Below are 72,089 nucleotides of genomic sequence, written 5' to 3'. Positions count from 1 at the left end.
ATCATAGCGATCAACAAGACAATAAGTAAATAGAAAAAAAATAAAAATGTATAGAATTCTTAAAATGTAAATGTTCCTGACAATTTGTTCAAAATATTGGAATTTGTAAATGAGAAACAGGAAAAACTTTTAGTAATTTTACTAAATTCCATGTTATCCAGAATTTTACTGAGTTTTGTGTGGTTTCTAGGGTATTTCTAAATTATTATGCACTTTGTAGAGTTCTTATTACTTCGGTATATTGAAATGTTCATTCTGATTATCATTTTCACCTCTCCCCTTCCCTTCTCATTGTTTCTCTTTGTGTTGCTTGGACCGCCAAACAAGCGGTTTTAGTGGAGGAATGGGATAAATCTAGACTTTTGAGACTAAACCAACCAAACTTGGACCTTGACAATAATTGAAAACCAAATATATATGTTTTCGAATAGAATTATGTTTCACAGAATGGCAGTGAAATAGGATAGAAATAATAATACATCCAAGAACAAAAACAATTACGGCCTGGAGCTACAAGCTAAGCCAAGATGATCCAAAAACGACAAGGTCTAGAACTACAAGATAAGCTAAGGTTGTCTATAGCTTGAGCTTCTTGCCACCTTGTCCACTGATGATCGGACCATCACCAAGATTCCCATAGGATCAACTTCAGCAGCACACTGCCATCACGCACGAGACCAGCACAAGTCGTGGTTCTATACACATGGCAAACCAGATAGCCAAAATTCTAGAAATCCTGGAAAATTAATCATTGAAAGTCAACTAATTTGAAGACAAATCACACAAAATAGATTAAAATGTTTAAAAACTTATACGTATGCTTTTCTGGAAACTTGGTTTTAATAAAAAGGTATTAAATTAATATTAGAAAGAAACATCATAATGATTATAATACCATAAGTACAAGAAAAAATAAAACATATGTAGACTTCTTAGAAAATGGAGTGTTCCAGAAAATTTGTTCAAAAATATGAGAATTTTGAAATAAACATATATTTTTATTAAATTCCATGGTTTTCCATAATTTTACCAAATTACATAGTTTCTAGAGTATTTTCTATTATTATGCATGTTTAGAGTTCTTGTAATGTTTCATACATTGAAATTTTTCTTTTCCTAATTTTTTTCATCCATCTCCCTCCCTTCTCATGGTCTTCTTTGTCTTCATTGGATTGCCAAACAAGTACAAAATTGCTACCATGGGCGGGGAGACCGGCGGCGAGGCGAAGCCGTCGTAGGGCTGAACTGGGGCGGGCGGAGCGTGATCGCCGGCCATTGTCGGGCCGGGCAGAGCCGCGGAGCCGGCACCGGCCGGCTGCTGTGGCACGGCGAAGTAGGCCGGGTGGCCCGCCGAGAAAACCGGCGGTGTGATGAAGCCGCTGAAGGGCTGAACCATGGCGGGTGGAGCATGGCCGTCGGCCATTGACGGGGCCGGCTGCATGTGGGTGAAGGGAGCTGACGCGCCCGCGTACATGTGGTCGAAGAGAGACGACGAGGCAGAAGACATCGCAGCAATGACGACGGTGGCTGGGGGAAGAGGCGCGGCGGCGACCAGGGAGTGATGGCGGCGCAGTGAGGATGGGCGGCGGCGGTGGCCCGGTGCGGCGGCGGCTGCTCGGTGCGACGGCAGCGGCGACGACACGGGCGGCGGCTGGATGCGGCGACGGTGGCCCGATGCGGCGGCGGCTGGAGGGTTAGGGTTAGGGAGATGGGAGATGGGGAGAGTGGTGCGGCTGCGGAGAAGAGGGGCAGCGGCAAGAGGTGGGGCGGCGGCGGCGGCGGAAGGTAGGAGGTCGACTTGCTATCTGATACCATGTAAGTTAGGAAGAGAAAGATTGCATGCATCGATAATTCTCATTAATCATGCACTAGGCACATATATAGGTACAGGGCTGCAAGATCTCAACCGTATCCGTTATACAGGAAAAGGACCGGGAGATGTCGCTAAGCTAGGAAGTAAATACAAGAGATCCTAGCAGCCAGATATAAATGCAATGACAACCGTGTTCAACATGATGGAATGGCAGCAAAACTGGATAGAATTAATGCTCATAGGAAGGTCAAGAAAGCTTAAAAATGAGCTCCGGCCGAGCAAAAAGGAGATGAGAAAACACCCAAGATGTGAAGCATGTGCTTATTAAACCAAGAAGAAGGAAGTTAAGTCACATTAGGCTTTCAAAAGAAAAGAAAAAAGCTAAGTCACATTAGGCTTAGTGTCCTAGTTTAATTTCCTGTCCATCCTCTATGGTTAATCGTTTCAAAGGAAGCGCTAGTAAAGAAGTTGCCCGGGAAGTCAGCCAGGGCGTTTCGAAGGAAGGCATATAAAATCTTTTTGGATTTGTCCAGAACACATCTAGATGTGCCTTAATTATTGCATATCTAAATGACATAAACAAGTGTAGAAAGAAAAAGAAAATACTTACACGAATCTCTTTAGTCAAAGGGGATTTTGCCACAGATGTCTTGCGGCATTTTGCCCGCCGAAAGTTTCCATATAAAAAGGAAAGAGAACACGTACACACAAAGCAAGATCCACTGAGTCACAATTTTTTTTGAGGATTTTATTGCTTGGCACCCGGACCGTCGAGGAATTTTTTCAATAAGGTCAGCCTACAAAATACAGTGCATACGTACTTTCCAGTCAAATGCATCCTCAGCGGCAAGTCCCGGGGGATCAAATTCACCGGAAATATGGAGAAAATTATGGAAGTTGAAGATCCCACGTAAAGTATCTATATTCTACTGGCGAGCTTTATATGGAATTATACCCGTGAAATCGATCCTTACTAACAGGCATGTGGGTTCGGACGGGGCCTGTCCGATCTGTCATCAAGCAGCAGAGGATGTCCGACACCTATTATTTGAATGTACACATGCTGTTGCATTATGGGACCAGCTGGGAGTATGGCAGATCATAGAGGAGGCGAAGGGGATTGACCAATCGGGATCTATTATTCTGGAATATTTACTGTCATCCATGGACCATCCGGTCCCCTTAAAACCCAATCTGGATATTAAGCAGATTATTGCAGTTGGGTCTTGGTATCTGTGGTGGATACGCCGTCAGTTTACATATGCTGGAAAACCACCCCCACCAATGAGATGGCCTATGTCGGTGTTGGCAATAGCAAACAATTTTCAGGAAGCAAATGCAAACAAGCAGAACGAGCAGACGAAGCGATGGAGTAAACCTGAACCTAATTACGTGAAACTAAACGTTGATGCTGCTTTTCACGAGGATGAAGGGGCTGGTGCTATAGCAGCGGTATTGAGGGACTCTAAAGGGATTTTCCTTGCTACTCAATGCAAATATTTTCCTCATATGGCAGGTGCTGTGACGGCAGAAGCTATATCAATGAGGGAGGGCCTGATTTTTGCTAATTCGCTGGAATGTCCAAGACTAGAAGCAGAATCAGATTCATCAGTTGTAATTCAATATTGCACAGGAGAAAATCAATGGTGGGATTCGGCTGTAGCTGTGTTTGCGGATTGTGTGGATGTGGCTTCACTTATCGGAAAGGTCAAGTTTAAACACTATATTCGATCTTGTAATCAAGCGGCGCATGTGCTAACTAGCTATAGTTATTGTAATAAGACTTGGAACAGTTGGTCAGAGGAGGCTCTGGCTTGTCTGGTATCCATTATCGTGGACGATGTAATTTCTTTTGTTGATTAATAAAGCTAGCCATGATGGCTTTTCCTAAAAAAAAGCAAGATTGACGGGCATTAGACAGCGTACGGGACGGAACCGTGCAAGCTCAGATTCCATCTACGTAGGAGGTAGGACTGACCACGACGCCGTGTACTCCTGGGAATTAAGCATGCATCCAGGATTTGTATGGGCCTGTGGCTAACAAGTAGGATTGTTTCGCTAGTAACACAACAAAGGGGTGGTGGCGCAGTTGGCTGGCGCGTAGGTCTCATAGCTAACAGCGAGTGATCCTGAGGTCGAGAGTTCGAGCCTCTCTCACCCCACCTAAAAATGACCATCGTTGTGATGAAACGCTCAATGGCAACACCTAAAAATGACCATCGTTGTGATGAAACGCTCAATGGCAACTTGGGTCGCCATATATGCTCCTGAACCATCAGGTGAATCGAGCATGTCTGAACCTGGTCTCCTTTTTTTTTCCCCTCTATATCTTGTTTTCACATGTACTGCACCATCCCACCATATGCAATCCTACCTTGGGAGTTGTTTGGACAAGTGGAATATATACTCCAAACTGTACTTTTTTTTAAACTGCATGTTCTCTGACGACAGAGGATTCTCACACTCGTATATGTGGTTACTTATCTGAACTTCAACCAAAAAACGGTTATCTGAACTTACCAATTGAGTTTCTGACCTAGCGTACAGTTAGCTGGTGCCATAAGGCGTACTGTAGGCCTCGGCTAGGTTTCATCCTGGCAGGCTAACCGTACGCAGAGCTGTCGACGTCGCGGACGTAAGCGAGCAAGCTAGGGTGGTGACCGCACGTACGTCGCCGTCGATCAGCTGCCTCACTGGTCACTAGCTAAAAGCCCAGACCAATCCGCCGACCGCGATGTCGCTCCGAATGAACCGGTTTGTGCATGTCTGCGTTGGTTGGCGAATTATTGTGGCTCGCTGGCTTTTTCCCCCCCTCTCTATATCTTGTCGTCACAGGTGAATCGAGCATGTCTGCAGTTTTCGGTTGGCGCCAAAACTTCGTGCCATGCTACGTGTGATGGCACTAGCTAGCTCTTGTGGATGCTCAATAACTCAAACAATGCATGACCCATTTTCCTTTGTAACCATGTGGCCTAAAAATGTTACTCTTGTATATATGGTACTAGTACTGCACCAACAGAGGTCAGTGAGAGCAACATTATCTTAATTAGTTGGAGAATGAAAATGCACAAATACTATTAGTTGTCCTTTGCTCCTTAGTTTGGCATCATAGTTTTCTCAAAAAACATACTAGTAATTTAAAACCTACATATAGTATTGTGCATATAAAACCTACTCCAGATACTAGTAAACCTCGCTACCACCCCTAATTTAAAATGAAATATAGTTTTCTCAACTGGAGTAGATGTTTCAATGTTTGAAGAAAGAAAATTCTGGTTTAGGAAAGGAAGGTCAAGACCTCTTATTCAAATGATGTGAAAAAAAAATGATATTGGAGATAGTAGGGTTTTCCTTTTGTAGAAACGCAGGCAAACTTTTTGCCTCATCCATTAATTAAGGAGAAGACAGTAGTTTCATATACAACTGATGTATTGATGATACCAGACACATCAAAGTATTCAAAAAAAAGTATTTAGTGATCTCATAAAACTCCAGAAAAACTGAACCGCCAATGTAGCATGGGTGGTCAAATTAGACAGGAGTAGCCATCAAATGGATCTCAGTTTTGGTACTCCAAAGTGTAATGGAGGAACTAGTAGGATCACAATAAGTTATTAATGAACATTTCTCAATCTTTCGGAGGGATCCAATAAGCTAGCTTGTCGGTTTCTGGACAAAAGGGACACTGAAAGCACAAATGGTATCCTTTTGACAACATAGTTCCACACCATTATATATGTGCGTGTCTTGCTGCCATGTACTCCTGGGAATTAAGTATGCATCCATGATTTGTATGGGCCTATAATAAACAAGTAGGGCTGTTCCCATTGTAATTCAACAAGGGTGTGGTGGCGCAGTTGGCTAACAGCGAGTGATCCTGAGGTCAAGGGTTTCGAGCCTTCCTCAACCCACCAAAAAATGGCCATCGTTGTGATGAAACGCTCAGTGGCAACTTGGGTCGCCACATTGCACACCTGAATCATCGGGTGAACCGAGCATATCTGAACCTGGTCTAGCTTTTTTCTCTCTCTCTCTCTCTCTCTATATATATATATATATATATATCTTGTTTTCACAGGTGGTTGGTTTACTTAGCTAGTGCACTGTCTCACGATGCAAATCCTACCTGAGTTCTGTATTTGTTATGAAACTGCATGTTATCTGACGGCAGAGAGTTCTCACACTTGTATGTTATCTCAACTTCAACCAAAAAATAGTTATCTGAACTTAGCAATTGAGTTGCAGACCCGTCGTCCAGTTAGTTGGTGCCGTAAGGCGTACCGTAGGCCTCGGCTAGGTTTCATCCTGGACTCCTGGTAGGCTAACCGTCAGAGCCGCTGACGTCGCGGACGTAGGCCTGCAAGCTAGGGTGGCGACGGCACGTACGTCGCCGTCGATCAGCTGCCCCAATGGTCACTAGCTAAAGCCCAGACCGACCCGTCGACCGCGATATCGCTCCGAATGAACTGCCGTCAGTTCAGGGTCTGTCTCGGTTTGTGCATGTCTGCGTTGGTTGGCGAATTATTGGGGCTACCTAGCTTGCAGTTCTCTGGGGGCGCCAAAGTTTTGTGTCATCCTACGTGTGATTGCACTAGCTCTTGTAGATGCTCAATAACTCAAATATGCATGGCCCATTTTCCTTTCTAGATCGTTTTCAAAACAAACAAAAAATCCCTTCTAGACATGTGGCCTAAAAATGTTAGTATTGTGTGTAGTACTTTTACTACACCAACAGAGGTCAATGAGAGCAACGTTATCTTGATTAGTTGGAGAAGAAAACAGCATGCATAGTACTACGAGTAGCTATCAAATGGATCTCATTTTTGGTACTCCAAAGCATAATGGAGGAACTAGTAGGAACCCAATAAGCTATTTAAAAACATTTCTCAATCTTCCGGAGGGATCCAATAAGCTAGCTTGTCGGTTTTCTGGACAAAAGGAACACCGTCGAAAGCAAAACGGCTACAGGTATAATTCCACACTAGTATTATATGCGTGTCTTGCTGCAAAGCGTAATGGAGGGAGGGAGTAGGGTTAGCAAACCACAAGCCAGAATGCGGGAGGAAAGCAAGGGAATGAACGTATCCATGCGTTGGGATGCACTGACACCCGATCGGTCGGGGCAAGCTAAGCTCTGGGTGAGTCCATGCAGACGAACCGGGCCGGGAAGTCGTCCTCGTGCAGGATGTGCATGGACGTACGCGTGCCACCTCACCTCGCCCTCTGGTGTGCAGGCCAGTAGCTAGGCAACTGCTCTGATTTGCTGATCCGGAGGCCGAGTGCTCCTGCTTTTGTGTTAGAAAAACGAATGGAACGATAAGGCGGGCCTTTCTTTATTCAGCCGGTGCAAACACCACTACTTTGGATCGATCGGATGAATGCCACCAGTAAAAATAGAATCACAGCCACTGCTTTTCTTGTGTCTTTCTGAAGACTGATCCTTCCGGTGACAGTATAAATGGCAGAAATCCGGGTTGCGTACAATGAACAGTAAGTTCAAAATAGCAAGTAAACTCAAAAAAATTGTAAAGTTTTGGCATGCAAGATGCTTGGGTGAGCAATATGCGTGCAAAATTTTATGGTGTTTGAACATTTGTGGAGCTCATGGGAAAAAAAATCTGGTCTACACAGTGCACTTTTTCAAAGTTCCTTTGAGAAACCATTTTTTTTGCCACGAGCTCCTCACATGTCCAAACACCACGAAATTTTGCATGCGCCTTACGCACCTGAGTATCTTGCATGCCAAAAAAATAAGATTATGTTTTAAATTTTATTGCTACTTCTCAAGGTTACTGTTCATCAGCGGGTGCAGCTGAACCTATGCTCCGGATCGCCCTGTCCTAGGGTTGGACCAAAATCTCGTAGCTCATGAGCTTAATCAGCGCTCGATAGTTTAGCTCGTTAAGCTCGTGGCTCGCTTCTTAATGAACAGAGGCAATCATCAATTTCAGCTCGTTAAGCTTAACGAGTCTCACGAGTAGCTCGTTATTGACAACACAACACATATTTTCACCTTATGTGAAAATTTTTGTAGTACCTCGGCCCATCTATTCAATCTAATCTACATAGAAGACAACAAACTAGTGCATTTCTTTTGTAGTCACCATCTTCCTTCTTAAAAACCACATCTACACCCTCATCATGTAGACCGACCATATCAAATCTGTTAATGAGCGCTCACAAGCCTAATGAGCACTCCATAGTTTGACTCATTAAGCTCGTGGTTTGCTTCTTAATGAACAGAGCCAATCATCAATTTCAGCTCGTTAAGCTTAACGAGCTTAACAAACGAGCTAACAAGTTTCACAAGTAGCTCGTTATCAACAACACAACACATATTTTCATGGGTGAATAGCATATATGCCACTCAAAACATGCCCGTATTCCCATCTGCCATTGGAAATTTCCCTCTTCTAGATATGCCATTAAAAATTTGCACCGCATACAGATATGCTACTATGGTCAGTTTGACCGTTAGTTGACTGTCAGGCGGCACTTGGAAATACAATTTTGCCCCTGGTACTGTAGCGGCAATACATTGTAGCAGTCCGAACAAATTTGGTCACTTTCGAAATTGCAGCCAAACGTACTGTAGCATCCACTTTTACAAAAAAATGCCACTTTTTCAAATTGCGAACATTTTTTTTCAAAAAAAAGTGTTAGGAATTCGGAATTTGAAATTACGGAGATTTAATTTAAAATTCAAAAAATTTGTTTGAATTTCAAATCTGTCCGGATGCCACAGTATATCATTGCTACAGTACGGCCGACCCGCAATTCGAGATTGGCCAAGTTTGTTTGGAATGCTACGGTATGTCGCTGCTACAGTACCAGGGGCAAAGTCGTCTTTTCACATGCCACTTGACAGTCAACTAATGGTCAAACTGGCCATAGTGGCATATATGTACACGGTGCAAATTTTCAATGGCATATTTGGGAGAGGGAAATTTCCAATGGCAGATGAGGGTACGGGCAAGTTTTGAGTGGCATATATGGAATTCACCCTATTTTCATCTTACGTGACAAAATTTTTGTAGTACCTCGGCCCATCTATTCAACCTAATCTACATAGGAGACAACGAACTAGTGCATTTTTTTTGTAGTCACCATCTTCCTTATTAAAAACTAATCTGCACACTCATCATGTAGAGCGGCCACATCAAATATGTTAACAAGCGCTTCTGAGCTTAACGAGCTTTAAATGAACCGAGTCGAGCAGGGTTTTCTGCTCGTTAATCCTAACGAGCTTAACGAGCCGAGTCTTAATGAGCACGAGCTTAACGAGACGAGCAACTCATTAATCCACATAAATGGGGGCTACTTAATTAGCACTTGCACAACAACATGTTGTTGGCTATCTTAGATATTTCTTCAATTATCCGTTAGGTTTTCTGCTTCGTGGGGAAACTATGGGAATTGAAGCATGTCACATGCATTTATCTATACTAATATAAAAAGTCTCAAAGGGGCAGATCTAACTAATATCAGCCATTAAACCATGTGCATCCAACGACCTAGATTGCTTCAATTGTGCGCGCTCAATATGTTCAACATGCAATCAATATCATACCCAAAGTTAACCTTAGCAGTAACTGTTGGGTTTCATAGTAATTTTAAAAAAATTCCTACGCACACGCAAGATCATGGTGATGCATAGCAACGAGAGGGGAGAGTGTGATCTACGTACCCTTGTAGATCGACAACGGAAGCGTTAGCACAACGTGGTTGATGTAGTCGTACGTCTTCACGGCCCGACCGATCAAGCACCGAAACTACGGCACCTCCGAGTTCTAGCACACGTTCAGCTCGATGACGATCCCCGGACTCCGATCCAGCAAAGTGTCGGGGAAGAGTTCCGTCAGCACGACGGCGTGGTGACGATCTTGATGTACTACCGTCGCAGGGCTTCGCCTAAGCACCGCTACAATATTATCGAGGACTATGGTGGAAGGGGGCACCGCACACGGCTAAGAATATGATCACGTGGATCAACTTGTGTGTCTAGGGGTGCCCCCTGCCTCCGTATATAAAGGATCAAAGCGGAGGTGCGGCCGGCCAGGGAGGGCGCGCCAGGAGGAGTCCTACTCCCTCCGGGAGTAGGATTCCCCCCCTTTCCTAGTTGGAATAGGATTCGGGAGGGGGGAAAGAGGAGAGAGAGAAGGAAGGGGGGCGCCGGCCCCCTCTCCTTGTCCTATTCGGACTAGGGGGGAGGGGCGCGCGGCCCAGCCCTGGCCACCTCTCCTCTCTTCCACTAAAGCCCACTAAGGCCCATATACCTCCCGGGGGGTTCCGGTAACCTCCCGATACTCCGGTAAAATCCCGATTTCATCCGGAACACTTCCGATATCCAAATATAGGCTTCCAATATATCAATCTTTATGTCTCGACCATTTCGAGACTCCTCGTCATGTTCGTGATCACATCCGGGACTCCGAACAAACTTCGGTACATCAAAACTCTTAAACTCATAATATAACTGTCATCAAAACCTTAAGCGTGCGGACCCTACGGGTTCGAGAACAATGTAGACATGACCGAGACACGTCTCCGGTCAATAACCAATAGCGGAACCTGGATGCTCATATTGGCTCCTACATATTCTATGAAGATTTTTTATCGGTCAGACCGCATAACAACATACGTTGTTCCCTTTGTCATCGGTATGTTACTTGCCCGAGATTCGATCGTCGGTATCTCGATGCCTAGTTCAATTTCGTTACTGGCAAGTCTCTTTACTCGTTCCGTAATACATCATCTCACAACTAACTCATTAGTTGCAATGCTTGCAAGGCTTATGTGATGTGCATTACCGAGAGGGCCCAGAGATACCTCTCCGACAATCGGAGTGACAAATCATAATCTCAAAATACGCCAACCCAACATCTACCTTTGGAGACACTTGTAGAGCACCTTTATAATCACCCAGTTACGTTGTGACGTTTGGTAGCACACAAAGTGTTCCTCCGGCAGACGGGAGTTGCATAATCTCATAGTCATAGGAACATGTATAAGTCATGAAGAAAGCAATAGCAACATACTAAACGATCGGGTGCTAAGCTAATGGAATGGGTCATGTCAATCAGATCATTCGCCTAATGATGTGATCCCGTTAATCAAACAACAACTCTTTGTTCATGGTTAGGAAACATAACCATCTTTGATTAACGAGCTAGTCTAGTAGAGGCATACTAGTGACACTCTGTTTGTCTATGTATTCAAACATGTATTATGTTTCCGGTTAATACAATTCTAGCATGAATAATAAACATTTATCATGATATAAGGAAATAAATAATAACTTTATTATTGCCTCTAGGGCATATTTCCTTCAGTCTCCCACTTGCACTAGAGTCAATAATCTAGATTACACAGTAATGATTCTAACACCCATGGAGCCTTGGTGCTGATCATGTTTTGCCCGTGGAAGAGGCTTAGTCAATGGGTCTGCTACATTCAGATCCGTATGTATCTTGCAAATCTCTATGTCTCCCACCTAGACTAGATCCCGGATGGAATTGAAGCGTCTCTTGATGTGCTTGGTTCTTTTGTGAAATCTGGATTCCTTTGCCAAGGCAATTGCACCGGTATTGTCACAAAAGATTTTCATTGGACCCGATGCACTAGGTATGACACCTAGATCGGATATGAACTCCTTCATCCAAACTCCTTCATTTGCTGCTTCCGAAGCAGCTATGTATTCTGCTTCACACGTAGATCCCGCCACGACGCTTTGTTTAGAACTGCACCGACTGACAGCTCCACCGTTTAATGTAAACACGTATCTGGTTTGCGATTTAGAATCGTCCGGATCAGTGTCAAAGCTTGCATCGACGTAACCATTTACGATTAGCTCTTTGTCACCTCCATAAACGAGAAACATATCCTTAATCCTTTTCAGGTATTTCAGGATGTTCTTGACCGCTGTCCAGTGATCCACTCCTGGATTACTTTGATACCTCCCTGCTAGACTTATAGCAAGGCACACATCAGGTCTAGTACACAGCATTGCATACATGATAGAGCCTATGGCTGAAGCATAGGGAACATCTTTCATTCTCTCTCTATCTTCTGCAGTGGTCGGGCATTGAGTCTTACTCAACTTCACACCTTGCAACACAGGCAAGAACCCTTTCTTTGCTTGATCCATTTTGAACTTCTTCAAAACTTTGTCAAGGTATGTGCTTTGTGAAAGTCCAATTAAGCGTCTTGATCTATCTCTATAGATTTTAATGCCTAATATGTAAGCAGCTTCACCGAGGTCTTTCATTGAAAAACTATTATTCAAGTATCCCTTTATGCTATCTAGAAATTATATATCATTTCCAATTAGTAATATGTCATCCACATATAATATCAGAAATGCTACAGAGCTCCCACTCACTTTCTTGTAAATACAGACTTCTCCAAAAGTCTGTATAAAACCAAATGCTTTGATCACACTATTAAAGCGTTTATTACAACTCCGAGAGGCTTGCACCAGTCCATATATGGATCGCTGGAGCTTGCACACTTTGTTAGCTCCCTTTGGATCGACAAAACCTTCTGGTTGCTTCATATACAACTCTTCTTCCAGAAATCCATTCAGGAATGCAGTTTTGACATCCATCTGCCAAATTTCATAATCATAAAATGCGGCAATTGCTAACATGATTCGGACAGACTTAAGCATCACTACGGGTGAGAAGGTCTCATCGTAGTCAATCCCTTGAACTTGCCAAAAACCTTTTGCGACAAGTCGAGCTTTGTAGACAGTAATATTACCGTCAGCGTTAGTCTTCTTCTTGAAGATCCATTTATTCTCAATTACTTGCCGATCAGTGGGCAAGTCAACCAAAGTCCATACTTTGTTCTCATACATGGATCCCATCTCAGATTTCATGGCTTCAAGCCATTTTGCGGAATCTGGGCTCACCATCGCTTCTTCATAGTTCGTAGGTTCATCATGATCTAGTAGCATGACTTCCAGAACAGGGTTACCGTACCACTCTGGTGCGGATCTCACTCTGGTTGATCTACGAGGTTCAGTAGTATCTTGTTCTGAAGTTTCATGATCATTATTATTAGCTTCCTCACTAATTGGTGTAGGTGTCACAGAAACAGGTTTCTGTGATGTACTACTTTCCAATAAGGGAGTAGGTACAGTTACCTCGTCAAGTTCTACTTTCCTCCCACTCACTTCTTTCGAGAGAAACTCCTTCTCCAGAAAGTTTCCGAATTTAGCAACAAAAGTCTTGCCTTCGGATCTGTGATAGAAGGTGTATCCAATAGTTTCCTTTGGATATCCTATGAAGACACATTTCTCCGATTTGGATTCGAGCTTATCAGGTTGAAGCTTTTTCACATAAGCATCGCAGCCCCAAACTTTCAGAAATGACAACTTTGGTTTCTTGCCAAACCACAGTTCATAAGGCGTCGTCTCAACGGATTTTGATGGTGCCCTATTTAACGTGAATGCGGCCGTCTCTAGAGCGTATCCCCAAAACGATAGCGGTAAATCAGTAAGAGACATCATAGATCGTACCATATCTAGTAAAGTACGATTACGACGTTCGGACACACCATTACGCTGTGGTGTTCCGGGTGGCGTGAGTTGCAAAACTATTCCACATTGTTTCAAATGTACACCAAACTCGTAACTCAAATATTCTCCTCCACGATCAGATCGTAGGAATTTTATTTTCTTGTTACGATGATTTTCAACTTCACTCTGAAATTCTTTGAACTTTTCAAACGTTTCAGACTTGTGTTTCATTAAGTAGATATACCCATATCTGCTTAAGTCATGTGTGAAGGTGAGAAAATAACGATATCCGCCACGAGCCTCAACATTCATCGGTCCACATACATCTGTATGTATGATTTCCAACAAATCTGTTGCTCTCTCCATAGTACCGGAGAACGGTGTTTTTGTCATCTTACTCATAAGGCACGGTTCGCAAGTACCAAGTGATTCATAATCAAGTGGTTCCAAAAGCCCATCATTATGAAGTTTCTTCATGCGCTTTATACCGATATGACCTAAACGGCAGTGCCACAAATAAGTTTCACTATCATTATCAACTTTGCATCTTTTGGTTTCAACACTATGAATATGTGTGTCACTACTATCGAGATTTAATAAGAATAGACCATTCTTTAAGGGTGCATGACCATAAAAGATATTACTCAAGTAAATAGAACAACCATTATTCTCTGATTTAAATGAATAACCGTCTCGCATCAAACAAGATTCAGATATAATGTTCATGCTTAATGCTAGCATCAAATAACAATTATTTAGGTCTAATATTAATCCCAAAGGTAGATGTAGAGGTAGCGTGCCGATTGCGATCACATCGACTTTGGAACCATTTCCCACGCGCATCGTCACCTCGTCCTTAGCCAATCTTCGCTTAATCCGTAGTCCCTGTTTCGAGTTGCAAATATTAGCAACAGAACCAGTATCAAATACCCAAGTGCTACTGCGAGCATTAGTAAGGTACACATCAATAACATGTATATCACATATACCTTTGTTCACCTTGCCATCCTTCTTATCCACCAAATACTTGAGGCAGTTCCGCTTCCAGTGACCAGTCTGCTTGCAGTAGAAGCACTCAGTTTCAGGCTTAGGTCCAGGTTTGGGTTTCTTCTCTTGAGTAGCAACTTGCTTGCTGTTCTTTTTGAAGTTCCCCTTCTTCTTCCCTTTGCCCTTTTTCTTGAAACTAGTGGTCTTGTTGACCATCAACACTTGATGCTCCTTCTTGATTTCTACCTCCGCAGCTTTCAGCATTGCGAAGAGCTCGGGAATAGTCTTATTCATCCCTTGCATATTATAGTTCATCACGAAGCTCTTGTAGCTTGGTGGCAGTGATTGGAGAATTCTGTCAATGACGCAATCATCTGGAAGATTAACTCCCAATTGAATCAAGTGATTATTATACCCAGACATTTTGAGTATATGTTCACTGACAGAACTGTTCTCCTCCATCTTACAGCTATAGAACTTATTGGAGACTTCATATCTCTCAATCCGGGCATTTGCTTGAAATATTAACTTCAACTCCTGGAACATCTCATATGCTCCATGACGTTCAAAACGTCGTTGAAGTCCCGATTCTAAGCCGTAAAGCATGGCACACTGAACTATCGAGTAGTCATCAGCTTTGCTCTGCCAGACGTTCATAACATCTGGTGTTGCTCCAGCAGCAGGCCTGGCACCCAGCGGTGCTTCCAGGATGTAATTCTTCTGTGCAGCAATGAGGATAATCCTCAAGTTACGGACCCAGTCCGTGTAATTGCTACCATCATCTTTCAACTTTGCTTTCTCGAGGAACGCATTAAAATTTAACGGAACAACAGCACAGGCCATCTATCTACAATCAAACATGAATAAGCAAGATACTATCAGGTACTAAGTTCATGATAAATTTAGATTCAATTAATCATATTACTTAAGGAACTCCCACTTAGATAAACATCCCTCTAATCCTCTAAGTGATTACGTGATCCAAATCAACTAAACCATGTCCGATCATCACGTGAGATGGAGTAGTTTCATTGGTGAACATCGCTATGTTGATCATATCTACTATATGATTCACGCTCGACCTTTCGGTCTCCGTGTTCCGAGGCCATATCTGTATATGCTTGGCTCGTCAAGTATAACCGAGTATTCCGCGTGTGCAACTGTTTTGCACCCGTTGTATTTTAACATAGAGCCTATCACACCCGATCATCACGTGGTGTCTCAGCACGAAGAACTTTCGCAACGGTGCATACTCAGGGAGAACACTTCTTGATAATTAGTGAGAGATCATCTTATAATGCTACCGTCAATCAAAGCAAGATAAGATGCATAAAAGATAAACATCACATGCAATCAATATAAGTGATATGATATGGCCATCATCATCTTGTGCTTGTGATCTCCATCTTCGAAGCACCGTCGTGATCACCATCGTCACCGGCGCGACACCTTGATCTCCATCGTAGCATCGTTGTCGTCTCGCCAATCTTATGCTTCCACGACTATTGCTACCGCTTAGTGATAAAGTAAAGCATTACAGCGCGATTGCATTGCATACAATAAAGCGACAACCATATGGCTCCTGCCAGTTGCCGATAACTTGGTTACAAAATATGATCATCTCATACAATAAAATTTAGCATCATGTCTTGACCATATCACATCACAACATGCCCTGCAAAAACAAGTTAGACGTCCTCTACTTTGTTGTTGCGTGTTTTACGTGGCTGCTACGGGCTTAAGCAAGAACTAATCTTACCTACGCATCAAAACCACAACGATAGTTTGTCAAGTTGGTGTTGTTTTAACCTTCGCAAGGACCGGGCGTAGCCACACTCGGTTCAACTAAAGTTGGAGAAACTGTCACCCGCTAGCCACCTTTGTGCAAAGCACGTCGGGAGAACCGGTCTCGCGTAAGCGTACGCGTAATGTCGGTCCGGGCCGCTTCGTCCAACAATACCGCCGAACCAAAGTATGACATGCTGGTAAGCAGTATGACTTATATCGCCCACAACTCACTTGTGTTCTACTCGTGCATATAACATCAACATATAAAACCTAGGCTCGGATGCCACTGTTGGGTTTCGTAGTAATTTCAAAAAATTTCCTACGCACACGCAAGATCATGGTGATGCATAGCAACGAGAGGGGAGAGTGTGATCTACGTACCCTTGTAGATCGACAACGGAAGCGTTAGCACAACGTGGTTGATGTAGTCGTACGTCTTCACGGCCCGACCGATCAAGCACCGAAACTACGGCACCTCCGAGTTCTAGCACACGTTCAGCTCGATGACGATCCCCGGACTCCGATCCAGCAAAGTGTCGGGGAAGAGTTCCGTCAGCACGACGGCGTGGTGACGATCTTGATGTACTACCGTCGCAGGGCTTCGCCTAAGCACCGCTACAATATTATCGAGGACTATGGTGGAAGGGGGCACCGCACACGGCTAAGAATATGATCACGTGGATCAACTTGTGTGTCTAGGGGTGCCCCCTGCCTCCGTATATAAAGGATCAAAGGGCAGGTGCGGCCGGCCAGGGAGGGTGCGCCAGGAGGAGTCCTACTCCCTCCGGGAGTAGGATTCCCCCCCCTTTCCTAGTTGGAATAGGATTCAGGAGGGGGAAAGAGGAGAGAGAGAAGTAAGGGGGGCGTCGGCCCCCTCTCCTTGTCCTATTCGGACTAGGGGGAGGGGCGCACGGCCCAGCCCTGGCCACCTCTCCTCTCTTCCACTAAAGCCCACTAAGGCCCATATACCTCCCGGGGGTTCCGGTAACCTCCCGGTACTCCGGTAAAATCCCGATTTCACCCGAAACACTTCCGATATCCAAATATAGGCTTCCAATATATCAATCTTTATGTCTTGACCATTTCGAGACTCCTCATCATGTCCATGATCACATCCGGGACTCCGAACAAACTTCGGTACATCAAAACTCATAAACTCATAATATAACTGTCATCGAAACCTTAAGCGTGCGGACCCTACGGGTTCGAGAACAATGTAGACATGACCGAGACACGTCTCCGGTCAATAACCAATAGCGGAACCTGGATGCTCATATTGGCTCCTACATATTCTATGAAGATCTTTTATCGGTCAGACCGCATAACAACATACGTTGTTCCCTTTGTCATCGGTATGTTACTTGCCCGAGATTCGATCGTCGGTATCTCAATACCTAGTTCAATCTCGTTACCGGCAAGTCTCTTTACTCGTTCCGTAATACATCATCTCACAACTAACTCATTAGTTGCAATGCTTGCAAGGCTTATGTGATGTGCATTACCGAGAGGGCCCAGAGATACCTCTCCGACAATCGGAGTGACAAATCCTAATCTCGAAATACGCCAACCCAACATCTACCTTTGGAGACACCTGTAGAGCACCTTTATAATCACCCAGTTACGTTGTGACGTTTGGTAGCACACAAAGTGTTCCTCCGGCAGACGGGAGTTGCATAATCTCATAGTCATAGGAACATGTATAAGTCATGAAGAAAGCAATAGCAATATACTAAACGATCGGGTGCTAAGCTAATGGAATGGGTCATGTCAATCAGATCATTCACCTAATGATGTGATCCCATTAATCAAACAACAACTCTTTGTTCATGGTTAGGAAACATAACCATCTTTGATTAACGAGCTAGTCTAGTAGAGGCATACTAGTGACACTCTGTTTGTCTATGTATTCACACATGTATTATGTTTCCGGTTAATACAATTCTAGCATGAATAATAAACATTTATCATGATATAAGGAAATAAATAATAACTTTATTATTGCCTCTAGGGCATATTTCCTTCAGTAACCACATAACTAACATGTAATTAATATCTTATCTTTCCTAGAAAAATTATCCTACCTAATATACTAGCATACAACTAATATCTTAGTTTTTTAAAGTCTCAGTTAATACTCTACCTGATATGAGTGTGCATTGCACGTACGGATTTAGTAGTGAAGTTAAGAGAAAAATATGTAAAATAATACTAAAATAATGACCTCTAACTCGCATTTAGATATTTTTGGTTAAAATTAATTTCATACAAAAATTAGAGGATTACATTCCTTCAAATTTTCCCCTATAGAACATGTTTGGCTTGTAGAGATGGAAACTAAAGAAAAGTTTCCTATGGTCTACTTCATACGATTGGAAAAGATAATTTCCTTTTTTGCGAGTTGAAAGATAATTTCCATTGATCCAATCTCATAAAAAATCCCCTTATTTCCATGACAAAAATATGCCTTGCACCTAATTAATCCTTTAAGAAGGTTTTGTGTTTATTATGTGGAGTAACCAAACAACTTAAGGAATAAGTTGTTTGGTTGCCATGGTAATCAGACTCTCCCGCTCCTCTCCCTCTTTTTTGGAAGCCTATAGGTTTTCGCTTTGCACTCCATCCTATTCCTAGGAGTTTCCCTATTCCTTCTGTTTTAAACCCCTTATTTTCCAAATATAGAGCCCTATATTACCATAGGATTCTACATAACATAAGACTATTATCCTTTAAGACAAATTATGGAGTGGATCCCAAAAAATTCTAGATAACTAATATATTTCTATAATAGAAATTTATTATTTTCAAATAAAAGATTTATATTTTTTAATACAAGGTCAACAATTTTTTTGTACACATTTTAACATTTCCAAATGCTTGATTAACATTATTTTTCAAAAGCTTTTGATTAAAAAAGTACATAATCAACTTTTTCACACATTGTATATTTTTTGATACATTTTGCATATACATGAGAAACATTTTATATATATACATTTAAAAAAATTCAAACGCTTGGTTAACATTTTATATAAATGTTTTATGTAAAGTTTTTTTGTTATATATTCATTTAGAATATTTGTAAGTATAAATAAAAGTAAATAAAGAAAGCAAGAAATCAAAATAAAAACGGAAAAACCAAAAGGAAACAGGTTGTCGCCTCCCCTGCTCCCGGGCTGGCTCAACTGGTGCTCCGCTTGACGCGAGGCTTCCTTAGGCCTCGCTATCTAAGCAAGACATATTTTTCTCAAAAAAAAAAATCTAAGCAAGACCCATTTCCATTGTTGTGCTTTCTAAAATGGCATACCTATACAAGGGTTCAAGTTTCGGTCGATATTTGCGGAGTGGATCATCCCTCTCGAAAACGAAGATTTGAAGTTGTCCATAATTTACTGAGTACTATGTATAACTCACACATTCGTGTACAAACAAGTGCAGACGAAGTAACACGAATATCTCCGATAGTAGGGCGACCGAAAAGCTTCAAGCGAGAGCCATTTCTCGAACATACGGATTCCTATTAGGAATTGCCTATGGGCGGGAAATAACAGGCTGGTCCTACACTGTAGCGTAGGTTTCTCGCTTGTTGTATTTTATTTGTTTTTCACTGTTTTGTAGCCGGGTTGTTCTTTGGTTTTTTCGGTTACCGTATTTATTTATTTTTTCCTTTTTCGTCCATTGGTTTTCTTTGGTTAATTTTTATACATTTTTTCCAACAAATGTCTACTTTTTTCATGCATAATGTAAAGTTTTGGTATATACATCAGGGCCACTTGTTTTGCACATGTTTAACATTTACAAAGTACACGATTAATACAAAATGAAACATGTGTTTTTAATGTCTTATTTTTTCAATACATGTTTTACCTTTCTTACATACATCAGTCCCATTTTTTATATGTGTTTCACATTTTTCGAATATAGGATTAACATTTAGTTTCTACAAAATATATTTTAAATGTCAAAAAATTTCAAAAGATATCTACGTTTTTTCATAGAAGTTTGTACCTTTGTATACATCAATAACATTTATTATACATGTTTCACATTTTAGAAATACATTATTAATATTTTACACATATAATGTTTTCGTGTCTAATTAATTCATACATATTGTAAATTTTCGTATACATGTGTTACATATTTTGATAAACAATATTAACATTTCTTAGAAACATATATTTTACGTCTACATTTCTTATACACATTTTATATTTCGTAAATGCACCTGACATAATTGTTTATACAAGTTTAAAAAATTATAATACATGTTTAACATTTTTACAAATACATGTTTTGATGACTAATTTTTGATACACATGCTACATTTTTCGTGTACATTATTTAAACATGTTTAACATTTTCCCGAATACTTGATTAACATTTTTTAAGTGAGATGAACACGTTAAAAACTAATGGTAAAATAAAAATAAAATCGGAAAAGTAAAAATAGAAATGATTAATTTAAAAAGAAAATATGGGTGTGGCGTTAACGCTACTGGATCGGAAAAAGTTCATCGAATTCGGGAAAAAGTTCATCATATTATTGACGAGGCAAGCTATTGTGTTGTAGCTAAATCTTATTCTTGTCTCAAAAAAAAAAGCTAAATCTTATTCGGCGCTAAAGGCGCCCGCTACAGGTATTTCTACTAATGGGTGCATACCCCACTTTCCACGTTGGGCCGACCCAGTTTTGACCTCTCTTTTTTTGTGTTTCTCAACTGCTAAAAAGTGCGCCAGTTAAGAGTACGATGGAACAACCATCCGACCACTTCCCTTTGTAGATGCAGCCACTTGTAAAAACCCACAAGTAGGATCAATCAAAGCAACTTCAATAAGGCGATCCATTTCGTCCGTCCACATCCGTTTGGGTCGGCGCGAACAAAAGTACGGCCCAATGCGCTGACCCAAACTCGCGCCGATCCATTTCCGGCCTAAAATTGCGTCTGGAATGCGTCAGCGTGGATACGAAGCGGACGTGCCGCGCGTCTCCTCGCCGTCCGCCGCGTCCCCACCAGGCGGCCACCCAACCGCCACGGTCAACATAATTTATGACGACAACCCATCTTGGGCCCACGCGTCAGCGACGGCGGTCGTCCTTTCTTAAGCCGAACGTGTGGCAGGGCCGTCTTCATCCACTACCACTCGCCTCCCGTCCTCATTTGGCCATCCCTGCCCCCATGCCGGCGGCAACCCTAGCCACCGCCAGCATGGGTTTCTTCTTCGGCATCGGCAGCAGCCGCAAGGGCAAAGCCCCCGCCCGCCATTCCCCTTCCCTCCCCGCCCTCCCCACGCCGGCGTGCGCTCCCGGCAGAGGCAGCGCATCAACATGCCGTTGCACCAGGCCGAGTGGCACTGGCACCACCGCGTGCCTCTGTCGTACCCGGACGTGACGCTGCCGCATGACTGGCATTTGGATCCGGAGAGGATCCCAGTGCCGGCGGCGCCGCAGACGGCGAGGGCCCATGCGGAGGAGGTGCGGCGCCGGCGGGCGTTGTTGACGTCGGAGCAGCGCGTCGACCCGCACTTCGCTGTCGACTTGTCCAACTGGGCTCGATGGTTCGCCTTCGAGCGCGAGGTGGCGAGGCGACGTGGCGTCCGCAGCGTTGACCACAGCCTGCCGCCGACCGTGCTCGTCGTCCGCGACGAGGACCAGGAGGCCGAGGCCGCCTACCAGGCGGCCATCAAGGAGAGCGAGGCGGAGGAGCGGTGGAGGGAGGCGGACGAGGCGGCTTTCGAGGCTACCATGGCGGAGGCCATGGCCCTCTCCGCGGCCGGCGACTGCGTCGTGCCGCCGGTGGCCCGCCGTCCCCGCCCAAAGCCGAGCCGGAGGAGCCGTCCTACCGCGAGCGCTACTTCTGGACCGGAGTAGTGTGCAAGTGGGTCAGCGCTCCGCCGATTTGGCTTGGGGCGACGGAGAAGCAGGAGGCGGCCTACCTCGACCACTGGCGCCGCGTTCGGCTGGCCGAGAAGCGCCGGGAGGGCGAGCGTCTGCAGATACTCGAGCGCGAGGCCGACGAGGAGGCGCGCCAGGCCCAGGCAGCAGCGGCAAAGCCCGACATCACCGTCGTCTGAAACACGGCGTTCCCCTGGGTCGGCCCTGCGCCGACGTTGATCGACCTCAGCGGTCCCGATGCAGACGCCGCCGCTGACGAGGACGCCTAGGGTAGTGCGTCACCTAGTTTTTAGTGTTAATTAATGTAACGTGGACTTTCGCCGGCCTTCGTGGTCGGCTTTCATGTTTAATTAAGTGCATGTATTTATTTTTAAACTGCTCGCAATATTCTTTTTTTTTGGCACGCCGACGAAATGGATCGGACCAGCGTTGGGCGCTCGTGCCGACCCAAACACAACGCCAGACGTTTGTGTCTGCCGGGCCGATTCAAACAGACAAAAACGGATAAAAACACCGTCCGTTTGAGTCGGCCCGTTAAAGTTGCTCTTAGGATCGTATGTCGTGATGGCTCTTCGGCGTTGGTCTTTGACGGACTCACGGAGCCGACAACATTAGAAGCTCTTGCTTGCCGCCACTGCTCTGCCCAAGGACTTGATGATCACTAAAAATTGTGTGGCCTCGGATTGCCTCTCTGTTGTCAACGATATTCATACTGGAACTCTTGGGATTATTGCACCAATTGTGCAGGAGATCAACAATATAGCTACAGATTTCCTCTCCTGCTCCTTTATTCATGAAGGACGTCTCTCCAATAAGGAGGCCTATAGTTTAGCTAGGCATGCTTTACATATAGATGAAGGTCGTCATGTGTGGTTTTTAAACCCTTTTGATACTGCTATTATCCCTGTAATTCGTACCATTGATCAATAAAGTAAAGCATGTTAGCCCTCAAAAAAATGCTTCCCTTGGTGAGATTCCTTGCATGTTTTCCCATCTTTTCCTCTGCTTCTTTCCCCTTTTTCTATTTCTTTTCAAATTTGCGAAACTTTTTTTCTTCATAATATTTCTGCAAATCGATGAACTTTCTCTTGAATTTAATGATCTTTTCGATAAATTTGATGAACGTTTTTTCAAATCATATGAATTTTTTTCAAATTCGATGAACTTTTTCCGATCTGGATGAACTTTTTTTCAAATTCAATGAACTTTTTTTCTAATATGATGAACTTTTTTCAAATTCGATGAACTTTTTTTGAATTTGATGAACTTTTTTCAAATTCAATGAACTGTTTTCAAATTTGATGATTTTTTTTAAATCGATGAACTTTTTCCAAAGGACAAGAGTCCATACTACAGCAAAACGGTTTGTTTTTTCCAAGAAAATCAGTACATACTGTAGCATTTTTTGAGTCAAGAAAAAAAAGTGAACTAACGGGAGCCAACGATTGAGCGGGCAGCTAGCGACCGAGCGGCGACAGCCAGCGAGCTTTGCTGGGCCAGGCCAATGCAAGCGACGCAGCGGGCGTTGTGTTCGCTAACGGGAGCTAAAGGCGCCGAGGTGGAGGTCTCTGTGTTGTACAGTAGGCGGGACTGAGCAGGCATCGATTCAATCGGAGCACCAAGTCCTATTTGCCATTGTACAGCGCCAGGGCCTATATCTCGGGAAAATATCTGATGCATCGGAGCTTATGGTGTTACCGGTGCACTAAACTCACATTGTGCTTTTAAATTGTTTAAAAGATTCTAAAAGAAATTAGTATACTCACATAACATCAATGTAGGTTGTCACAAAATTTCAAGTCAAAATTCAATATATAATTCAAAAAACAAAAATGACAAATTCAACACTGAATAGTACATAACATAACTTGGGTTTTAAATTTGGCCCATTATCACACTGATGTCATATTTGTCATTTTTGTATCTCAAAAAATATTTCAATTTTTTATACAAAATTTTGTGACATGATACACTGATGTTGTGTTAAGATGCTAGAATTTTTTCAGATTTTTAAAAATATTTTATGACATCCGGTGCACCGGTAGCACCACATATGCGGGTGCACCGGATACGTTCCCCCTACATCTCGCCCGTATCGATTCCTATTAGGAATTGCCTCGGGCCAACCTAATTTTTTGCAGTCGCTCTCTCCCGCTTGTGTATCACTGTTTGTCTGCCCGATCTGCTCCGGTTTTCTTCTGTTGTTTTTTCGTTTTCTTTTGCTTTTTCTTTGTATTTTCAATGGTTTTCTTTGGGTTTTTTTCTCTCGTTATACTTTGTTTTCTTTTACTGATTTTCTTCGATTTTCCTTTCTTTGTTATACTTTTGGCTTTTTTCTTGTTTTTCTTAGTATTCTTTTCTTCTTGTTTCATTATCTGTTTTAATTGGTTTTATTTTTATAACAGATATCAACATTTTCTCATTACACAATGTACCTTTTTAGTGCGTGCGTGAACATTCTTTTAATACGCTGCAAATTGGCTTTTGACTCCATAAAGGCACTGTTCTGCCTCTGCTTCTATTCCTCAAGAAATGAAAGATTTACGTATTATATTTTCATATATTTTTATGGAAATAAAAATTTTCTTAAATTGCATGAACAATTCTTATATGTGTGTGTGTGTGTGTGTGTGTGTGTGTGTTGTAATTTATCATGGACATGATTTTTGAATCGCCCTAAATTTAAAATGTCAAGTAATTGCCCAAAACATATTCATGAGTTTTATCAAAATCTCCGAAACACATTTCTGAAACTCGTGCATTTTTCTAAATGTGGCTTACATTTTTCTGATTGTATGAAACATTTATTTTAATTACTCAAACATTTTTTCTACATTGTATATACTTTTCCAAAATGGTACTTACATTTTTTAACTTTTTAAATGGCATGCATATTGTATAAAAAGTTAATCATGTTTATGAAAAAATATGTATACATTGTAAAAAAAATATTCGCCTTATTGGGTCTAATAACGAGTTGGTTTGGAAAGTTGACACCCCCTTGAAAATCAAAATCTTTTTCCGGCCGTTGTTCCGTGATGTTGTGTTGACTAGGGATAATCTTCAGAGGACATAACGGGAAGGCAATCCTCTATGCTCGTTTTTGTGATGATCGTGAATCTTCTAATTTTTTGTTCTTTCTGTGTGGGGTTGGTAAATCTATTTGGGGTATTATTACCAAAGCTATTGGGGCTAGTAGCAGTCCCAAAAATATATGGCGGTGTATATCCTGGTTATATGCTTATCTCCGATCATCGCCTTGACACCGATCGAGGTGAACTTCATCGCGTGTTCTTTCTTGTCTTATTCGATAGGTTTGCTAAAGCAAGAGGATGCAACTGCTATCAAGGCGGGGATCCAGGCAGCCCCTGAATGAGGCGTCTTCGCTGGCACACCAAATGTCGCCGATGCTTGCAGATCCTGTAATGCTCCTGAAGAGAGTGTTGGTTCCTGAATGTGGCTTCGCTAGACTTTGGTTTCTTCGTTGTGGTGATATGTAGTTTGGACTGTGGTCGTTTGCTCTAGGGTGCTTTTGCCTTTTGCAAGTGGTTTCCTATACTTCACTGGTTTTTGTTGTGGTGGTATCAGGTTTTCGTCCCGTAATAGGCGCTTCAATGTCGATCATCTATGGCGGGTTTTCTAATAGTGCCCCGGATTCGCTCTCTCTTTCCCAGCCTCCTGCTCAGGTTCTTTCTTATGGTGCTTCGATGGATTTAATAAAAAGTGGACATTGTTATCTTTTCGTTGAGCAATTAATGGAAAGTGGAATGGCTGCTACCATGGCCTGCTCCGCTAACGGGGTGGGTGGCGTTGTTCGTTCATGGATGTTTCATGTTGACGACGGTTCGGTGAGCTCGGGCATGATCTTGTGAGATGAAAAGGGAGTCGTTTTATTTGCTGCATACCGACGTATTTTCCATTGCAACGAGGCCCTTGAAGCGGAATTAGATGCGATTATGGAGGGAGTGAGTCTTATTATCCAACAGTCAAATCTCCCAGTTCAGCTTCAATCGGATTGTGTGGTTGCTCTTTCGACGCTTGCAAATGGGTCTCTCGACAGATCAGCATACGGGCACCTCTTGACGGAGAGTAAAGACTTAATGGATAATAAGGTTTTTATGAACAGAACCTCGCAAATCTTAGTGATTCCCAACCTCCTCCCGAGTCGCCCTCGTGTGGCGGCCGGAAGGCTCCTAGATCCCGTCGTTCAGCCTTCCCTTCTCCTCCTCCTCCTTCCTCGTCGTCGCTTGAGGGCACGGCAGGGCGAAGCCTTGCCGTCGCCGGCGGCGGCAAGGACTTGGGGCCCTCCCGCTCGTGAGGGGCTGGCGCTGGCCGGCGCCCCCGTGCCGGAGCGTGGCGTGGGGCCGGGCGTCACAGCAGGGGTGGCGGCGCTCCGGCGATCCCATACCTCCAGGGCAGGTGGCTTCAAGGTCTGGGGCGTCACGGTCGTGGGGACGGCGGCGACGCGGCCAGATATGGGCCCAGACATGGGCTTGGTCTCCGGGTCGCGGTCGTCATGGTGGCGGGTGCGACACGTCGGCAGCTGGGCGGATCTGTGGACTCCATCCTTGTTTGCTCCTTGACAGTGCGGGCAACTCCGGGGGAAACCCTAGATCTCCTTGGGATCGAGCGATGGCGGTGCTTTTGCGCTGTAATCCCTCTTCAGGGCATGTTTTGGAGTTTGCTCCGGTTGAAGGGACCAGCGACGCCGACAGCGCACGCCCGGTGGCGCAAGTGCCGACGAAAATCGCGCCGACTACGGTCATGGCGGACGATGGCGGCGTCTTTGATGTTGTTTCCTTGTCGAGGAATCATCATTGCAGTTTGCGTCATCAGGCTCAGGATGCTCCGGGAAAACCCTAGATCTGGGTCTCCCAGATCGGACGATGATGGCGTTCTCTGTATCGCTTTCCCTCCTGGGGGCATCATTTTGGAGCAAGTGATGGCTGGAGGTGGCAAGAGGAGGAGCGGTGTTACATCTACCGTAAGGCCGACGACGAAACACGGCGGCATGGCGCTGCGGAGTTTCAGCGATGGACGCGCGCGGATGGACACGTGCAGGATGGTTGCGTTGTTCAACGCCATGGTGGCTTCGATGGTAGGCCTGGCAAGGTTGGTGCGTCAGGACCTGCTCTAGAGATGGATCAGTGGTTGGTGGTGGCGACGGCCTCTGTAAGTGCGCCAGACCGGTGTGTGACCCAATCCCAGCATTGTGGCATGGTTGAGGCATCCGGCTTTAGATGCTAGGAGTTGGTGCGATGTCTGTTTTGTATTAGGCTCGGACATTTGCCACCCCTTCATCAAGGAGATAGGAATAGCGACAAATGTGTTGCTAAGATGGTGGCTTCAAGCATACTGATGTATTACTTTGTAAGGTCCTTATGAATAATTAATAACATGACTGCATGCATCATTCACATGTATAGGCAGGGGTATATCCTCCTTTCCAAAAAAAGTTTTTTTCTGGTAAACATTTCCTGTGACCACAATAGGGTTGCACATGGCTTAACAAACTATAGAGGCATGAGGATAGCACTGCGTGTTGGCTTAACCAACCCCTTCAGAACTCATTGCTAAGGATTGCAACTCCATGATCTTCAAATAAATATCAATCAACTGCTGAAGAGCGCCGTACTCCAGTCTCCTCGTGCAGCCAGCCCGGTCGTGGCATCCGGAAGAAACAACAACGATGTGCAATCATGCAACCCTATCCGTTTCTGCCCCTTTTTTTTTTGGAAAAACGCTGTCCGGTCTGGGTGCACCCGATGGAGGAGTGACGGACAACTTCTTCCCGTAGCCATCGGACGCAACGAGCGCGCGAGAAATGGAAAATATCTAGGCGGACAGCGCGGGAGCCACCCGCGGAAACAATCCCGTGCGCACACGTAGGCGCCGGAAGGAACAGAGGAGACGTTCTAGAGGCGTCGCGAGCGCCAACCCCCGAACCTTCTCCAAATCTCCATTCCCCCTTTCTTAACACTCGCCGCCGCCGCCGCCGGAGCAGCAGAATCCCCACACGACAGACAACCGCTCCCCTCGCCCTGCTCTGGATTGAGTGATTAGCTTCTCGATTCGACCAGCACCGGGGCCAGCCGATCGACGGCCGCTCGTGATCGATGGACGTGGACGCGGCGCCGGCGCTGAAGAGGAAGGGCGCCGACGCGCCGGAGCTGTGGCTGGACGACGACGTCGGCCCCGGGTTCCCCGTCGCCCCCCGCGCCACCAAGATCCGCCGCCTGGTACGTGCCTGCCAATCTGACTTGCTCGCTGTTCTCCCCTTATCGGATGTGCTAAGCGGTGGCGGTGCTTTGTTTGGTTCTGGGTGTGCGCAGGACCCGGACATGATGCCTATCGTGCCCGGCGCGGTCGTGCCGCCACCGCCACCGGGGACGCAGCCGCCGGTGGCGGGCTTCGGGGTGGCTGAGGAGGCGCCGATGTGCGGCGACGCGGCGGTGGTGCCGGTGGACATGGCGACGGCGCCGCCGCTGCCGGCCAACGAGGAGAGGGCGATCGTCTTGTACCGGCCCGCCGAGGCCGAGCGCAGGCTTCTGCTCGGCCCGCTCCGGCCGGGCGGCCATCTCCGCGTCAGCCCCCAGTGGATCCAAGCGCTCAACGGTACGTGCCCTTGCCTCCCGTTGGAGCTTCGCTTCCGGGCGGGTTCAATTCCATTGCTGTGATGTCCCCAACTGCTTGGATCGATGTAATCTGATCAGCGATTCGATTCGATTACGCAGGCACGGTGCTGCAAGAGGCGAGCAACCGCCGCGCGCTGTTCGAGGGGCTCGCCGGAGCCGAGGCCTCGAACCTAGCGATGGTCACCTGGGCGCCGTCCCGCGCGCAGGCGGCGTCCACGGCCGCGGAGATGATGGAAGCCGAGGACGGCGAGAGCGCGTCCATGGAGGTGGAGCAGGACAGGTCCGGGCAGCAGCTCCCGATGCCCCTGTGGCCGCAGCAGCAGCCGCACTGCATGGTGCAGCAGCAGCCCATCCCGGTGGCATGGTCATTGTGAAGCGCCTCCGGTGTAGCGTTAGGAGAAAGGAGAATCCTTAGGTGCAGGTGTCTGTAGTAGTGTTCTTCAACGGTGGTTTTGGTCTGCGGCGCTGCTCTGCCTCCATGGTGCGAGCAGAGGTGGTGCGGAGAGCAGGAGACGGCCGGTTGACGCCGTCGTTTTAGCGGGAGGGGGGCGACGGTGGTCTCGTCTCGCCAGTGGGTCCGAAGTAACAATCGACAGGAGACTGTTCATATGGATAGATAGCCTTCCAAGGGCAAAGATCAATGTGGCTATCTTCCATTTTGGTTTGGACTTTGGACCAGAGCAGAGGAGGTGTGTGCTGTATCCTTGGGCCGTCCATGGCGTGATCCTCTATCGTTTGTTCAATCGAGCACCAATGTCACAGAAAAGTTTACCAACAAAGTAGTCCTAGTTGTGTACATTTGGCCTTGCTCTGTTTTTCAAGTGCTCGCAATTGAGAATTTTCTAGCACCAACGTCGAGACAAGCTACGAAGCACCGATACGTCAGAATTCTCTGTATCGCCGTTCAGGACGTCGCCGATACGCTGATACACCAGATACGGCTTAGATATGGGTATCCCAGAAGTATCCCAGTTTTTGATTTAATAAATAAATAAATAATGCCGATACGGCCGGGACACGCGCGCGACACGTCTGGGGCGGCAATCCAGGGATCGAGGGCTGACTCAGGACTGCCGCCGCCGTCAGCAGTAGCTCGCTACCGCCACCGTCGCCACCTCCGCCGCCGACCCAACTGCTGATCTGCCTGGAGTCGCCTCCCTGCCTCGAGTCTTCTGCTATTCTCCGCCGCCACCGCAAGGTGAACTATTTGCCCGAGCCCTGATGCGTACTGATGTGTAGTTGATCCGTTGATGTATGATTGGCTGCTGGGCAGCCGCTGGCTTCTGTTGATGTAGAGTATCATTGATCCGTTGATGTAGGTAGTAGTAGTACTCTCTCATAGTCATAAGTGTGCTGTACCTGTACTTCGATCTGTTGGTGCTTGCTAATGTAGTAATGTTGGTTGGACAAAATCATAAAATTGCTTGCTACAAAACTAGAAATTTATATATGCTTGCCGTATCGCCGTATTGCTGTTTTTAGAAATTGCCGTATCCCATATCGCCGTACCCGTATCACCGTATCAGTGTCGCCGTATCGGTGCTTCATAGGAGACAAGTACTCCCTTCGATTACAAATATTCCCTCCGTTCCAAAACACTCGCCATGGTTTCAGTTTAAATTTGAACTGAACTAAAAACCACAACAAGTATTTTGGAACGAAGAAAGCAATATAGGATGTTCTAACAGTAATGTAATTTTTTTTGTATATAGTTCACGTTGAAATATCCAAAACATCGTCTTATATTTGTAGATGGAGGGAGTCTAACGTTAGCAAGTAAGCCTATGCTAATACGAGGAGCCTACAAGTACAAAGCATAGAAGAATTAGTAACCCAAATAACATACCAAAGCCTCTATATCTGGGGAAGATCTCTTCATCATGTTTCGCCACTTGGGTGAAAGTGACTTAATGACCTATGTATGGGCGGCACGTGCATTACTCTGGGACGTGGCGGGATATGATCTGGTGTGTGGACATAGCGTTTGGATGCAAATTTTCTCAACGTCCTCTCCATCGGCGTGTACAATTATGGGTATGCGTTGTAATTTTGCTTCACCCTATTTTTCACTAATTTTTTTGTTTGAGATTTTTTTGATTTTTTTTCACAGCCTAAATCAGGCCAATAAGAGCCTGCCATGTTAATTCTAAATTCTAAATGTAGTAAGCCTAGCTAGATTTTTTATCTCTTTTCATTACTTTCTTTACAGCCTAAAATCTATCAATAAGAAACTAACACATGCATTTGTGGGTGATTAGAGGGGGTAGAGCGCTGTCCTGCAGTTCACATAGAGGTGGGGCGACAGTGAGCAGAAGAAATGTCCAACTTGCCCCTGTGTAGCTATAAACAAACATATCTTGCCGACTGCAGCGTGTGTCCCCTCTCTTCCATAAGCATTTGAAAACATGATTAAATCTTGACAGCCAAGAAGATAAAAATGGGTACTCTTCAGACTATCCAAACAGGACGACCATGCGGTGGTCACATCAGACTCTACTTTGCACGACCGTTCAAGGTTTAATCGATAAAGAAAAAGAGACATGATAAATGCAAGCACTGCTGAAATTTACGTGTGTTTACCACATAATTTTGTACATGCATGTTTCTGCAATCTTAGTACGTACACTTGTGCATGCAGTCGACTGGTGAAACACCAACTGGATCAATCAACCCTACTAGCTATCTCACTTCACGCAACGCAACAAGCAATGTGCCGCCTAAGTAGTCAACCGCAGATAATGCATGCTGCTTGGCAAACTTACATCAACTTCATTCATGCAGTGACTGCCACTTGCCACGCTTACATTAGCAATGCGGTGAGTCATCACTCTTTCTACCTGCTATATATTCACATGGTGCCCTTCACCGCATTCATTCACTTCAAGCAGCGAAGAGCAAAACCAACAGCCATGAGTAGCAACCGTTTCGCCAAGAGTTTCCTATGAGGGAAACAATCAAAGAAGAAGGATACGGAAGCTTATTTGAGCTCCTCCTTCAGTGTTGCCCCCATTGACACGGTATGCATCTATTTGGGATTTGTATTTAGGCTACGGCTTCATGCAAAGCAGGGTAATAACTATCTTCTGCCTATACATAACATGGCCGGATGATTGCCCATTTTCCCTCTAACTCCCACGTGGAACCTAGCCTATCACGCAAAGAAATGTCGTACAAGAAATGTGTGCCATTTCGCGAGCTAAAAGATGTAGAACGATGGCTCATCTACTTTTGTATACACTATATAACCGTTCATAGGCTACGAAGGAAAGTCATAGTTTACACACAGTTAAACACAATACAATGGACGGAGCTTACCGTTCTAAGAGAGCATCCTCTGTGGGAAAGCAAGTTAAGAAGAAGGGCAAGCACCCAGCGCTAAGTTCCTTAGAAGATCGGCCCCATTCCAACCGTGGCAAATCAAGCAATTCGGTAACCCCTTACTCTTATCCAATGTTTTATGTTCTTTTCTCTTTTGCAGCTAAATGAGATGTTATGCCTAATATTTTTATATGCAGCAAAAAAACCTCATAGTATATATTTCAAGACGTCCAATTGTCAAAACCTCATAGAAACACAAAGCTGTAGTCACGGGTATCTTACAGGGGGCATGGTGCAAGAATCCTTATTGATAGGCCTCCCATGTGAAAAAGGCAACCGCGGAGAATTTTCAATCACGTTCAAAGGAGAGCCAACTAACACAGAGGATGAAGCCAAAGAGAAAGCTGCCCAAGTGGCTTTGAAATGTATTTGTGCAAATTACAATATTTCTATCAGTGACCATAACTATTATGCCCTCGAAGTCACAAAGGAAGACTATTTACATCAAAAGAAAATGCACAAACAAATGAATGACAATTTAACATGGCCCGTCAGCAGGTAGCTACACAGCAAAATGAGTTCACAAGGCAAACAATGATTTTAGCCAAGATATGCAACAAGTTCTCCGGTGTGTTGCCACTTCATCTGTATCCTCAAGGTCCGCATAGCGAGGATCCTATCATCACATGCATAGGAGCGTATCCACCTGCCGGCCGTGTCCTAGAATTTGAAAAGGCTCTTTATCATTTTATTACCGGCACTAATTCTGTAGAAGGTTATACCAGGATGATCTAATCCAACAAAAGATATTTGCGGCTTCCTATTACGACGTGTTTGTATCTCCATGTACAACCATTATGTAGAGTGGAGTGTATATGGTTTCAATAAGTAGTTCTTCTTAGAAGTGTGCAAATATTAGTCGTTCTCTTTGTGTCCATGGATTTGCATTGTTGTAGTAAATCTACTTCTTTGTCATCTTCAACCTTTTTATGTATTGTTATCCCTCCCTTTAATTGATAGCGAATATTTGTTTATTACTCGGTTGCTTAATTAGAACATAGTCATTAGTTGGGCGCGGTGTGTCGCCGCGCTGGTTATATATACAGGCAGGAAGAGCGATGAGTCAACACATTAGTAATGTAGACGTGGCAAGTGGCAGTTATTGCATGAGTGAACTTGCTGGGAGATTGCCAAGCGGCACACACTCTTTAGGGCTGGCACATGTTGCTTATTGCGTGGCACCAAGCGAGTAAGTAGACACAGGCGCTTGGTCAAGTTGGCGTTCCATCGAGCGGCCGAGTGCAGATGCACCGATGCTAAGCTGGTGGCAAGATGCACGTAAAAATTCATGTACTAATTATGTATGTAGCAGTGAGTGTAAGCCTTGAGCGGCCCATGTATTTACTGTATATATTTTCTTTTATTTTATATATTCAATCTTGGATGATAATGAAAAGCAAACGATGATGTGACTACTGCATGGCTGCTCTGCCTGTGCTGTCTAAGGAGTGCTCTTTTTATCTTCTTGATTGCCAAGCTCTCATATTGTATCTAGATGCTTGTGGGAAGGAGGGGCTATGTACGTACAAATTTATGTATTAAGCATGCATGCAGCACACTCTCCGGGATTGGCACACGTTGCTTATTGCGTGGCATCAAGCGAGTAAGTAGGCACATGTGCTTAGTCAAGTTGGCGTTCCATCGAGCGACGAGGTGCACATGCATGCGCTAATGCTAAGCTCGTGGCAATAGTACAAATTTATGTACTACATATGTATGTACCAGTCAAAGTAAATTTTGAGCGGCGCATGTACTCATTGTATATATTTTCTTTTATTTTATATGTTAAACATTGGACGATCATGAAAAGCAAACAGTGATGTGACTAATGCATGGCTGCACTGCGTGTGCTGTCTGATGAATACCTTTTTTTTTAATCTTCTTGATTGTCGAGCTGTGATCTTGTTTTTAGATGCTTGTGGAAAGGAGGGGTTATGTACGTACAAATTTATTTTTACATTCGTTGGTAGGCCTTAGCCGGCATGTAAAACAGAATGTGATGTGACCGTTGCATGCCTATTCTGCCTGTGCGGTTTGAGGAGCGTTCTTTTTATCTCCTTGGTTGTTGAGTCCTAATACTGCATCTAGATGCTTGTGGAAAGGATAGACTCAGGCCGCAACAAACAAGATATATTTATTTATACCTACATGAGGGTATATTGGTCATTCTAACCTGCACGGAGAGCATTATCGACATGGGGCTATATAAAGCATATTTGGAATGGCGATTTTATTCATCGACAAATTGGCCAGCCTCCTTTTCTGTAATGCCCTCGATGCGGCTATATTTCTCACGTGTCGAAACACGACTTAAAGGCATAATCGTATTGAAAGCAATATCGCAAGTGAGGTAATCTTCACACAACCCATGTAATACATAAGGGAAAGAGATACATAGTTGGCTTACAATCGCCACTTCATACAATTACATGAATAAAGCATTACATCAACCAGATACAATCAAGGTCCGACTATAGAACCCAAAATAAAAGAAGACTACCCCAAATGCTACACAGATCCCCGATCGTCCCAACTGGGCTCCACTACTGATCAACTGGAAACGGAACAACATAAAGGACAAGATCTTCCTAGAGCTCCTCTTTGAGCTTGGTTGCGTCATCTGCACGGTATCCTCGGCACCTGCAAGTTGGTTTTGGAAGTATCTGTGAGTCACGGGGACTCAGCAATCTCACACCCTCGCGATCAAGACTATTTAAGCTTATAGGTAGGGTAAAAGGTATGAGGTGGAGCTGCAGCAAGCGACTAGCATATACGGTGGCTAACATACGCAAATGAGAGCGAGAAGAGAAGGCAAAGCACGGTCGAGAAACTATGATCAAGAAGTGATCCTAGAACAACCTACGTCAAGCATTACTCCAACACCGTGTTCACTTCCCGGACTCCGCCGGAAAAAGACCATCATGGTTACACACGCGGTGGATGTATTTTAATTAAGGTAAATTTCAAGTTTTCTATGACCGAACATTAATAAATTCCCATCTGCCCATAACCGCGGGCATGGCTTTCGAAAGTTTAAATCCCTACAGGGGTGTCCCAACTTAGCCCATCACAAGCTCTCACGGTCAATGAAGGATATTCCTTCTCCCAAGACAATCCGATCAGGCTCGGCATCCCGGTTACAAGACATCCTCGATAATGGTAAAACAAGTCCAATAACACCGCCCGAATGTGCCGACAAATCCCGATAGGAGCTGCACATATCTCGTTCTCAGGGCACACTTAGATAGGTCAAGCTACGAGTAAAACCAGCCCTCGAGTTTCCCCGAGGTGGCCCCGCAGGCTGCCTGTTTCGGACCAACACTTAAAGAAGCACTGGCCAGGGGGGGGTTAAAATAAAGATAACCCTTGAGTCTGCAGAACCCAAGGGAAAGAAAAGGCTAGGTGGCGAACGGTAAAACCAATGTTGGGCATTGCTGGAGGAGTTTTATTCAAGGCGAACTGCCAAGGGGTTTCCATTATAACCCAACCGTGTAAGGAACCCAAAATCCGGGAACATAACACTGATATGACGGAAACTAGGGCGGCAAGAGTGGAACAAAACACCAGGCATAAGGCCGAGCCTTCCACCCTTTACCAAGTATATAGATGCATTAATTAAATAAGAGATATTGTGATATCCCAACAAAATATCCATGTTCCAACATGGAACAAGCTCCAATCTTCATCTGCAACTAACAACGCTATAAGAGGGGCTGAGCAAAGCGGTAATATAGCCAAACAACGGTTTGCTAGGACAAGGTGGGTTAGAGGCTTGGCTTAACAATATGGGAGGCATGATAAGCAAGTGGTAGGTATCGCAGCATAGGCATAGCAAAAGAGCGAGCAACTAGCAAGCAAAGATAGAAGTGATTTCGAAGGTATGGTCATCTTGCCTGGGATCCCGCAAGGAAGAAGAACGAGTCCATGAGGAAGACAAACGGACGTAGACGAACGGGTCCTCACAAACGCGATGTTATCGGAACCAACCCGAAGAAGCAACACCGGAAAGAAGCACACAACATAGTAAACAACCAACACATGAACATGGCATGATATGCGGGATGCGGTAGTGCATATGCATGATCTACAAGGGTTTTTCTGTAAAACAACAGTTTTCTGTAAAAAGCTAAATTCGTAGACCTGAGAAAAAAAACATGAACGGGCCGAAACTAATAGGCCCAGAAGTGCACTGGGGAAGTGCTGGAGCTGGCCTCACCCATGGGCTTCGGCCCAGGATGATGGAGCAGTGGGCCGGCTGGTTCGCTGGGTGGCGCTTGGCCTTGTGCAAGAAGCGGCCAAGGCGCAGATCTGGGCAGGCGAGGCCGGTCAACGGGCGAGGGGTTTGGGCGAGCTGCTCTGCTCGTTCTGAAGACAGAAGCAGCAGCACACCCACGGTGATGCAGAGGACGACGACAGGAGTTCCGGCGACGGGGTCGGCGGACAACGGCGGGAACGGGCGGATAGAGGTGCGGGGGTGGTCAGATCCGAACGTGGGGAGCCCGTTTTTGGTGGCAGAGGAGCTCGGCGGCGTCGGCATCGGAGGTCCATGCCTCGGGTGCCCCTGGCGGCTTGCTGGGTCGTGTCCCTGAAGACAGAGAGGGAGAGAGGTGAGGCGAGGGAGAGAACGAGAGGAAGAGGGAGATTGGCAGGGCGCGAAGGTCGACTTGCAGGTCACCGAAGTGGCTAGGCGAGGAGGAGGTCCCGCGGGGCCCGAGGGCACAGGGCGTCGAGGTGGCCGGATCCGGTCGCGGGAGATCGCCGCGATCCCGTTCCCTGCCGGATCGAAGCGAAGGCGAGCCGGTGGACATGGAGCTCCATGGCGCTGGGCCCCTGGTCCAAAACAGAGTGAGGGAGACAGAGGTGAGACGAGGTAGGAGCATGGGAGAAAAGAAGAAGGCAGGGGCGACGTTGCTGCTAGTTCGGTCGCCGGCGACGGTGCCGGTCACCGGACGACGAGGCGTGGTGGAGACGCACAGGGAGGCTCGGGGCTTCGAGGATACTAGCGCGAGAGGAGCTTGGGGAAAGAACAGCGAAGGAGCTCGGGGCTCGGGCGACCCAATTCGTCAAGCGCGCAAAAAGAGGGAGACTGTCGGGAAGGATTTGGATCGTGGTTGCGGGCTCCGGTTGGTGGTGCTGAAAACGAGGGAGGGAGAGGATGGCTGCGGGTTGGATCCCGATGAAGAGAGTGGCGGCGGCGAGGAGGATTGGTGGATTGGACAGGATAGGCTAGGGTTTGACTGGTTATATATAGAGAGTGGGTCTATATGCAGACTAATGGAAGCCCTTCGATCTAAAACAGACGGCTGAGAAAAAAAATAGGTTAGGAAGTCCAATAAACAAAATAGAGACGTTTTGTAGATATTTGGGGATGATCCGGACACAACGGTAACGACTGTCCGGGTCGGGTCCGGGACAACTTTCGGACGCGCGCGCGAGGAGGTCCGCGGACTGACGAGAGAGCCTAAGTTAGGCCTGGTGGTAGGTAGTGGACTGTGCGGAAGGCCTCGGGCTGAGAAAAAAGAAGAGAGAAAGGCCCGGCAACTGTTTCCGAAGACCGAAAACGTCCGACGTTAGACCGGCTATAATGCCGCTATAGTTTAACGGTTGGGCTATCAAACGAACTCTGAATGCAATGAAACTTGGCAGGCGGTCTACCTACAACAAAACAACACGGCACGCCAACTTTCATCCCATTCCGAGAACATTTACCGGCCACTTATAAAATAATATTTTGGATGTGCCGCGGGCGCATGCAAATGTGTCTGGGCTCAGAACGGACAACGGAAGGAACTGGGAGACCGGGACGGATGCAAGTTTTGAAAACATGATGATGAATGCACATGATGACATGGCAAGATGCAACACGCAAGAGAATGACATGGCAACGACGGCGAATAACTGGAAGATACCTGGCGCAACGGTCTCGGGGCGTCACAACACTCCACCACTACGAGAGGATCTCGTCCCGAGATCTAGAATGGCACCGGAGGGAAAAAGAAGAGAAGGAGAAGAGGTAAAACTAAGTTGCTTCTTTGACAAACGAGTGAAACCAAAGAACCTTGAGAAGTTGAACAAATTGAAAGTAAGAATGCAACGAAGTAGAACAAAGTTGAAAGCACTCCGGTAGGGAAGAGTTTCAAGGAAGAACAAATTCGGACAGCACTCCGGTTGAAACGGAAGGCAAATACTTGATAAAATGAAAAGAACTTGAGCAAAAGGGCACACCACTCCGGTTAAAAGGATAAGCATGAAAAGAACAAGGTCCTGACAAACAAGAAGATGAGTTGATGAGAGCAACCTCACAAAGCCTCCGGAAAAATATAAGAATGGACCCAAAAGAACAGAGAAGAAGGCAACAAGTTCTGCCTGAAATGAATTTGAGAGAGCATCCTTATAAAGAAGGATTGAGGAGTTGTTGGGAAATCAACAACGAAAATGATAAGCTTGATATGGACTTATAGAAGACAACTCAAAATTATGAGGTGAAATTCTGCCACTAACGGATACAATAGATTGGATTGATGTGAACAAGGAGACGAGAAACTTGTCTCACCGGGAGGATAAATGAATGACTTGGATCATTGATAAGCACCACAGATAGCAACAATCCTTAGGGAAGGCTTTAGGTGAAACATGACACAAGATAACTCCAATGAAGAGGTTGATGGATTTAAAATACCTCATTCTTAACAACATGTGAATCATGAAACTTGAACTCAAATTATGAAGAATGACATAATACCACCTTCAATGATACGGAAGAAAGAATTGCACTCCGGATTGCAAGTTGAAGAATGCTTGAGCTCCTCTAAAAAGAATCTTGATGAACACTTCCAGAAGGAATTAAATCCTTTATGAACCATCATGTAGCGCCTCCATAAAGAACTCCGTTAAACAAAAGGATAACGAAAAGAAAGATGAAAAAAATAAGATTGAAGCCTTGCAATGATTGAATGAAGCTTATGCGACGAGATAAAAGAGATATCTTGAAACTCTGGGAAAAGAACGATGAATCAAGTGAAACCGAGAATTTGATGAGCCTCCAGAATAAGGAATTAATCACTTGGGTGAATCAAGAATAAGAATTATGTTACGCTTATCCTTCACCAATTTAAATTGATGACAAGCAATGGATTTGGCATACTACTTATTCTCGTAGAAAATATTAAGAGAGATATCGCGCAAACTTGAGAAAGTCTTCAACGAATCACCGTCGGGTTGAAACAACGAATAAATTGATATGATGAACGAAGGAAGACAAAATCTTGGAAGAACCACCGTAAGAATTTGGAAGAACGAATAAATTGATATAATAACCAAGGAAGAGAACTCTTGAACGAAACACCGTAAGAACTGAAAAAAAGAGCGAAGTAAAGGGATGAATCACCGAGTAAGAATTGTGAAATGAATGACGATACTTGAGACAAACTAGATACATGAGAACGAAGGGATCATGACTGATTAGAGATCACTAGAACGAAGCACCGGTAAGATTGGAGAATGATAACTGAAAGCTGAGAATGAATAAATCTGAAATGATGGACTCCGGATAATCAAACTGAGAAGACTCTTGAATAGCTCCGGATGTGTGAAAAGAATTCTCACAATCAAAAACAAATATGACAGGATGGCCGAGAATGGGGAAAGATGTTGGAAATATGCCCTAGAGGAAATAATAAATTGATTATTATTATATTTCCTTGTTCATGATAATCGTTTATCATCCATGCTAGAATTGTATTGATAGGAAACTCAGATACATGTGTGGATACATAGACAACACCATGTCCCTATTAAGCCTCTAGTTGACTAGCTCATTGATCAATAGATGGTTACGATTTCCTGACCATGGACATTGGATGTCATTGATAACGGGATCACATCATTAGGAGAATGATGTGATGGACAAGACCCAATCCTAAGCCTAGCACAAAGATCGTGTAGTTCGTATGCTAAAGCTTTTCTAATGTCAAGTATCATTTCCTTAGACCATGAGATTGTGCAACTCCCGGATACCGTAGGAGTGCTTTGGGTGTGCCAAACGTCACAACGTAACTGGGTGGCTATAAAGGTACACTACAGGTATCTCCGAAAGTGTCTGTTGGGTTGGCACGAATCGAGACTGGGATTTGTCACTCCGTGTAAACGGAGAGGTATCTCTGGGCCCACTCGGTAGGACATCATCATAATGTGCACAATGTGATCAAGGAGTTGATCACGGGATGATGTGTTACGGAACGAGTAAAGAGACTTGCCGGTAACGAGATTGAACAAGGTATCGGGATACCGATGATCAAATCTCGGGCAAGTATCGTACCGCTAGACAAAGGGAATTGTATACGGGATTGATTAAGTCCTTGACATCGTGGTTCATCCGATGAGATCATCGTGGAACATGTGGGAGCCAACATGGGTATCCAGATCCCGCTGTTGGTTATTGACCGGAGAACGTCTCGGTCATGTCTGCATGTCTCCCGAACCTGTAGGGTCTACACACTTAAGGTTCGGTGACGCTAGGGTTATAGAGATATTAGTATGCGGTAACCGAAAGTTGTTTGGAGTCCCGGATGAGATCCGGACGTCACGAGGAGTTCCGGAATGGTCCGGAGGTAAAGAATTATATATAGGAAGTGCTATTTCGGCCATCGGGACAAGTTTCGGGGTCACCGGTATTGTACCGGGACCACCGGAAGGGTCCCGGGGGTCCACCGGGTGGGGCCACCTGCCCCGGGGGGCCACATGGGCTGTAGGGGGTGTGCCTTGGCCTATATGGGCCAAGGGCACCAGCCCCAAGAGGCCCATGCGCCAAGAGAGAAAAAAAGGGGAGAGTCCTAAAGGGGGAAGGCACCTCCGAGGTGCCTTGGGGAGGATGGACTCCTCCGCCCCCTTGGCCGCACCCTTCCTTGGAGGAAGGGGCAAGGCTGTGCCCTCCCCCTCTCCCTTGGCCCTATATATAGTGAGGGAAAGGGAGGGCAACCATACCTAAGGCCTGGCGCCTCCCTCTCCCTCCCGTGACACATCTCCCTCCTCCCGCAGCGCTTGGCGAAGCCCTGTTGGAATCCCGCTACTTCCACCACCACGCCGTCATGTTGTTGGATCTCCATCAACCTCTCCTCCCCCCTTGCTGGATCAAGAAGGAGGAGACGTCGCTGCTCCGTACGTGTGTTGAACGCGGAGGTGCCGTCCGTTCGGCGCTAGGATCATCGGTGATTTGGATCACGACGAGTACGACTCCATCAACCCCGTTCTCTTGAACGCTTCCGCGCACGATCTACAAGGGTATGTAGATCCACTCCTCCCTCGTTTCTAGATGACTCCATAGATAGATCTTGGTGACACGTAGGAAAATTTTGAATTATTGCTACGTTACCCAACAGTGGCATCATGAGCTAGGTCTATGCGTAGTTTCTATGCACGAGTAGAACACAAAGTAGTTGTGGGCGTTGATTTTGTTCAATATGCTTGCTGTTACTAGTCTTATCTTGATTCGGCGGCATCGTGGGATGAAGCGGCCCGGACCGACCTTACACGTACTCTTACGTGAGACTGGTTCCACTGACTGACATGCACTAGTTGCATAAGGTGGCTAGCGGGTGTCTGTCTCTCCCACTTTAGTCGGATCAGATTCGATGAAAAGGGTCCTTATGAAGGGTAAATAGCAATTGGCATATCACGTTGTGGTTTTTGCGTAGGTAAGAAACGTTCTTGCTAGAAACCCATAGCAGCCACGTAAAACATGCAAACAACAATTAGAGGACGTCTAACTTGTTTTTGCAGGGTATGCTATGTGATGTGATATGGCCAAAAGGATGTGATGAATGATATATGTGATGTATGAGATTGATCATGTTCTTGTAATAGGAATCACGACTTGCATGTCGATGAGTATGACAACCGGCAGGAGCCATAGGAGTTGTCTTAATTTATTTATGACCTGCGTGTCAACATAAACGTCATGTAATTACTTTACTTTATTGCTAACCGTTAGCTGTAGTAGTAGAAGTAATAGTTGACGAGACAACTTCATGAAGACACGATGATAGAGATCATGATGATGGAGATCATGGTGTCATGCCGGTGACAAGATGATCATGGAGCCCCAAGATGGAGATCAAAGGAGCTATATGATATTGGCCATATCATGTCACTATTATTTGATTGCATGTGATGTTTATCATGTTTATACATCTTGTTTACTTAGAACGACGGTAGTAAACAAGATGATCCCTCACTAAAATTTCAAGAAGGTGTTCCCCCTAACTGTGCACCGTTGCGACAGTTCGTTGTTTCAATGCACCACGTGATGATCGGGTGTTTGATCCAAACGTTCACATACAACGGGTGTAAGACAGATTTACACATGCAAACACTTAGGTTGACTTGACGAGCCTAGCATGTGTATAGACATGGCCTCGGAACACAGAAGACCGAAAGGTCGAGCATGAGTCGTATAGAAGATACGATCAACATGAAGATGTTCACCGATGTTGACTAGTCCGTCTCACGTGATGATCGGACACGGCCTAGTTGACTCGGATCATGTAATCACTTAGATGACTAGAGGGATGTCTATCTGAGTGGGAGTTCATAAGATGAACTTAATTATCCTAAACATAGTCAAAAGGATTTTGCAAATTATGTCGTAGCTCACGCTATAGTTCTACTGTTTAGATATGTTCCTAGAGAAAAATTAGTTGAAAGTTGATAGTAGCTTTTATGCGTACTAGGTCCGTAAACTGAGGATTGTCCTCATTGCTTCATAGAAGGCTTATGTCCTTAATGCACCGCTCAGTGTGCTGAACCTCGAACGTCGTCTGTGGATGTTGCGAACATCTGACATACACGTTTTGATAACTACGTGATAGTTCAGTTAAATGGTTTAGAGTTGAGGCACCGAAGACGGTTTTGAAACGTCGCGAAACATATGAGATGTTTCGAGGGCTGAAATTGGGATTTCAGGCTCGTGCCCACATCAAGAGGTATAAGACCTCCGATGATTTTCTTAGCCTGCAAACTAAGGGAGAAAAGCTCAATTGTTGAGCTTGTGCTCAGATTGTCTGAGTACAACAATCATTTGAATCAAGTGGGAGTTGATCTTCCAAATGAGATAGTGATGTTTCTCCAAAGTCATTACCACCAAGCTGCTTGAGCTTCGTGATGAACTATAATATATCAGGGACATATATGATGATCCTTGAGACATTCGCGATGGTTGACACCACAAAAGTAGAAATCAAGAAGGAGCATCAATTGTTGATGGTTTGTAAAACCACTAGTTTCAAGAAGGGCAAGGGAAAGAAGGGATACTTCATGAAACGGCAAATCAGCTGCTGCTCTAATGAAGAAACCCAAGGTTGAACCCAAACCCGAGACTAAGTGCTTCTGTAATAAAGGGAACAGCCACTGGAGCAGAATTACCCTAGATACTTGGTAGATAAGAAGGCTGGCAAGGTCGATAGAAGTATATTGGATGTATTATGTTAATGTTTACTTTACTAGTACTGCTAGTAGCACCAGGGTATTAGATACCGGTTCGGTTGCTAAGTGTTAGTAACTCGAAACAAAAGGCTACGGAATAAACGGAGACTAGCTAAAGGTGAGCTGACGATATGTGTTGGAAGTGTTTCCAATGTTGATATGATCAAGCAACGCACGCTCCGTCTACCATCGAGATTGGTGTTAAACCTAAATAATTGTTATTTGGTGTTTGCGTTGAGCATAGACATGATTGGATTATGCCTATCGCAATACGATTATTCATTTAAGAAGAATAATGGTTACTCTGTTTATTTGAATAATACCTTCAAATGGTCTTACACCTGAAATGAATGGTTTATTGAATCTCGATCGTAGTGATACACATGTTCATGCCAAAAGATAGTAATGATAGTACCACCTACTTGTGGCACTGCCACGTAAGTCATATCGGTATAAAACACATGAAGAAGCTCCATGTTGATGGATCTTTGGGCTCACTCATTTTTGAAAGGTTTGAGACATGCGAACCATGTCTATTGGTGTATTTGCATGAAGAAACTCCATGCAAATGGACCGTTTAGACTCACTTGATTTTGAATCACTTGAGACATGCAAATCATACCACATGGGCAAGATGACTGAAAGCCTCGGTTTCAGTAAAATGGAACTAGAAAGCAACTTGTTGGAAGTAATACATTTTGATGTGTGCAGTCCAATGAGTGCTGAGGCATGTAGTGGGTATCGTTATGTTCTTACTTCACAGATGATTTGAGTAGATGTTGAGTATATTTACTTGATAAATCACGAGTCTGAATTATTGAAAGGTTCAAGTAATTTCAGGGTGAAGTTGAAAGATCGTCGTGACAAGAGGATAAAATATCTATGATATGATCATAGAGATGAATATCTGAATTACGAGTTTGGCACAGAATTAAGACATTGTGGAAATTGTTTCACAACTAATACAGCCTGGAACACCATAGTGTGATGGTGTGTCCGAACATCATAACTGCACCCTATTGGATATGATGCATACCATGATGTCTCTTATCGAATTACCACGATAGTTTATGGGTCAGGCATTAGAGACAACCACATTCACTTTAAATAGGGCACCACGTAATTCCGATGAGATGACACCGTATGAACTATGGTTTAAAGAAACCTAAGCTGTCATTACTTAAAAGTTTGGGGCCGCGACGCTTATGTGAAAAAGTTTCAGGCTGATAAGCTCAAACCCAAAGCGGATAAATGCATCTTCATAGGACACCCAAAACAGTTGGGTATACCTCCTGTCTCAGATCCGAAAGCAATAAGGGATTGTTTCTAGAATCGGGTCCTTTCTCGAGGAAAAGTTTCTCTCGAAAGAATTGAGTGGGAGGATGGTGGAGACTTGATGAGGTTATTGAACCGTCTCTTCAACTAGTGTATGGCAGGGCACATGAAGTTGTTCCTGTGGCACCTACACCAATTGAAGTGGAAGCTTATGATGGTGATCATGAAACTTCAGATCAAGTCACTATCAAACCTCGTGGGATGACAAGGATGCGTACTACTTCAGAGTGGTACGTAATCATGTCTTGGAAGTCATGTTGCTAGACAACAATGAACCTACGAGCTGTGGAGAAGCGATGGTGGGACCGGATTCCGATAAATGGCTCGAGGCCATAAAATCCGAGAGAGGATCCATGTATGAAAACAAAGTGTAGACTTTGGCGGAACAACTCGATGGTCGTAAGGCTGTTGAGTACAGATGGATTTAAAAGGAAGACGGACAATGATGGTAAGTATCGCCATTAAGAAAGCTCGACTTGTCGTTAAGATGTTTTCCGACAAGTTCAAGGAGTTGACTACGGTGAGACTTTCTCACTCATAGCGATGTTAAGAGTCTGTTGGAATTATATTAGCGATTACTGCGTTATTTATGAAATCTTGCAGATAGGATGTCAAAACATTGTTTCCTCGACGATTTTTCTTGAGGAAAGGTTGTATGTGATACAACCGGAAAGTTTTTGTCAATCCTGAAAGATGCTAATAAATATGCAAAGCTACAACAATCCTTCTAAGGACTGGAGTAAGCATCTCGGAGTTGGAATGTATGCTTTGATGAGATGATCAAAGATTTTGGTGTATACAAAGTTTATGAGAAACTTGTATTTCCGAAGAAGTGAGTGGGAGCACTATAGAATTTCTGATGAGTATATGTTGTTGACATTGTTGATTAGAAATGACGTAGAATTTATGGAAAGCATATAGGGTTATTTGGAAAGTGTTTTCAATGGAAAGCCTGGATTAAGCTGCTTGAGCATTGAGCATCAAGATCTATAAGGATAGATCAAAAAACGCTTAATGGTACTTTCAAATGAGCACATACCTTGACATGATCTTGAAGGTGTTCAAGATGGATCAGTCAAAGAAGGAGTTCTTGCCTGAGTTTTAAGGTATGAAGTTAAGACTTAAAGCTCGACCACGGCAGAATAGAGAGAAAGGACGAAGGTCATCCCCTATTCTTAAGACGTAGGCTCTACAGTATGCTATGCTGTGTACCGCACCTGAAGTGTGCCTTGCCATGAGTCAGTCAAGGGGTACAAGAGTGATCCAAGAATGGATCACAGGACAGCGGTCAAAGTTATCCTTAGTAACTAGTGGACTAAGGAATTTTCTCAATTATGGAGGTGGTAAAAGAGTTCGTCGTAAAGGGTTACGTCGATGCAAGCTTAACACCTATCCGGATAGCTCTGAGTAGAGATACCGGATACGTATAATGGAGCAACAATTTAGAATAGCTCCAAGTAGAACAGTTATTTGGAATAGCTCCAAATAGAACGTGGTAGCTACATCTAGGAGATGACATAGAGATTTGTAAAGCACACACGGATTTGAAAGGTTTACACCCATTGACTAAAACCTCTCTCACAAGCAACATGATCAAACCCAGAACTCATTGAGTGCTAATCACATAGTGATGTGAACTAGATTATTGACTCTAGTAAACTCTTTGGATGTTAGTCACATGGGGATGTGACCTTGAGTGTTAATCACATATCGATGTGAACTAGATTATTGACTCTAGTGCAAGTGGGAGACTGTTGGAAATATGCCCTAGAGGCAATAATAAATTGATTATTATTATATTTCCTTGTTCATGATAATCGTTTATTATCCATGCTAGAATTGTATTGATAGGAAACTCAGATACATGTGTGGATACATAGACAACACCATGTCCCTAGTAAGCCTCTAGTTGACTAGCTCGTTGATCAATAGATGGTTACGATTTCCTGACCATGGACATTGGATGTCATTGATAACGGGATCACATCATTAGGAGAATGATGTGATGGACAAGACCCAATCCTAAGCCTAGCACAAAGATCGTGTAGTTCGTATGCTAAAGCTTTTCTAATGTCAAGTATCATTTCCTTAGACCATGAGATTGTGCAACTCCCGGATACCGTAGGAGTGCTTTGGGTGTGCCAAACGTCACAACGTAACTGGGTGGCTATAAAGGTACACTACAGGTATCTCCGAAAGTGTCTGTTGGGTTGGCACGAATCGAGACTGGGATTTGTCACTCCGTGTAAACGGAGAGGTATCTCTGGGCCCACTCGGTAGGACATCATCATAATGTGCACAATGTGATCAAGGAGTTGATCACGGGATGATGTGTTACGGAACGAGTAAAGAGACTTGCCGGTAACGAGATTGAACAAGGTATCGGGATACCGACGATCAAATCTCGGGCAAGTATCGTACCGCTAGACAAAGGGAATTGTATACGGGATTGATTAAGTCCTTGACATCGTGGTTCATCCGATGAGATCATCGTGGAACATGTGGGAGCCAACATGGGTATCCAGATCCCGCTGTTGGTTATTGACCGGAGAACGTCTCGGTCATGTCTGCATGTCTCCCGAACCCGTAGGGTCTACACACTTAAGGTTCGGTGACGCTAGGGTTATAGAGATATTAGTATGCGGTAACCGAAAATTGTTTGGAGTCCCGGATGAGATCCCGGACGTCATGAGGAGTTCCGGAATGGTCCGGAGGTAAATAATTATATATAGGAAGTGCTATTTCGGCCATCGGGACAAGTTTCGGGGTCACCGGTATTGTACCGGGACCACCGGAAGGGTCCCGGGGGTCCACCGGGTGGGGCCACCTGCCCCGGGGGGCCACATGGGCTGTAGGGGGTGTGCCTTGGCCTATATGGGCCAAGGGCACCAGCCCCAAGAGGCCCATGCGCCAAGAGAGAAAAAAAGGGGAGAGTCCTAAAGGGGGAAGGCACCTCCGAGGTGCCTTGGGGAGGATGGACTCCTCCGCCCCCTTGGCCGCACCCTTCCTTGGAGGAAGGGGCAAGGCTGCGCCCTCCCCCTCTCCCTTGGCCCTATATATAGTGGGGGAAAGGGAGGGCAACCATACCTAAGGCCTGGCGCCTCCCTCTCCCTCCCGTGACACATCTCCCTCCTCCCGCAGCGCTTGGCGAACCCTGTTGGAATCCCGCTACTTCCACCACCACGCCGTCGTGTTGTTGGATCTCCATCAACCTCTTCTCCCCCCTTGCTGGATCAAGAAGGAGGAGACGTCGCTGCTCCGTACGTGTGTTGAACGCGGAGGTGCCGTCCGTTCGGCGCTAGGATCATCGGTGATTTGGATCACGACGAGTACGACTCCATCAACCCCGTTCTCTTGAACGCTTCCGCGCGCGATCTACAAGGGTATGTAGATCCACTCCTCCCTCGTTGCTAGATGACTCCATAGATAGATCTCGGTGACACGTAGGAAAATTTTGAATTATTGCTACGTTACCCAACACAAGATTTAAAAGAAACTCTTCTTCGGTCTTCAAAATCTGAGAATGACGACGAGAAACACCACCATGAATTATTTAGACGCTCCAGAAGAATCAAAAGCGAAGAGATTTAGCCAACGATGAAAAGAATTTAACCGATCTTGGAGAAATGCGTTTGATTGATGATAAATCATTCTTACGTCAAACTTTGAAAAGAAATTTGAGGATAGCCCCGGGAAAATAAGAAGAGTCAGGTAAGATACTGGGAAAAGACTTGTGGGTTAGGGCCCACTCAAAAGATACACCGTTGAGCGATTTAAAAGATAGATTGCACCAGTTGAATTAAAAGGCTTGAATGAGATAACATCCTCAAAATAGCTTGAACGGATTAAGAGTGGAAACACGAATCTTCCGGAACAAATGAATAGCGAGAAGTGAATGGTTATGAGGTGCACCGGCACGAGAAAGTATTTGAAACGAGGAAAAGGATCAACAAAGCTAGAATTGGATCCACCGGAGAAGAAAATAAGTGAAGAGTGACGAACTTGAGGCTACGTTAGTATCTTCATGAGAATCACCGGATAAGAACATTCAAAGACAAGAATGAAGAGTCTTCACATGAATAAAATGGACACTTTAATAAGATATATGAGTCCTTGAAGAAAAAGGGTGGGAGGGAGGGAAAACAAAGTCAACTTGAAGACGGATGAAACGAACAATGTTGATGAAAAAAAAACTGAGATTGGATCTTGCGAATGTTGAAAATGATCGGATCCACTTGAAGAGAAACACGCCGGTTGAGAAGGATTGACATGCCAAACTCAATTATCATGAAGGATTAGTATTCACATAGGAGTATGAGAACACCACTTAGGAGGGTATGGAATCAACATTTGACTTCGAAGCAACTCGAATACCACAACTCAAAACAAAAACAAGGATTGGCTTGCAGAATAAGCCAGAACAAACATATGATAGAGATTTCGTCCGAAGTTTTCGTGGTGGGGCCTACACAGGCTCGATCGTACAGCACCATCATGTACAAGGCAGTGCACATGACATACGATGCGTCCCCAGTCGGCATAGCCAAGGACTCTTTAAGACACAACGAGACCACTGTAAAACCAACCGTGAATAGGCGGACCACTAGACGTCGAACCCCAATTTCATATCATACATCTGACGGAAGGATATCCTAGGAGCTACTTGAATTCCCACTTATAAACTCCCGAAACTTTCCGGTTATGCAATCAGGTGTTGGGGATACAGGGGAAGCATAATATCTCACCCAAAACTAGCAAATCCTACATCCAGCTGTATCCATCCTTCAACACATAACCAAGAAACCTTCGGAAATCGTTTACCTCAACCTTCGAAAAAACATCCGTTATACAAGTTATGGAAATACTCCCGAACTCCCGCCCCAGTACTAGGTGGCGTCGAAGTTATCTCACCAACAACTGCATAAAAGAGATTTTCGATGTCGGCGAACTCAGGTATTCCAGAACTGCAACGATAAAATTGTGACGACAACACCTCGGAGCTCAACTCCCCGGGACACTACCACGGCCCCTAAATGTCAGGAGGCACCAAGAACAATGTTCTCGTCACAAAACCATCGGAACAATTCCAAGATACCCGCGTGATCCTAAATTTTTTTTTAGTGAAATTTGAGAAGAGAACAGTCAAACTCTACGTCAGGATGCCTCACCAGAGCAACGAAGGGACTGAGGAGTAAAAATAATTCCTAACTCTCCGATATATATATAATCCTAAATGACTCAAAACAATTTTCTATACTCAACAACGCCAGCGATTTGATCAAGCAGGGGGCTCCTAAAGTCGGGGAAGGCTCTGATTACCAACTTGTAACGCCCTTGATGCGGCTATATCTCCCACGTGTCGAAGCACGACTTAGAGGCATAACCGCACTGAAAGCAATGTTGCAAGTGAGGTAATCTTCACACAACCCATGTAATACATAAGGGAAAGAGATACATAGTTGGCTTACAATCGCCACTTCACACAATTACATGAATAAAACATTACATCAACCAGATACAATCAAGGTCCGACTACGAAACCCAAAATAAAAGAAGACTACCCCAAATGCTACATAGATCCCCGATCGTCCCAACTGGGCTCCACTACTGATCAACTGGAAACGGAACAACATAAAGGACAAGATCTTCCTAGAGCTCCTCTTTGAGCTTGGTTGTGCCATCTGCACGGTATACTCGGCACCTGCAAGCTGGTTTCGGAAGTATCTGCGAGTCACGGGGACTCAGCAATCTCACACCCTCGCGATCAAGACTATTTAAGCTTATAGGTAGGGTAAAAGGTATGAGGTGGAGCTGCAGCAAGCGACTAGCATATGCGGTGGCTAACATACGCAAATGAGAGCGAGAAGAGAAGGCAAAGCACGGTCCAGAAACTATGATCAAGAAGTGATCCTAGAACAACCTACGTCAAACATTACTCCAACACCGTGTTCACTTCCTGGACTCCGCCGGAAAGAGACCATCACGGTTACATATGCGGTCACGCGGTGGATGTATTTTAATTAAGGTAAACTTCAGGTTTTCTACAACCGGACATTAACAAATTCCCATCTGACCATAACCACGGGCACGGCTTTCAAAAGTTCAAATCCCTGCAGGGGTGTCCCAACTTAGCCCATCACAAGCTCTCACGGTCAACGAAGGATATTCCTTCTCCCAAGACAATCCGATCAGGCTCGGCATTCCGGTTACAAGACATCCTCGACAATGGTAAAACAAGTCCAGCAACACCGCCCGAATGTGCCGACAAATCCCGATAGGAGCTGCACATATCTCGTTCTCAGGGCACACTCAGATAGGTCAAGCTACGAGTAAAACCAGCCCTCGAGTTTCCCCGAGGTGGCCCCGCAGGCTGCCCGTTTCGGACCAACACTTAGAGAAGCACTGGCCCGGGGGGTTAAAATAAAGATGACCCTTGAGTCTGCAGAACCCAAGGGAAAGAAAAGGCTAGGTGGCGAGCGGTAAAACCAATGTTGGGAATTGTTGGGGGAGTTTTATTCAAGGCGAACTGCCAAGGGGTTCCCATTATAACCCAACCGTGTAAGGAACCCAAAATCCGGGAACATAACACCGATATGACGGAAACTAGGGCGGCAAGAGTGGAACAAAACACCAGGCATAAGGCCGAGCCTTCCACCCTTTACCAAGTATATAGATGCATTAATTAAATAAGAGATATTGTGATATCCCAACAAAATATCCATGTTCCAACATGGAACAAGCTCCAATCTTCACTTGCAACTAACAATGCTATAAGAGGGGCTGAGCAAAGCGGTAACATAGCCAAACAACGGTTTGCTAGGACAAGGTGGGTTAGAGGCTTGGCTTAACAATATGGGAGGCATGATAAGCAAGTGGTAGGTATCGCAGCATAGGCATAGCAAAAGAGCGAGCAACTAGCAAGCAAAGATAGAAGTGATTTCGAGGGTATGGTCATCTTGCCTGAGATCCCGCAAGGAAGAAGAACGAGTCCATGAGGAAGAAAAACAGACGTAGACGAACGGGTCCTCACAAACGCGACGTTATCGGAACCAACCCGAAGAAGCAACACCGGAAAGAAGCACACAACATAGTAAACAACCAACACATGAACATGGCATGATATGTGGGATGCGGTATGTGGTGCATATGCATGATCTACAAGGGGTTTTCTGTAAAACAACAGTTTTCTGGAAAAAGCTAAATTCGTAGACCTGAGAAAAAAACATGAACGGGCCGAAACTAATAGGCCCAGAAGTGCACAGGGGAAGTGCTGGAGCTGGCCTCACCCATGGGCTTCGGCCCAGGACGATGGAGCAGTGGGTCGGCTGGTTCGCTGGGTGGTGCTAGGACTTGTGCAAGAAGCGGCCCAGGCGCAGATCTGGGCAGGCGAGGCCGGTCAACGGGCGAGGGGTTCGGGCGAGCTGCTCTTCTCGTTCTGAAGACAGAAGCAGCAGCACACCCATGGTGATGCAGAGGACGACCGCGGGAGTTCCGACGACGGGGTCGGCAGACAACGGCGGGAACGGGCGGTTAGAGGTGCGGGGGTGGTCAGATCCGAACGTGGGGAGCCCGTTTTTGGTGGTAGAGGAGCTTGGCGGCGTCAGCATCGGTGGTCCATGCCTCGGGTGCCCCTGGCGGCTTGCTAGGTCGTGTCCCTGAAGACAGAGAGGGAGAGAGGTGAGGCGAGGGAGAGAACGAGAGGAAGAAGGAGATTGGCAGGGCGCGAAGGTCGACTTGCAGGTCACCGGAGTGGCTAGGCGAGGAGGAGGTCCTGCGGGGCCCGAGGTCACAGGCGTCGAGGTGGCCGGATCCGGTCGCGGGGGATCGCCGGGATCCCATTCCCTGCCGGATCGAAGCGGAGGCGAGCCGGTGGACATGGAGCTCCATGGCGCGGGGCCTCTGGTCCAAAACAGAGTGAGGGAGACAGAGGTGAGACGAGGTAGGAGCACGGGAGAAAAGAAGAAGGGAGGGGCGACGTTGCTGCTAGTTCGGTCGCCGGCGACGGTGCCGGTCGCCGGACGACGAGGCGTGGTGGAGACGCACAGGGAGGCTCGGGGCTTCGAGGATACTAGCGCGAGAGGAGCTTGGGGAAAGAACAGCGAAGGAGCTCGGGGCTCGGGCGACCCAATTCGTCAAGCGCGCAAAAAGAGGGAGACTGTCGGGAAGGATTTGGATCGTGGTTGCGGGCTCCGGTTGGTGGTGCTGAAAACGAGGGAGGGAGAGGATGGCTGCGGGTTGGATCCCGATGAAGAGAGTGGCGGCGGCGAGGAGGATTGGTGGATTGGACAGGATAGGCTAGGGTTTGACTGGTTATATATAGAGAGTGGGTCTATATGCAGACTAATGGAAGCCCTTCGATCTAAAACAGACGGCTGAGAAAAAAAAATAGGTTAGGAAGTCCAATAAACAAAATAGAGACATTTTGTAGATATTTGGGGATGATCCGGACACAACGGTAACGACTGTCCGGGTCGGGTCCGGGACAACTTTCGGACGCGCGCGCGAGGAGGTCCGCGGACTGACGAGAGAGCCTAAGTTAGGCCTGGTGGTAGGTAGTGGACTGTGCGGAAGGCCTCGGGCTGAGAAAAAAGAAGAGAGAAAGGCCCGGCGACTGTTTCCGAAGACCGAAAACGTCCGACGTTAGACCGACTATAATGCCGCTATAGTTTAACGGTTGGGCTATCAAACGAACTCTGAATGCAATGAAACTTGGCAGACGGTCTACCTACAACAAAACAACACGGCACGCCAACTTTCATCCCATTCTGAGAACATTTACTGGCCACTTATAAAATAATATTTCGGACGTGTCGCGAGCGCGTGCAAGTGTGTCTGGGCTCAGAACGGATAACGGAAGGAACTGGGAGACCGGGACAGATGCAAGTTTTGAAAACATGATGATGCAATGCACATGATGACATGGCAAGATGCAACACGCAAGCGAATGACATGACAACGACGACGAATAACTGGAAGACACCTGGCGCAACGGTCTCGGGGCATCACATCTTCACAACAAATATGAGCAGCAGCTGGAGCGTGGATTCGAGCGACAGTGGGTCGGGGAGCTCGACTGGACTTCGACCATGGGAAGCATGGCAAGCTGGCGATCCGGAGCTACGTCCTGGAGTCGCCCATGTCCTGCTTCCTCGCACTGCTGGCATCGAAATTCTAGATGTCAGGTACCGCAATCACGCCCTCTATGCAACCATTCGTAGTGGAGGAAGGTATGTATAACTCAACTCAGCGCGTGAAAACTCTCTGATCAAACACATGAAGCAGCCACGCGGTAGGAAATCGGAACATGCAAGCAAGGTCGAGTTGTGGTGCCATTGCGGTCACGATGAGGGTTCGCGGGGAAGGAACAATTGACCATTGTTCTCCACATTGTTCATCGGTTGCAGTATTCAAGTATGAAGATTTCAAGTGTGAACTTCAAAAGGGTGCATATGAATGTGATGCTTGAATTGAGATTGCTTACATTGCATAAAAACTCCTCCTAGTTCCTCAAAGAAAAAAAAACTCCTACAAGTATAGATGCACGTAACACAGAGATCCAATACAGTCGAAAGATCAATTTAAATTTCAAAAGAGGCACCATAGATTCGATTCCGCAATAGATTCAGAACGGCCATGGAGTTGTCAAACTTGTGTTAACTGATCTTCTATAGTTGTAAAGACCTGAGCTTTCTTACATCAAATGAATGAGATCAATCTTATCTGAAGTTACAGTCTGATCAGGATTTACTGAGACTGACTTGGGCAAGAGCAAGCGGTGTTGCTTGTAATTTAAGAAATACTCCCTCCATTTCAAATTAGAACATGTTTGTTCACTTATTTCAGTCTGTATATAGCCCATGTTGATATGTGCAAAACATCTTTCAATTCAGAACAGAGGGAGTAAGACTTGGGTTCAATTTTCAGACTATTATGCATAACTTCCGAGCGCAGGCTGCTGCTAGGCCCGCTCCGGCCCGGCGGCCATCTCCGTGTCAGCCCGGAGTGGATCCAATCGCTCAACGGTACGTGCCTCCGCGCCTTCCTCCCATTCCTCGAGTCACGCTCTTAATCAAATTAGGCTCATTCATCTTTCCTGCTTGGATCAACGAATCTAATCTGCAAGTCGATTCGATCACGCAGGCACGACGCTGCCAGAGGCGAGCAACCACCGCACGCTATTCGTGGGGCTTGCTAGAGCCGAGAGCTCCAACCTGGCGATGGTCCCCTGGGCGCCGCCCCGCGCCCAGACGGCGTGCACGGCGGCAGAGATGATGGAGGCCGAGGACGGCGAGGGCACGTCCATGGAGGTGGAGCGGGATAGGGCCGACCAGCAGCTCTCGATGCCCCAGTGGCAGCAGCAGCAGCACTACATGGTGCAGCAGCAGCAGCCGATCCCGGTGGCGTGGTCATGGTGAAGCGCCGCCGGTGTAGTGTTAGGAGGAAGGAGAATCCGTAGGTGCATGTGTCCATAGTAGTGTTCTTCAACGGTGGTTTTGGTCTGCGCCGCTGCTCTGCCTCCATGGTGCGAGCAGACGAGGTGCGGAGAGCAGGAGATGGCCTATTGACGCCGTCTGTTTTAGCGGGAGGGGAGCGACGGTGGTCTCCACAATGGGTCCGAACGCTAGACGGGAGATTTTGGTTTGGCCCAGAGCAGAGGAGGTGTACGCTGTATCCCGAGCCCCAGTGCTTACAAAAGAAGAAGAGTCCCTGTGCATTTCGCGTCCTTTCCTTCAAAGTGCTCGCGACAGGGAAATTTCACGTTACTCCTTTCCTTCAAAGTGCTCGCAATAGGGAAATTTCTCGCTCCAATTTTGATAAGTATTCCATCTGTTTCTAAATATAAGGCTTTTTTAGAGATTTTAATATGAAATACATCCAGATTTTATATGGATATATTTTAGAGATTCACTCATTTTGCTTTGTATGTAGTTTATATTAAAATTCTGAAAGGCTTATGTTTAGGAACGGATGGAGTACTACAGTAGAGGAGTAAATTGAATTTGCGCCTTCCTCTTAATCGAGCAAAAAAGCTTGTACAACGAGGTTATGGCAACTCTAACCAATCCCCTATCCGACCGCATGGGAGGATAAATTCGACTTTCCAGGATAAAATCGACTTTCCTCACTAACGTCGTACCTAACCGATTCGAATAGAGGAAGATAATTTATCCACCTTCACCGAAACCCCCTCCAATTTTCCTAAATATCCTTATCATTCGCGCGGCCGAGGAAAATGCCCCGCCCTCGCGCCGGCTTCATTCCCGTAGCAGTTGATACGTCTCCAACGTATCTATAATTTTTGATTGCTCCATGCTATATTATCTACTGTTTTGGACATTATTGGGCTTTATTATCCACTTTTATATTATTTTTGGGACTAACCTATTAACCGGAGGCCTAGCCCAGAATTGCTGTTTTTTGTCTGTTTTAGGGTTTCGAAGAAAAGGAATATCAAACGGAGTCCAAACGGAATGAAACCTTCGGAAACGTGATTTTCTCAACGAACAAAACCCAGGAGACTTGGGCCTTACTTCAAGACACAAAAGAGGAGGCCACAAGGTAGGGGGGCGCGCCTACCCTTCCCAGGCGCGCCCTCCACCCTCGTGGGCCCCCTGTTGCTCCACCAACGTACTCCTTCCTCCTATATATACCTACGTACCCCCAAACGATTAGAGACGGAGCCAAAACCCTAATTCCATCGCCTCAACTTTCTGTATCCACGAGATCCCATCTTGGGGCCTGTTCCGGAGCTCCGCCGGAGGGGGCATCGATCACGAAGGGCTTCTACATCAACACCATAGCCCCTCTGATGAAGTGTGAGTAGTTCACCTCAGACCTACGGGTCCATAGTTATTAGCTAGATGGCTTCTTCTCTCTTTTTGGATCTCAATACAATGTTCTCCCCCTCTATTGTGGAGAACTATTCGATGTAATCTTCTTTCTGCGGTGTGTTTGTTGAGACCGATGAATTGTGGGTTTATGATCAAGTCTATCTATGAACAATATTTGAATCTTCTCTGAATTCTTTTATGTATGATTAGTTATCTTTTCAAGTCTCTTCGAATTATCAGTTTGGTTTGGCCTACTAGATTGATCTTTCTTGCAATGGGAGAAGTGCTTAGCTTTGGGTTCAATCTTGCGGTGTCCTTTCCCAGTGACAGTAGGGGCAGCAAGGCACGTATTGTATTGTTGCCATCGAGGATAACAAGATGGGGTTTTCATCATATTGCATGAGTTTATCCCTCTACATCATGTCATCTTGCTTAAGGCGTTACTCTGCTTTTAACTTAATACTCTAGATGCATGCTGGATAGCGGTCGATGAGTGGAGTAATAGTAGTAGATGCAGGCAGGAGTTGGTCTACTTGTCTTGGACATGATGCCTATATACATGATCATGCCTAGATATTCTCATAACTATGCTCAATTCTGTCAATTGCTCAACAGTAATTTGTTCACCCACCATAGAATATTTATGCTCTCGAGAGAAGCCACTAGTGAAACCTATGGCCCCCGGGTCTATCTTCATCATATTAATCTCCTACTACTTAGTTATTTCCTTTGCTTTTATTTTACTTTGCATCTTTATCATAAAAATACCAAAAATATTATCTTATCACATCTATCAGATCTCACTCTCGTAAGTGGCCGTGTAGGGATTGACAACCCCTTATCGCGTTGGTTGCGAGGATTTATTTGTTTTGTGCAGGTGCGAGGGACTGGCGCGTAGCCTCCTACTGGATTGATACCTTGGTTCTCAAAAACTGAGGGAAATACTTACGCTACTTTGCTGCATCATCCCTTCCTCTTCGGGGAAAACCAACGTAGTGCTCAAGAGGTAGCAAGAAGGATTTCTGGCGCCGTTGCCGGGGAGGTCTACGCAAAAGTCAACATACCAAGTACCCATCACATACCCTTATCTCCTGCATTACATTATTTGCCATTTGCCTCTCATTTTCCTCTCCCCCACTTCACCCTTACCGTTTTATTCGCCCTCTCTCTCTATCCTCCCTCTCTTTCTGTATTTTCCTCTTTTTGCCTGCTTGCTTTTTGTTTGCTTGTGTGTTAGTTTGCTTGCTTGTCGCGATGGCTCAAGATAACACTAAATCGTGTGACTTCATCAATAACAACAGTGATTTTATTAGCACTCCGATTGCTCCTCTTACCGATGCTAAATCTTGTGAAATTAATACTGCTTTGCTGAATCTTGTCATGAAAGATCCGTTTTCCGGCCTTCCTAGTGAAGATGCCACTACCCATCTAAATAGCTTCGTTGATTTGTGTGATATGCAAAAGAAGAAAGATGTGGCTAATGATATTGTTAAATTGAAGCTATTTCCTTTTTCGCTTAGAGATCGTGCTAAAGCTTGGTTTTCGTCTTTGCCTAAAAATAGTATTGATTCATGGAACAAATGCAAAGATTCTTTTATCTCTAAGTATTTTCCTCTCGCTAAGATCATCTCTCTTAGAAACGATATTATGAAATTTAAGAAACTTGATCATGAACATGTTGCACAAGCTTGGGAGAGAATGAAACTAATGACGTAATTGCCCTACTCATGGTTTAAATTTGTGGATGATTATACAAAATTTTTATGCCGGATTGAATTTTGCTTCTAGAAATCTTTTAGATTCGGCCGCGGGAGGCACTTTTATGGAAATCACTTTAGGAGAAGCTACTAAACTCCTAGATAATATTATGGTTAATTATCTCAATGGCATACTGAAAGATCTACTAATAAAAAGGTACATGCGATAGAAGAAATTAATGTTTTGTGTGGAAAGATGGATGAACTTATGAAATTATTTGCTAGTAAGAGCGTTTCTTCTAATCCTAATGATATGCCCTTGTCTACTTTGATTGAGAATAATAATGAATCTCTGGATGTGAATTTTGTTGGTAGGAACAATTTTGGTAACAACGCATATAGAGGAAATTTCCATCCTAGGCCTTATCCTAGTAATCCCTCTAATAATTATGGTAATTCCTACAACAATTCTTATGGAAATTATAATAAGATGCCCTCTGATTTTGAATCTAATATTAAAGAATTTATTACTTTGCAAAATAATTTTAATGCTTTGATTGAAGACAAATTGCTTAAGATTAATGAGTTGGCTAGGAACGTTGATAGAATTTCTCTTGATGTTGATTCTTTGAAATTTAGATCTATTCCACCTAAGCATGATATCAATGAGTCTCTCAAAGCCATGAGAATTTCCATTGATGAGTGCAAAGAAAGAACCGCTAGGATGCGTGCTAAGAAAGATGCCTTTATAAGAGCGTGTTCTTCTAGTTCCTATGAAAATAAAGATGAAGATATAAAAGTTATTGATGTGTCCCCTATTAAATCTTTGTTTTGTAATATGAATCTTGATAATGATGGGACTGAATATGATTCACCTTTACCTAGAAGGCGTTCCAAGAATTCGGAATTTTTTGATCTTGATGCTAAAATTGATAAAAGTGGTATGGAAGAAATTAAAACCCTAGATGTTGCTAAACCCACTATTATGGATTTCAAGGAATTTAACTATGAAAATTGATCTTTGGTTGATTGTATTTACTTGTTGCAATCCGTGCTAAATTCTCCTCACGCTTATAGTCAAAATAAAGCGTTTACTAAACATATCGTTGATGCCTTGATGCAATCTTATGAAGAAAAACTTGAATTGGAAGTTTCTATCCCTAGAAAACTTTATGATGAGTGGGAACCAACTATTAAAATTAAAATTAAAGATCATGAATGCTATGCTTTATGTGATTTGGGTGCTAGTGTTTCCACGATTCCAAAGACTTTGTGTGATTTGTTAGGTTTCCGTGATTTTGATGATTGGTCTCTAAACTTGCACCTTGCGGATTCCACTATTAAGAAACCTATGGGAAGAATTAATGATGTTCTTATTGTTGCAAATAGGAATTATGTGCCCGTAGATTTTATTGTTCTTGACATAGATTGCAATCCTTCATGTCCTATTATTCTTGGTAGACCTTTCCTTAGAACGATTGGTGCAATTATTGATATGAAGGAAGGAAATATTAGATTCCAATTTCCATTAAGGAAAGGCATGGAACACTTTCCTAGAAAGAAAATTAAATTACCTTATGAATCTATTATGAGAGCCACTTATGGATTGAAGGAAATATGCCCTAGAGGCAATAATAAAGTTATTATTTATTTCCTTATATCATGATAAATGTTTATTATTCATGCTAGAATTGTATTAACCGGAAACATAATACTTGTGTGAATACATAGACAAACTAAACGTCACTAATATGCCTCTACTTGACTAGCTCGTTAATCGAAGATGGTTATGTTTCCTAACCATAGACATGTGTTGTCATTTGATTAACGGGATCACATCATTAGGAGAATGATGTGATTGACATGACCCATTCCATTAGCTTAGCACCCGATCGTTTAGTATGTTGCTATTGCTTTCTTCATGACTTATACATGTTCCTATGACTATGAGATTATGCAACTCCCATTTGCCGAAGGAACACTTTGTGTGCTACCAAACGTCACAACTTAACTGGGTGATTATAAAGGAGCTCTACAGGTGTCTCCAAAGGTACATGCTGGGTTGGCGTATTTCGAGATTAGGATTTGTCACTTCGATTGTCGGAGAGGTATCTCTGGGCCCTCTCGGTAATGCACATCACATAAGCCTTGCAAGCATTTCAACTAATGAGTTAGTTGTGAGATGATGTATTACAGAACGAGTAAAGAGACTTGCCAGTAACGAGATTGAACTAGGTATTAAGATACTGACGATCGAATCTCGGGCAAGTAACATACCGATGACAAAGGGAACAACGTATGTTGTTATGCGGTCTGACTGATAAAGATCTTCGTAGAATATGTAGGAGCCAATATGAGCATCCAGGTTCCGCTATTGGTTATTGACCGGAGACGTGTCTCGGTCATGTCTACATTGTTCTCGAACCCGTAGGGTCCGAACGCTTAACGTTACGATGACAGTTTCATTATGAGTTTATATATTTTGATGTACTGAAGTTTGTTCGGAGTCCCGGATGTGATCACAGACATGATGAGGAGTCTCGAAATGGTCGAGACATGAAGATTGATATATTGGAAGCCTATGTTTGGACATCGGAAGTGTTCCGGGTGAAATCGGCATTTTACCGGAGTACCGGGAGGTTACCGGAACCCCCCGGTAACCTAATGGGCCTTAATGGGCCTATTGGAGAAAGAGGAGAGGAGGCCTAGGGGCTGCCGCGTGCCCTCCCCCCCCCCAAGTCTGAATTGGACAAGGAAGGGGGGGGGCGGCGCCCTCCCTTTCCTTTCTTCCCTCTCCTCCTCCCCCCCCAAGTCCTAATCCAACTAGGGAAAGGGGGGAGTCCTACTCCCGGTAGGAGTAGGACTCCTCCTGTGCGCCTCCTCCTAGGGCCGGCCGCACCCCCCCTTGCTCCTTTATATACGGGGGCAGGGGCACCTCTAGACACACAAGTTGATCCTCGTGATCGTTTTCTTAGTCGTGTGCGGTGCCCCCTTCCACCATAGTCCTCGATAATATTGTAGCGGTGCTTAGGCGAAGCCCTGCGACGGTAGAACATCAAGATCGTCACCACGCCGTCGTGCTGACGGAACTCTTCCCCGACACTTTGCTGGATCGGAGTCCGGGGATCGTCATCGAGCTGAACGTGTGCTAAAACTCGGAGGTGTCGTAGTTTCGGTGCTTGATCGGTCGGGCCGTGAAGACGTACGACTACATCAACCACGTTGTCATAACGCTTCTGCTTCCGGTCTACGAGGGTACGTAGACAACACTCTCCCCTCTCGTTGCTATGCATCACCATGATCTTGCGTGTGCGTAGGAATTTTTTTTGAAATTACTACGTTCCCCAACAGTGGCATCCGAGCCAGGTTTTATATGTTGATGTTGTGCACAAGTAGAACACAAGTGAGTTGTGGGCGATATAAGTCATACTGCTTACCAGCATGTCATACTTTGGTTCGGCGGTATTGTTGGATGAAGCGGCCTGGACCGACATTACGCGTACGCTTACGCGAGACTGGTTCTACCGACGTGCTTTGCACACAGGTGGCTGGCGGGTGTCAGTTTCTCCAATTTTAGTTGAACCGAGTGTGGCTACGCCCAGTCCTTGTGAAGGTTAAAACAGCACCAACTTGATAAACTATCGTTGTGGTTTTTGATGCGTAGGTAAGATTGGTTCTTGCTTATGCTCATAGCAGCCACGTAAAACTTGCAACAAACAAAGTAGAGGATGTCTAACTTGTTTTTGCAGGGCATATTGTGATGTGATATGGTCAAGACATGATGCTAAATTTTATTGTATGAGATGATCATGTTTTGTAACCAAGTTATCGGCAACTGGCAGGAGCCATATGGTTGTCGCTTTATTGTATGCAATGCAATCGCGTTGTAATGCTTTACTTTATCACTAAGCGGTAGCGATAGTCGTGGAAGCATATGATTAGCGAGACGACAACGATGCTATGATGGTGATCAAGGTGTCGCGCCGGTGACGATGGTGATCATGATGGTGCTTCGAAGATGGAGATCACAAGCACAAGATGATGATGACCATATCATATCACTTATATTGATTGCATGTGATGTTTATCTTTTATGCATCTTATCTTGCTTTGATTGACGGTAGAATTTTAAGATGATCTCTCACTAATTATCAAGAAGTGTTCTCCCTGAGTATGCACCGTTGCGAAAGTTCTTAGTGCTGAGACACCACGTGATGATCGGGTGTGGTAGGCTCTACGTTCAAATACAACGGGTGCAAAATAGTTGCACACGCGAAATACTCAGGTTATACTTGACGAGCCAAGCATATACAGATATGGCCTCGGAACACGGAGACCGAAAGGTCGAGCGTGAATCATATAGTAGATATGATCAACATAGTGATGTTCACCAATGAAACTACTCCACCTCACATGATGATCGGACATGGTTTAGTTGATTTGGATCACGTGATCACTTAGAGGATTAGAGGGATGTCTATCTAAGTGGGAGTTCTTTAGTAATATGATTAACTGAACTTAAATTTATCATGAACTTAGTACCTGAAAGTATCTTGCTTGTTTATGTTTGATTGTAGATAGATGGCCCATGCTGTTGTTCCGTTGAATTTTAATGCGTTCCTTGAGAAAGCAAAGTTGAAAGGTGATGGTAGCAATTACACGGACTGGGTCCGTAACTTGAGGATTATCCTCATTGCTGCACAGAAGAATTACGTCCTGGAAGCACCGCTGGGTGCCAGGCCTGCTGCTGGAGCAACACCAGATGTTATGAACGTCTGGCAGAGCAAAGCTGATGACTACTCGATAGTTCAGTGTGCCATGCTTTACGGCTTAGAATCGGGACTTCAACGACGTTTTGAACGTCATGGAGCATATGAGATGTTCCAGGAGTTGAAGTTAATATTTCAAGCAAATGCCCAGATTGAGAGATATGAAGTCTCCGATAAGTTCTATAGCTACAAGATGGAGGAGAAGAGTTCTGTTAGTGAGCATATACTCAAAATGTCTGGGTATAATAATCACTTGATTCAATTGGGAGTTAATCTTCGAGATGATTGCGTCATTGACAGAATTCTCCAATCACTTCCACCTAGCTACAAGAGCTTCGTGATGAACTATAATATGCAAGGGATGAATAAGACAATTCCCGAGCTCTTCGCAATGCTGAAAGCTGCGGAGGTAGAAATCAAGAAGGAGCATCAAGTGTTGATGGTCAACAAGACCACTAGTTTCAAGAAAAAGGTCAAAGGGAAGAAGAAGGGGAACTTCAAAAAGAACAACAAGCAAGTTGCTGCTCAGGAGAAGAAACCCAAATCTGGACCTAAGCCTGAAACTGAGTGCTTCTACTGCAAGCAAACTGGTCACTGGAAGCGGAACTACCCCAAGTATTTGGCGGATAAGAAGGATGGCAAGGTGAACAAAGGTATATATGATATACATGTTATTGATGTGTACCTTACTAATGCTCGCAGTCAATGTTGGGGATATTGCTTATCGGGAACTTATCGGTCGACCCATGATAAGGGGTAAATCAGCCAGTTTATCGGCATATCGGCCGATTTATCGCCATATCGGCTGATTTATCGGATGATTTATCTTATCGGTCCGACAGCGGTAAGCGATAAATCGGCCGATTTATCGGCATATCGGAAGATATCTTGAACAGTGCTCGCAGTAGCACCTGGGTATTTGATACTGGTTCTGTTGCTAATATTTGCAACTCGAAACAGGGACTACGGATTAAGCGAAGATTGGCTAAGGACGAGGTGACGATGCGCGTGGGAAATGGTTCCAAAGTCGATGTGATCGCGGTCGGCACGCTACCTCTACATCTACCTTCGGGATTACTATTAGACCTAAATAATTGTTATTTGGTGCCAACGTTAAGCATGAACATTATATCTGGATCTTGTTTGATGTGAGATGGTTATTCATTTAAATCAGAGAATAATGGTTGTTCTATTTATATGAGTAATATCTTTTATGGTCATGCACCCTTGAAGAGTGGTCTATTCTTATTAAATCTCGATAGTAGTGACACACATATTCATCATGTTGAAACCAAAAGATGCAGAGTTGATAATGATAGTGCAACTTATTTGTGGCACTGCCGTTTAGGTCATATCGGTGTAAAGCGCATGAAGAAACTCCATACTGATGGACTTTTGGAACCACTTGATTATGAATCACTTGGTACTTGCGAACCGTGCCTTATGGGCAAGATGACCAAAACACCGTTCTCTGGTACTATGGAGAGAGCAACAGATTTGTTGGAAATCATACATACAGATGTATGTGGTCCGATGAATGTTGAGGCTCGTGGCGGATATCGTTATTTTCTCACATTCACAGATGACTTAAGCAGATATGGGTATATCTACTTAATGAAACATAAGTCTGAAACATTTGAAAAGTTCAAAGAATTTCAGAGTGAAGTTGAAAATCATCGTAACAAGAAAATAAAATTCCTACAATCTGATCATGGAGGAGAATATTTGAGTTACGAGTTTGGTGTACATTTGAAACAATGCGGAATAGTTTCGCAACTCACGCCACCTGAAACACCACAGCGTAATGGTGTATTCGAACGTCGTAATCGTACTTTACTAGATATGGTGCGATCTATGATGTCTCTTACTGATTTACCGCTATCGTTTTGGGGTTATGCTTTAGAGACGGCCGCATTCACGTTAAATAGGGCACCATCAAAGTCCGTTGAGACGAAGCCTTATGAACTGTGGTTTGGCAAGAAACCAAAGTTGTCGTTTCTGAAAGTTTGGGGTTGCGATGCTTATGTGAAAAAGCTTCAACCTGATAAGCTCGAACCCAAATAGGAGAAATGTGTCTTCATAGGATATACAAAGGAAACTATTGGATACACCTTCTATCACAGATCCGAAGGCAAGACTTTTGTTGCTAAATTCGGAAACTTTCTAGAGAAGGAGTTTCTCTCAAAAGAAGTGAGTGGGAGGAAAGTAGAACTTGATGAGGTAACTATACCTGCTCCCTTATTGGAAAGTAGTACATCACAGAAACCGGTTTCTGTGACACCTACACCAATTAGTGAGGAAGCTAATGATGATGATCATGAAACTTCAGAACAAGATACTACTGAACCTTGTAGATCAACCAGAGTAAGATCCGCACCAGAGTGGTACGGTAATCCTGTTCTGGAAGTCATGCTACTAGATCATGATGAACCTACGAACTATGGAGAAGCGATGGTGAGCCCAGATTCCGCAAAATGGCTTGAAGCCATGAAATCTGAGATGGGATCCATGTATGAGAACAAAGTGTGGACTTTGGTTGACTTGCCCAAAGATCGGCAAGCAATTGAGAATAAATGGATCTTCAAGAAGAAGACTGACGCTGACGGTAATGTTACTGTCTACAAAGCTCGACTTGTCGCAAAAGGTTTTCGACAAGTTCAAGGGATTGACTACGGTGAGACCTTCTCACCCGTAGCGATGCTTAAGTCTGTCCGAATCATGTTAGCAATTGCCGCATTTTATGATTATGAAATTTGGCAGATGGATGTCAAAACTGCATTCCTGAATGGATTTTTGGAAGAAGAGTTGTATATGATGCAACCGGAAGGTTTTGTCGATCCAAAGGGAGCTAACAAAGTGTGCAAGCTCCAGCGATCAATTTATGGACTGGTGCAAGCATCTCGGAGTTGGAATAAACGCTTTGATAGTGTGATCAAAGCATTTGGTTTTGTACAGACTTTTGGAGAAGTCTGTATTTACAAGAAAGTGAGTGGGAGCTCTGTAGCATTTTTGATATTATATGTAGATGACATATTACTAATCGGAAATGATATAGAATTTCTGGATAGCATAAAGGGATACTTGAATAAGAGTTTTTCAATGAAAGACCTCAGTGAAGCTTCTTACATGTTGGGCATTAAGATCTATAGAGATAGATCAAGACGCTTAATTGGACTTTCACAAAGCACATACCTTGATAAAATTTTGAAAAAGTTCAAAATGGATCAAGCAAAGAAAGGATTCTTGCCTGTGTTACAAGGTGTGAAATTGAGTAAGACTCAATGTCCGACCAATGCAGAAGATAGAGAGAAAATGAAAGATGTTCCCTATGCTTCAGCCATAGGCTCTATCATGTATGCAGTGCTGTGTACCAGACCTGATGTGTGTCTTGCTATAAGTCTAGCAGGGAGGTACCAAAGTAATCCAGGAGTGGATCACTGGACAGCGGTCAAGAACATCCTGAAATACCTGAAAAGGACTAAGGATATGTTTCTCGTATATGGAGGTGACAAAGAGCTCATCGTAAATGGTTACGTTGATGCAAGCTTTGACACTGATCCGGACGATTCTAAATCGCAAACGGGATACGTGTTTACATTAAACGGTGGAGCTGTCAGTTGGTGCAGTTCTAAACAAAGCGTTGTGGCGGGATCTACATGTGAAGCGGAGTACATAGCTGCTTCGGAAGCAGCAAATGAAGGAGTCTGGATGAAGGAGTTCATATCTGATCTAGGTGTCATACCTAGTGCATCGGGTCCAATGAAAATCTTTTGTGACAATACTAGTGCAATTGCCTTGGCAAAGGAATCCAGATTTCACAAGAGAACCAAGCACATCAAAAGATGCTTCAATTCCTTCCGGGATTTAGTCCAGGTGGGAGACATAGAGATTTGCAAGATACATACGGATCTGAATGTAGCAGACCCGTTGACTAAGCCTCTTACACGAGCAAAACATGATCAGCACCAAAGCTCCATGGGTGTTAGAATCATTACTGTGTAATATATATTATTGACTCTAGTGCATGTGGGAGACTGAAGGAAATATGCCCTAGAGGCAATAATAAAGTTATTATTTATTTTCTTATATCATGATAAATGTTTATTATTCATGCTAGAATTGTATTAACCGGAAACATAATACTTGTGTGAATACATAGACAAACTAAACGTCACTAGTATGCCTCTACTTGACTAGCTCGTTAATCGAAGATGGTTATGTTTCCTAACCATAGACATGTGTTGTCATTTGATTAACGGAATCACATCATTAGGAGAATGATGTGATTGACATGACCCATTCCATTAGCTTAGCACCCGATCGTTTAGTATGTTGCTATTGCTTTCTTCATGACTTATACATGTTCCTATGACTATGAGATTATGCAACTCCCGTTTGCCGGAGGAACACTTTGTGTGCTACCAAACTTCACAACGTAACTGGGTGATTATAAAGGAGCTCTACAGGTGTCTCCAAAGGTACATGTTGGGTTGGCGTATTTCGAGATTAGGATTTGTCACTTCGATTGTCGGAGAGGTATCTCTGGGCCCTCTCGGTAATGCACATCACATAAGCCTTGCAAGCATTTCAACTAATGAGTTAGTTGTGAGATGATGTATTATGGAACGAGTAAAGAGACTTGCCGGTAACGAGATTGAACTAGGTATTAAGATACTGACGATCGAATCTCGGGCAAGTAACATACCGATGACAAAGGGAACAACATATGTTTTTATGCGGTCTGACCAATAAAGATCTTCATAGAATATGTAGGAGCCAATATGAGCATCCAGGTTCCGCTATTGGTTATTGACCGGAGATGTGTCTCGGTCATGTCTACATTGTTCTCGAATCCATAGGGTCCGCACGCTTAACGTTACGATGATAGTTTCATTATGAGTTTATATATTTTGATGTACCGAAGTTTGTTCGGAGTCCCGGATGTGATCACGGACATGACGAGGAGTCTCGAAATGGTCGAGAAATGAAGATTGATATATTGGAAGCCTATGTTTGGACATCGGAAGTGTTCCGGGTGAAATCGACATTTTACCGGAGTACCGGGAGGTTACTGGAACCCCCCGGTAACCTAATGGGCCTTAATGGGCCTAGTGGAGAAAGAGGAGAGGAGGCCTAGGGGCTGCCACGCGCCCCTCCCCCCCCCAAGTCCGAATTGGACAAGGAGGGGGGCGGCGCCCCCCTTTCCTTTCTTTCCTCTCCTCCTTCCCCCCAAGTCCTAATCCAACTAGGGAAAGGGGGAGTCCTACTCCCGGTAGGGGTAGGACTCCTCCTGCGCGCCTCCTCCTAGGGCCGGCCGCACCCCCCTTGCTCCTTTATATACGGGGGTAGGGGGGCACCTCTAGACACACAAGTTGATCCTCGTGATCGTTTTCTTAGCCGTGTGCGGTGCCCCCTTCCACCATAGTCCTCGATAATATTGTAGCGGTGCTTAGGCGAAGCCCTGCGACGGTAGAACATCAAGATCGTCACCACGCCGTCATGCTGACGGAACTCTTCCCCGACACTTTGCTGGATCGGAGTCCGGGGATCGTCATCGAGCTGAACATGTGCTAAAACTCGGAGGTGCCGTAGTTTCGGTGCTTGATCGGTCGGGCCGTGAAGACGTACGACTACATCAACCGCGTTGTCATAACGCTTCCGCTTTCGGTCTACGAGGGTACGTAGACAACACTCTCCACTCTCGTTGCTATGCATCACCATGATCTTGCATGTGCGTAGGAATTTTTTTGAAATTACTACATTCCCCAACATGGATTGCCTACCAAAGATGGCAATACCTAGATCTATCCTTGCTTTTTATGCCTAGCTAGGGGCGTTAAACGATAGCGCTTGTTGAGAGGCAACCCAATTTTATTTTTATTCCTTGCTTTTTGCTCATGTTTAGTAATAAATAATTTATCTAGCTTATGTTTTGGTTGTGTTTTTTGTGTTTAATTACTGTTTGTGCCAAGTAGAACCGTTGGGAAGACTTGGGGAAAGTCTTGTTACACTTGCTGTAAAAAACAGAAACTTTAGCCCTCACGAGAACTGCTGCCATTTTTATTTGGAAAGTGCTATTTAGTTAATTATTTGTGCATATGATTAATAGATAAATTCCTCACGTTCAGCAATTTATTTTAGAATTTTTGGGGTTCCAAATCTTGCGCTAGCTACAGATTACTACAGACTGTTCTGTTTTTGACAGATTCTGTTTTTCGTGTGTTGTTTGCTTATTTTGATGAATCTATGGCTAGTAAAATAGTTTATAAACCATAGAGAAGTTGGAATAAAGTAGGTTTAACACCAATATAAATAAAGAATGAGTTCATTACAGTACCTTGAAGTGGTCTTTTGCTTTCTTTCGCTAACGGAGCTCACGAGATTTTCTACTTTGAGTTTTGTGTTGTGAAGTTTTCAAGTTTTGGGTAAAGATTTGATGGATTATGGAACAAGGAGTGGCAAGAGCCTAAGCTTGGGGATGCCATGGCACCCCCAAGATAATCTAAGGACACCTAAAATCCAAAGCTTGGGGATGCCCCGGAAGGCATCCCTTCTTTAGTCTACTTCTATCGGTAACTTTACTTGGAGCTATATTTTTATTCGCCACATGATATGTGTTTTGCTTGGAGCGTCTTGTATGATTTGAGTCTTTACTTTTTAGTTTACCACAATCATCCTTGCTGTACACACCTTTTGAGAGAACCATACATGATTTGGAATTTGTTAGAATACTTTATGTGCTTCGCTTATATCTTTTGAGTTATATAGTTTTGCTCTAGTATTTCACTTATATCTTTTAGAGCACGGTGGTGGATTTTTTTATAGAAACTATTGATCTCTCATGCTTCACTTAGATTATTTTGAGAGTCTTAAATAGCATGGTAATTTTCTTAAAATCCTAATATGCTTGGTATACAAGATTAATAATAAAACTTTCTTATGAGTGTGTTGAATACTATGAAAAGTTTGATGCTTGATAATTGTTTTGAGACATGAAGATGGTGATATTAAAGTTGTGCTAGTTTAGTTGTGAATTTGAAGAATACTTGTGTTAAAGTTTGTGATTCCCGTAGCATGCACGTATGGTAAACCGTTATGAGATGAAGTCGGAGCATGATTTATTTATTGATTGTCTTCCTTATGAGTGGCGGTCGGGGACGAGCGATGGTCTTTTCCTACCAATCTATCCCCCTAGGAGCATGCGCGTAATACTTTGCTTTGATAACTTGTAGATTTTTTGCAATGAGTATATGAGTTCTTTATGACTAATGTTGAGTCCATGGATTATACGCACTCTCACCCTTCCACCATTGCTAGCCTCTCTAATACCGCGCACCTTTCGCCGGTATCATACACCCACCATATACCTTCCTCAAAACAGCCACCATACCTACCTATTATGGCATTTTCATAGCCATTCCGAGATATATTGCCATGCAACTTTCCACCGTTCCGTTTATTATGACACACTCCATCATTGTCATATTGCTTAGCATGATCATGTAGTTGACATAGTATTTGTGGCAAAGCCACCGTTCATAATTCTTTCATACATGTCACTCATGATGTGACGCCCCCGATTCAATCGTACACTAATCATACATGCAAACGTGTACGATCAAGATCAAGGACTCACGGGAAGATATCACAACACAACTCTACAAATAAAATAAGTCATACAAGCATCATATTACAAGCCAGGGGCCTCGAGGGCTCGAATACAAGAGCTCGATCATAGACGAGTCAGCGGAAGCAACAATATCTGAGAACAGACATAAGTTAAACAAGTTTGCCTTAAGAAGGCTAGCACAAACTGGGATACCGATCGGAAGAGGCGCAGGCCTCCTGCCTGGGATCCTCCTAACTACTCCTGGTCGTCGTCAGCGGGCAGCACGTAGTAGTAGGCACCTCCGGTGTAGTAGGAGTCGTCGTCGATAGTGGCGTCTGGCTCCTGGGCTCCAACATCTGGTTGCGACAACCAGGTAGAAGGGATAGGGGAAAAGAGGGAGAAAGCAACCGCGAGTACTCATCCAAAGTACTCGCAAGCAAGGAGCTACACTACATATGTATGCATTGGTACCAACTGGAATAAGGCTGTCATATGTGGACTGAACTGCAGAATGCTGGAATAAGAGGGGGATAGCTAGTCCTTTCGAAGACTACGCTTCTGGCAGCCTCCGTCTTGCAGCATGTAGAAGAGAGTAGACTGAAGTCCTCCAAGTAGCATTGCATAGCATAACCCTAACCGATGATCCTCCCCTCGTCGCCCTGTGAGAGAGCGATCACCGGTTGTATCTGGCACTTGGAAGGGTGTGTTTTATTAAGTATCCGGTTCTAGTTGTCATAAGGTCAAGGTACAACTCCAAGTCGTCCTGTTACCGAAGATCACGGCTATTCGAATAGATTAACTTCCCTGCAGGGGTGCACCACATAACCCAACACGCTCGATCCCATTTGGCCGGACACACTTTTTTGGGTCATGCCCGGCCTCGGAAGATCAACACGTCGCAGCCCTACCTAGGCACAACAGAGAGGTCAGCACGCCGGTCTAAATCCTATGGCGCAGGGGTCTGGGCCCATCGCCCTTTGCACACCTGCACGTTGCGAACGCGGCCAGAAGCAGAACTAGCCCCTTAATACAAGAGCAGGCTTACGGTCCAATCCGGCGCGCGCCACTCAGTCGCTGACGTCACGAAGGCTTCGGCTGATACCACGACGTCGAGTGCCCATAACTGTCCCCGCGTAGATGGTTAGTGCGTATAGGCCAGTAGCCAGACTCAGATCAAATACCAAGATCTCGTTAAACGTGTTAAGTATCTGCGAACGCCGACCAGGGCCAGGCCCACCTCTCTCCTAGGTGGTCTCAACCTGCCCTGTCGCTCCGCCTCAAAGTAACAGTCGGGGGCCATCGGGAACCCAGGCCCACCTCTACCGGGATGGAGCCACCTGCCCCTTCAGCCCCCA

General features: G+C 44.8%; 1 protein-coding gene and 1 pseudogene across 1 annotated transcript; both read left to right on the top strand.

Annotated features, from left to right (window-relative positions):
* Positions 1-27,799: 27,799 nt before the first annotated feature.
* Positions 27,800-30,113, top strand: LOC147972028 (uncharacterized). The gene is made up of 3 exons (XM_087521238.1): positions 27,800-28,241; positions 28,335-28,617; positions 28,737-30,113. Exons 1-3 carry the CDS (start codon positions 28,119-28,121, stop codon positions 29,009-29,011), a joined length of 681 nt encoding a protein of 226 aa, XP_087377364.1. The 5' UTR covers positions 27,800-28,118; the 3' UTR covers positions 29,012-30,113.
* Positions 30,114-31,640: 1,527 nt separating this feature from the next.
* On the top strand, positions 31,641-32,764 carry LOC147972027 (uncharacterized; annotated as a pseudogene).
* The last annotated feature ends 39,325 nt before the right edge of the window (positions 32,765-72,089 follow it).

This window comes from Triticum urartu, chromosome 5A (assembly GCF_056163025.1).
Source record: "Triticum urartu cultivar PI428250 chromosome 5A, HENAU_Tu73, whole genome shotgun sequence".
Lineage (NCBI taxonomy): Eukaryota > Viridiplantae > Streptophyta > Magnoliopsida > Poales > Poaceae > Triticum > Triticum urartu.
Note: the sequence above shows the minus strand (reverse complement) of the source record. Positions and strands in the feature narration are given on the sequence as shown.

What these genes read in the sequence shown, in the direction of transcription:
- LOC147972028 (XM_087521238.1), top strand. Translation starts at nt 28,119, where the DNA reads ATGGACGTGGACGCGGCGCCGGCGCTGAAGAGGAAGGGCGCCGACGCG. An exon ending in CCACCAAGATCCGCCGCCTG is followed by an intron (nt 28,242 to 28,334) that starts GTACGTGCCTGC and finishes GGGTGTGCGCAG; the next exon opens with GACCCGGACATGATGCCTAT. An exon ending in GTGGATCCAAGCGCTCAACG is followed by an intron (nt 28,618 to 28,736) that starts GTACGTGCCCTT and finishes TCGATTACGCAG; the next exon opens with GCACGGTGCTGCAAGAGGCG.